The sequence below is a fragment of the Malania oleifera genome, chromosome 7, assembly GCF_029873635.1.
Source record: "Malania oleifera isolate guangnan ecotype guangnan chromosome 7, ASM2987363v1, whole genome shotgun sequence".
NCBI classification, from domain to species: Eukaryota; Viridiplantae; Streptophyta; class Magnoliopsida; order Santalales; family Ximeniaceae; genus Malania; species Malania oleifera.
The window spans coordinates 25,711,249-25,783,337 of NC_080423.1; positions in this window are offsets into that span (position 1 = coordinate 25,711,249).

The following is a 72,089-nucleotide window of genomic DNA, read 5'->3' on the forward strand; positions in this document are numbered from 1 at the left end:
CCGAGGAATATCCAGGAGATTCGGAGTTTCTTAGGGCTAGCGAGATATTACTGTCGTTTTGTTGAGGGGTTCTCAGCTTTGTCAGAACCTTTGACACGACTGACAAGGAAGAATGTCATATTTGAGTGGGATGACAGCTGTGAGCAGAGTTTTCAGGAGTTGAAGCAGAGGTTAGTCACAGCGCCAGTGTTGGTCATCCCATCTGGGGGTGAGGGGTATGTCATTTACAGTGATGCATCCTTGAAGGGACTTGGTTGTGTATTGATGCAGTATGGCAGGGTAGTGGCGTATACGTCCAGATAGTTGAAAGAATATGAGAAGAACTACCCTACCCATGATCTTGAATTGGCTGCAGTAGTACATGCGTTGAAAATTTAGAGGCATTACCTATATGGCGAGCAGTGTGAGATCTCCTCCGACCACAAGATCTTAAAGCATTTCTTCATACAAAAGGAACTGAATATGAGGCAGAGAAGGTGGTTGGAGCTTATAAAGGATTTTGATTGTACCATCAGTTATCACCCAGGGAAAGCAAACGTGGTAGCTGATCCGTTGAGTAGGAAATCCAGGGAACTGATATTAGCAGCTATGAAGATCCAGTATCTGATTATGATGGATCTGGAGAGACTTAGCATAGAGTTGGTGGAGAGTGATCTTCCAGTGTGCATTTCCAGCTTGGTAGTACAGCCTACTCTGCATGAAAGAATTAAAGCCGCCCAGAAGGAGGATCCAGAATTTGTAGAGGTGATGGATAGAGTACAGAGTGATCAGGGGGAGGAGTTCAGTATTGCAGATGACGAAGCTTTGTGATTCCGTTCTAGATTATACGTTCCTGCAAATACTAAGATCAGGAAAACCATTCTAGAGGAAGCTCACAAATCTTTGTATACAGTTCATCCTGGGAGTACGAAGATGTATAAAGATCTGCGAGAGTCGTACTAGTAGAGTGTCATGAAGAGAGAGATCGCCGAGTATGTAGCCCAGTGTTTGACGTGCCAGTAGGTAAAGGCTGGGCACCAGAGGCCGGTAGGACAGTTGCAGCCGTTATTTATCCTAGAGTGGAAGTGGGATCATATATCCATGGACTTCGTGTCAGGACTGCCGATGGCGTTGCATGGCCAGAATGCCATCTGGGTGATTGTTGATTGATTGACAAAGATCGCCCACTTTATTCCTATCAAGATCAGCTATTCCCTCAGCCATTTAGCAGAGATTTATGTTCAGGAGATAGTTCGTTCTCATGGGGTGCCAGTATCGATTGTGTCGGATAGAGACCTGCAATTTACATCACGATTTTGGAGGAGTTTGCGGGAGGCTATGGGGTCTCAGTTATCATTTAGTACGGCATTCCATCCGCAGTCAAATAGGCAGACTGAGAGGACGATACAGATACTAGAGGACATGCTTCATGCGTGCGTATTGGACTTTGGGGGTAGTTGGACTTAGTTCATGCCATCGGTAGAGTTTGCGTATAATAACAGTTATCAGTCTAGCATTGGCATGACGCCATTTGAGGCTCTATATTGTAGGATATGTCGATCTCCTTTGTTTTGGGATGAAGTGGGTGAGCGGCGAGTAGTGGGTTCAGAGCTTGTGCAGCAAGTGTGTGATAAGGTTTGGCTCATTAGGGATAGGATCAGTGTAGCTCAGAACCGACATAAGAGTTATGCCGACCATCGCCGCAGGAAATTAGAGTTTGACGTGGGGGACCATGTGTTCTTGAAGATAGCTCAGATGAAAGGGGTTATGCAATTTGGGAAGAAGGGTAAACTTAGTCCTAGATTTATCGGTCCATTTGAGATTCTAGATAAATTGGGGCCGGTAGCCTACAGGCTAACTTTACCACCTGTGTTGTCCAGAATCCACGACGTATTCCATGTTGCTATATTAAGGAAGTACGTTCTAGATCCTTCTCATATCATCAGTTATGATGAGTTGGAGCTTAGTGATTCACTAGGGTATGAGGAGGTACCAGTTCAGATTCTGGATAGGAAAGTGCAAGAGCTACATAACAGAACAATTCCTCAGGTGAAGGTTTTGTGGAGGAATCATGCGGTAGAAGAAGCTTCTTGGGAGTCCGAGGAGCAGATGAGGCAGAAGTATCCGCAACTATTCCCAGAAGTTTGATTCGGTAAATGTAAGTAGTGAAGTAGTATTTTCTTTTGCAGGTACATGTAATGGTTAATTAGTGTGGTATTTTGGTTCTGGGAGAAGTTTTCTTTTGTACATGTAATCTTCCAAGACTTGGAGTGTAACCACGGTATTCCTCCGCCATAAGTGAGGGTAGGTAAAAAAATAAGTAGACCATTTTGCCTTAATAAGGGATGACGAGTTATGTGAACGGTAAATTTCGAGGACGAAATTTTTATGAGGGGAGGATGTAACGACCCGAATAAAATGGTAGTTAAATAATAAAAGAAAAGAGAAATGGAAGTTGGGAAAGAAGGGAAGCTGCCAAGCTTCGTCGACGAACACAGGGTTTCGTCGATGAAGGCTTAAGAGAATTCGTCAACGAACATAGGGCTTCGTCGACGAGAAAATACCGAGAGGGGTTCTGAGGCAGCCTGAATTTCGTTAACGAATACAAGGTCTCGTCGATGAAATTTGTGAAGGACTTGTCAACGAAGGTCGGGCTCGTCGACGAATTACGCTATCCTATAAATATGGAAACCGAAAGTTTAAAGCTTCTTTAAGAAGCTAACTTTTTTCCCTCTCTCTTCCCTTCGGTCCTCTCTCCTTCTTTCGTTGATTTCGGGCCAAATCTTCACCGGATCAACAATCCAAAGTCACCACGACGCTCCTGGCGGAGTTATCTCTAAATCTGCTAGAGCGGATCATCAGTGAAAGCAAGGTAGAAACCATCCCAAATCCAAGGTAAGGCTTTTTACTAAATATTTGGATTTGTGATAGTTGAGAAAAGTGTTTTATGCGTTAAAATATTAAAGTTTAATACTGGGGGTTTTCGTTTCCAGGGGTGTTGATTGGGAACGTAGGAAATCATCCATGAGTTGAGGTAAGGCTCTTAAGCCGAATTTGACTTAATGATAGTTAAAAGAAATGTTATATACATTGAAATACTAAATTTTAATTCTATGAGTTTTCATTTTCAGGGTGTTGAGTTAGGAATCTTGCGGGAGCGGGGAAGACTTTCTTAGGGGCTGTTCAGGAACCAAGTAAGGGGATAAACTAAACTAGTTTTGTTTTGAGAAAATGTATGTATATATATATATATATATATATATATATATATATTTAGCATCTGATTTGCGGAAAATGTATATATATTTATATATATGTTTTATATTTGCAAAATACTATGAAAATGATCGTATGATTGAATATGTGAAAATCCGTTTGTGTCATGAGTATAAAATGTATGAAAAACTATTTTCTAGGAATGTGATTATGGCACGGGTTTTTATGATGGGAAAATCGGCGCACGGGCCAAGATATTTTTATATGTATATGTGATTTGCCGGCATACGGGCCGTGCTATGTGGATGAGATTTGCTTGCATACCGGCTGTGCTATGTGATTTGCCGGCGTACGGGCCGAGCTATGTGATTTGCCAGTGTACGGGTTGTGTTATGTGATTTACCGACGTACGGGCCGAGCTATGTGATTTACCGGCGTACGGGCCGAGTTATGTGATTTGCCAGCGTACGGGATGTGCTATGTGATTTTTCGGCGTACGAGCCGAGCTATGTGATTTGCCGGCGTACGGGCTGTGCTATGTGATTTGCCGGCGTACGGGCCGAGCTATGATAAAATGTGTAATTCCGGCATACGGGCCGATGATTTTCATGAAATATGCATATGTGAAAAATCATATGATTGATTTGATAATTATTGATATGAGATATCCATGTATCACGATTTTTAGTATATGTATATGATATCAGAACCTGGTTGGCTTGGTCTAGGCTAGCACTTGCACGGTATCGTTGCTATGTGTCCATGGTCATCGTGATCATGATATCTGTGTTAACGCCGCTATACGGAGTGGTGTGAGATTGGATGGTCGATGTGGTCATTTTCAAGAAGTGTGCTGTTATCGCCCCTAGTGTACGGACCAGTTTGGGTAGACCAATCAGACCTACAGACTAGACTATTGACTTGGCAGTGGTCGGCTAACCATTGTCAAGTCCCGCCTTTGGGCCACACAACCCAGTCATGTGGGGGTAATGCATGACAACAGCCAGCTAACCTACCAGGATTGTTTTATGATATTATTATTATGATATGAGATGAGAAATGTTTATGAAATGCAGTATGTTTTACCATGTTTTGATGTACTTATGTTTTCCCAGATTTGATAAACAGTACTGGATATGATATGTATGGTATATGTAGAACACCGTATACTTATATTGCCATACACTAGTATTAGTTTATTTCCCTTACTGAGAGGTGTCTCACCCCTAAATTTCATTAACTTTTCAGGAGCCCCAAATAGGAGAGTGGGAAAAGCCCCGCAGAATTAGTGTTGTTTATCTGCCCTTTGCAAAGGGTAAGTATTGGTAGGGACAGTTAGATTTTTGTGGGAATTGTCCCTAGAATTATTTTTGGGATGTATATACTGAGAGATAGTGTTTGTAGTACTCTGGTATGTGTTTTGCAAATTATGATGAGATGTATATGATTTTATACTTTCTGCTGCGTAGGCTTCTGCTGTATGTTTTGTTATATCCCTGGTACCCACAGGTCCAGGTAGATGATGACCTGCTAAACTGGATTGTCAGATATGGAGTATTGATTTTATGATATGATGATATATATAAATATATATATATATATATATATGTGAAAAATGAGTAGGTCGTGACAGTATTTCTCTGTTGACCTCCGTGGGGCACCTGGTAGCCTCCCCGAAATGGCCTAGCAGCCGGTACATAACCTGGTGTCATCTGACGGGATCGAGCCATATGATCGGGTCTCCCGTAACGGTAGCAAACATTCTCCCCTAAACGACATTCACCCGGGTGTCTCCATCCACATCTGGCACAAGTGGAGGGAGGCTAACTACCCTGGAATCCACCTTGCCCTACTATCTATCTCTGACCTCCACCAGATCTACCTCCCCTCTAAGGGCCTCAGCTGGGACCCGCCTGAAAGCTCGAGGGTGCGATCCTCTTCTTCTGACTCTGTGTCCCAATCTCTCTCGGTAAACTTTCCTCTGCTATAATGGCCCTGTCAACCAACTCTGTAAAATCCTAGATCCTCAGTACCGCCACTTGCCTGTCAGTATATCTCGCCTCAGATTCCTCTCGAACATTCTGGCCTTTTTTATTTCATCGGGGACGATATATGGGCAGAAACGCGAGAGCTCGATAAATTTTGCTGCGTACTGCTGGACTGTCATCAACCCTTAGGACAGGCTCAGGAACTTTTGAATTCAGGCCTCTATAACCGAAACAAGATAGTATCTATCAAAGAATATATCCCTGAAACGGGCCCAGGTCATCTGCACTGGTATAGCCCTCTGCTTTTCCAATGACCCAGTGGCTGCCCACCATCTCTCGGCCTCCTCCGCTAGCCTATACGTAGCATACAAAACTCTCTGCTCATCGGTGCAGTGAAGTACTGTCAGAATCTTCTCTATCTTCTACACCCAGTTCTCCGCAACTGCAGGATCAGTCGCTCCAGAGAAAGCTGGCGGATTCATCTTCATAAATTTCTTTATGATACATCCCTAAGCTAAGGATGGACTTCCCTACTCTCTAGAACTCTGTGCTATCTCAGCCATGACCTGCTGAGCCACACTACATAGCATAGCATCTGAATCCCCACCTGCTGCGCCAGAAGAACCAGCTCCATCATCCCCACTAGCGTGAGCGCTATTGCCTCCTAGGTCCATCCTGCACACACATAGAACACCGTTTCAAAATTATATTTTCATGTAGACCCAACTTATTTGACTAAAACTCCAAATCCTCTATTAACCATCCCTCTTGATTCTAGCCCCAACATCCATTCATGCAATCCAAACACATGACTCGTCGACAGTTTACTATGGTTTTCCTGAAATCGTTACCCTAGGAAAAACATAGAAACAATCACGAAATCCTGTATCTAGATCCCAGAACAAAATCTTAAATCTTTTTCCTATATTCTGGTATTATTTTTTGCTGCACTTTAGAGTCTACAGAACCTAGCAACCTAGGCTCTGATACCAAAATGTAACATCCTCAAAATTCTATCAATTTTATATATATATACCTAAGCAGCGGAAACATAAATCATACAACCATTCACATATATATACTATACAGTACCAAAATCCAGTGTATATTCACCATAGCCATCAAGGCTAACCCCTCCAGCATCATCTACCCAAAAAAATATATACAACTCTGTCAAAACTCACCCTATAACCAGGGTAATCAACACTCTCTCTATCCGCGAGCCTGATCTCCTCGCCTAATTGGCTTACCTGAAAAATGTTAAAGTCATGGGGTGAGTTAACGCTTAATAAGTAGAAATATGCTATTACTAGTGTGTGGCAACTAAGTTAAGAGTACTTTTAAGTAATAACTGAACTGTAATGAAATAAATAATCTGTAAAGCATATCTTTCTTTCACAATTTAAAATATACTGTATCGTTTGTATTTTCTAATTTTCATACTGATAATACCATACCATACTTATCATATACTGTAAAATTGTATATATACACATAACTGTGCTTTATCCCTAGGACGTTGTACATCATGATTTGACCCCTCATGACAAGGTTGTGCGGCCTGCAAGCGGGACTTAACCTGGTCGGCCGTCCAGGTAAGTCATCATACTCTACACCACCTCAGCCCACCCAAACTGCATCCACTCCTAAGCGCGGGACTGGCTGCTACTGACTCACTCGAAAAATGAGCAGCTCGAAAGCTATCCCAAGTATAGGAGTTACGTCGTGTAATATTAAATCCAAGGGCTAGATCGTCTCCTCAGGGAATGCGTTTAAATTTCAGATTTTACGTTTGTCCAATCGAAAACAAAATTGTATTGAACTCGGTTCAGATTCGGATTTTTCAAGATGATTCAATTTTACTTTTAACGAATTAGATGACACATAATTTAAAAACCCTAAAACTAACATGTACTAAATAAAAGAAACAAGAATAGAAATCCTAGTTTACTTAAAGAAACATTGGGACACGCACTAATTAAAAATGGAAACTACAAATAAGGAATTAAAACATGCTAGAATGGAAACTCAATCAAATTCAAACGCACACACTAAAAACCAAGACTTTAACACAAAGCAAGAACTCAAACCAAAATAAGAATACATAAAAAAAAAAATCTAAGCTTGAGCGATACCAAAAAGTAAAAATATGAACTTTAACAAAAAGGAACCTAACTAAATCAATCTTAAAAAAAAAAACTAGATTTTTGGAAAAAAACTTCAAAACAAGAACATTTTTTTTCTTTTCCTTTTTTAATATTTTATAATTTTTTTTCTTTTTCTTTATTACTACTTTTCAAGAAGTAAAACGGAATTTAAATTGAAAGAACGATAAAAAGCCACTAATTTAAATATAATGATAACTTGAATTAAAAACAAAATAAGTAAACAAAAAGAGAATTAAACTTCAAAAGAAATTAAAACCACTTGAACAATATTCAAATAAACTGTTCAAGAATTTAATAAATAACTAAACAAATAAAAAAAAACAAAACATTAAGTTGCAATTGAAATTAAACGGAAGAAAAGAAAAGAAGAAAGAGGAGAGAGTACTGCTCTGTTTTGGGTTGGTAGCACTGGTGCTCGTGGGGGCTGCCTGTGCTGGAGAAGCTGGTTGCAGCAGCTGGTGTGCTCGGGGCCTGCTGTTCCTGCTCAGTTGCTGCTGCCCTCTACTTGGTTGCTGCCGTCCTCTGCTCAGTTGCTGCTGTCCTTTGCTCGGTTGCTGCTGTCCTCTGCTGTTTTTGTATGAGCTGTGTGCTCCGGTGGACTTGCAGGCAGCAGGGAGGCTGTGTTGTGTGCTCCGGAGTATCTCCTCGGGTCTGCTGGTATGCTACGGGGCTGTTGCTGGCTGGTGTTGGCCGAGAGGCCTGCTGTGTTCGGGTCTGGTGTAGCTGTTGCAGCAGAGAGTTGCTGCCGGTGTCGTGCAGGAGCTGCTGGAACAGGGGGAGGTTGCAGTGGGATTTAAGGAAGAAAAGTAGGGAAAGATTGGGGAAGAGAATAGGGAAGAATAATAAGAGAACACAAAGACAGAACCAAGGAAAAAAAAGAAGAGAAAAGGGAAGAAGAGAAGGGAAAAGTAGGGAAGAAAAGAGCAAAGCAGATATTGAAATAAAATAAAACAAAGAAGAAGAAGAAGAAGAAGAAGAAGAAGAAGAAGAAGAAGAAGAAGAAGAAGAACAGAGGAGCGTCGCCCCATGGGCTGCTGCCAAAAGAAGAAGGAGAAAGAGAAGATTTAAAGGGGATGGGGAAAAGCCTTATGACCCGGCGTGGAACAACCCAACCCGTTTACAACGGGTTGACCCGGCAACTTGATTTTTTCATTTTTTTAATTCTCTATTCGTTGCAAATTCTGCTCTTCTGGAGCCTGTATCTCACAAAACTTAAAACACAAAAGTTGTAGATGATCCTCTCCTCTTTCTTCAAAAATTTGAATCGTCTCGATCAGATCTCGGACAGGAAACGTTATGCACAAAATATGAATAGGTGTCGGTTTTGATTCCCAAGAATTTTCTTGCGACAAAAAATTACCAAATTCTCATAAATAGTGCAATAAAGTTCAAGAATGATGATTTTGACATTTTATTAAAATATTGGACAATTTTGGACATTTAATTAAAAATATAAACCGTAAAGCCCAGGTTAAGATGCCCAATTACGCAGTTTCGGTGCGTAATCAGCTACCTTGTCTAACTGGGCCCCTCAACCCAGCATACTGGGGAGCTGCATCCACTCCAAGCACAGTTAGACAATACCCACATATTATCTAAATTATGTGGTTGCACTCTATCTATATATAGCAATGGTACCGTGCTCTGTAACCATATCTGTCTGTAATCTTTCCATAGGGATCTGATACTATATACATATATACATATATACTCTTTTACTATTTTCATCATATTCCCAAAATTACCATAACGCTATCTTTATGTACTGTAAATACTGTAATCTCTGTATACTGTATCTGTAGCATCTTGATGCTACCTTTGTATATCTATCTATATACTCTGTCTATATACTCTGTATGTTATGGTAATAGGAAAACATGGCATGCTATAATACTGTACATATTGTTCTGTATAAAACTATAATATATATTGATCTGAGTAAAACTGTATACATGTATATGTATGTATATATATCTGTACCATGAAACTATTCGTATAAAAGTTGTATATGGATGTAAATTTCTCTGTATAATCTCTGTGCATTCAGTATAGTATGATACATTATAAAAGCTATATAAATTCTTCATCACGTGAAAATCTACTCAGGCCACACAAGCATTTAAATTCATATTCTGTAAATACTATATAATAAACTGTTATAAATATATGTTCATGAAATCTCTAATAGCATTATGAAAACTCCTAGCATAGCATATTTTCCTTACCTTAACTTTGAAAAGCCCCTATAAAATTCTGGCTCTATACCCGCAGGGTTCCTAGTTCAACTTCTTGAAAACACAATTCCCCAGAACAAAATATCAGTATTTTCTTACCTACAACATTTCTTATAACTGAAGGAAAGGCAAATACTGAATAAAATACCTTACCCTGAGATTGGGACAAAATCCAAACCAACTTTTCAAATGATCAGCTCTGGTAGACTTGCAAAAAACTTCGCTAGGAGCATCGTGGTAGTCTCAGATCTTCGATCCAGTGAAAAATAGGCCTGAAAACAAATAGAGAAGTGAGAGAGAGAGAGACGTAGAGAAAGAGAGAGAGATGAAAGAGAAAGGAGTGCTGAAAATGGGTAAAAATTCAGGTTTTTCACTATTTATACTGCTAGATTCATCGACAAGACATGTCACCTCGTCAATGAGTCCGTCATTAAATTCGTTGACGAAACCCTATATTCATCGACGAAATTCAGAGCAACCCATATCCGTCTCTCGGTATTTTCTCATCGACGAAACCCTGTATTCGTGACGAATTTCCTTATGCACTCGTCGACGAAACCCTATATTACGCGTTCGTCGACAAAGTCTACTGCCTCCTTCTATTCCTGTTTCCATTTTCCTCTCTCTTTAATATTTTAAATATCAGTATTTTCCAGGTTGTTACATAAATAGTGTAAAACCCAAGTTTAAACACAAAAAAAATCAGGAAATTCTCTCTCTCTCTCTCTCTCTCTCTCTCTCTCTCTCCTCTCCCTACAATTTCTCTCTCCTCTCTCTTCAATTTCGGCTTCGTTGTTCACTAGATCAACAATCTGAGGCCACCACGATGCTCCTAGGGAAGTTCTCTCCAAATCTACCGGAGCAAATCGTTGGTAGAAGCGAGTAGAAATTCATTCTTGAGTTGAGGTAAGGCTTTTTATGCCAAATTTGATCATTTTATAGTTGTAGGAAATGATATTCACGTGAAAATACTAAAATTTAGTTCTGGGAGTTATTGAATTCAGGATGTTGAACGGGAACCTTGCGGGTGCAGGACAAGTGGAATTTTTTGGGGATTTCTTTCCAGTGTCAGGTAAGGGAATAAACTAAAGCAGTTATTTTCCATGAGTAATTATTATTATTTATCAGCAAAATAATTTTCAGGGAAGCATGTATTATATTTGAATATTATTGAGAAAATGTACATTTGGAAAAATTCTGCTGTTATACAGGAAATACGATTTTAGAATGAAATGTATGATTTTACTCAGCAATGTATGGCATGAATATTATTTTACATGATAAATATTATGTTATGGCAAATTTTATGAGTAAAGCATGTTTTCAGGAATTATGAAATAATACAATATATTATGATTTTGAAAATACATAATAATTGATTTAATTTTTCAGAATAATATGTATGAGATATTCGGCGCAAGGCCATGATTGATAGCCGGTGCAAGGCTATGTTTTACGTATGATTTCGGCGCAAGGTCATATTTATGAAATTATAGAAAATGCTATCAATTCATTTATGTTAAATGCTATATTATCATGTATTATATGTTATTAGAACCCGGATGTTAGTTTAGTTCAGTTTCAAGAGAACGGTACCATAGTTATATAGATAAGATATCTATGTTCAAATTGGTGCTAACCACCCCACGAGGGGTGGGAGATGGATAGTCGATGTGGCTTTCAGTGTAGAGTTGTAGACATCCACCTAGCAATCCGGACTAGGGTGTGGCGGACCCATCGTACTTATAGACATTTTTGACTTGGCAGTAGTCGGCCAGCCATTGTCGGGTCCCGCCTTCGGGCTGCACAACCCGTTATGGGGGGTAATACATGACATCAGCTAGCTATTCATCCTGAGTATGTTTGTAGTATTATTAGTTATACCAGACAGTTATGATTAGTATGATTTATTAAAATATGAGGGTATACGTTTAAGCAGTTATTAAATAATTAATGATTTCTGGTATGAAGAATGTATTGTATATCTATATTATCATTAAATATTTATGTTGCCACACAACTGTATTTAGTTTATTTTCCCATACTGAGAAATGTCTCACCCCTGAACATTAAATGATTTTCAGGAAACCCCAAAAGACTGGCGGAGCGTGACCATCGTTGAGTTGGTTGTACTACCCTGCTAGGAGGGTAAGTTTAGACTAGGATCAGGGGATTTTGATGTGAGGTCCAAGGGATGTTTTGTTTTTTTGGGAGATTGTATATAAACACAATATTTTGAGATATACTTGACTCTAGTATTATGTATTTTGTGGTTATGTGTTTATGATTTACATTTACTGCTGCCTAAGTTCCGCTGTGTATGATAGGTTTCCCCACTACCCACAGGTTTGGGTTTACTATTTTACTTATTACATTTTATTATATGATTAGATAAGCAAGCCGTTACAGTGTGTGTGTGTGTGTGTGTGTGTGTGTGTGTATTCTGCGTGAGTTACCGGTGCCTGCTGTAGCGGTGTGCATGCATGTGTGTGTTAACATATGAGTGTATCAGTGCGTTTGCTCGTAGGAAACTTACGGAGTAGTTACCACCGGAGTTGGGTTGTTGTGTTCAGATAAACGAAGCAAGGGCGTCAGAGCTGCGATGCTTGATGACGAATTTGTGGCACACCAGAGAGAGCAGAGATGCCATAGAAAATAATCGTCGTTACTGCAGGAGACACACCAGTCGAGGATCTTAAATGCTTCTAGAAGCTCCAGCCTTGATGGCAAAATCCCCGAGGCGTAGGTAGCTTGCCAGAGCTTGGACAGATTACGCTCGCGAGGAATCGACTAGCTGGAGAACTTCCTTGGATCTTAGGGGACTTGAAGAAGTTTAAAGTTCTTGATTAGCCACAATGGGTTTCAGGGGAATGTTCCAAATTTGATCGTACGGCTCTTACGGTTTCTAAGGCTTGATCTGAGCTCGAATCAATTTGACAAAAAAATCCTAGCAACAATGAAGGATTTGCAGGAGTTAGAGATTCTGGATTCTAGTTACAATTGCTTTGCTGTCTTTGGGGTTCCTTTGTTTTTAGCAGAGATGTCGAGGAATGGAGGCAAGGTCACGGATCCAATCTTGAAGATGGTGGTTGGTGGTCGTGGGAGTGAGAACGAGAGAAAATGGAGAGGAGGTAGAGAATGTTAAAAAAATGGGTGTTCAATTTTCCTGTGGATGAGACAGAGGGATATGAGGATCTGTGAAGGTAACAAGAGCAGCAGACTGAGCTCCAGTGAGCTAGTTTATGTGGGTTGACAGCGTCGGAGGGACATAGTGGTTCGGTGGTTACGATGATGCTAGTGGTTGACGACGGCTACGGAGATTGGTGGTCACGGGTATGGGGTGCTACCACTGCGGTTTACTGCGGTGAGCTGGTTCACTGTGGCTGTGAGATGATGAATGGGAGAGAAGAAGATTTGGAGGTGATGGTTTTGTGGGAGAAGGTGTGGTGCGACGGGAAGGTGAATAGTTCCCAGTGATGATAAGGGAGAAATGAGAGACGCATAGAGAGAGACGGGTGGAGGAGTGAATGTGATGGAGGTTGTTGTGTTGGGAGCTGCGAATAGGGCGGAGGTGAGAACGACAGTTGCTGAGTTGTAAAGGGGAGGTCGGAGCTGCAGTTTGTGGCTGACTTGGTCGTGTGGTGATTTTTTGGGTGAAGAAAGAGATGAAGGAGAAAATGGAGCTGTGCGTGGTGGCTAGTGGTAGAGAGGAAATGGAGTGATCGCTTGAATGGTGATGGTGAACAGTGGATCGAGCCCCCTTCATGTGAACTATGGCATGAAATGGGAGCCCCCCCCCCCCCCCCCTTTTTGCTTGCGCCATGACTCTCTTTATAAAGAATCCAGTGATCCATTTGGCGCCTAAAAAATAACAGAATCATCATTTCCCAAAACTTGTTCCCTTATTCCCGAGAACAAATTGCGAACATCGGCGCACATGCCATGCGGTTAATTTTTTTTATTTTTTATTTTTTATTATTTTATTATATTTCCTTGGTATTTTCCTATTTTTATATTTTATGCATTTTCTTTTGTATTCATTATTTTTGGTTGGCCAAATTTTTGTTTTCCTAAAAAGAAATACCTGGATTTGAAAATAAAACTTTATTTTCGGAAATTGGAAGGGACCGAATTCGGGAAGACGACTCGATAAAAATTCATTTTGAAAAAAATTTAAACGACTCAACTTCAAAAAATTTGGCAATTTTGGGAAAACTCAATTTAAAAATAAAAAAAAATGCTCAAATCGAAAGATTCGACTTTAAAACAAAAAAAGGACTTATTATTATTATTTTTTGAAAATTTTGAGACTCGATCTTAAAACAGAACTCCGATTTAAAGATAATAGGACTCAAATAGCAACGCTGACACTCGCCTAAAAATACTGGGACTCAAATTAACACACTGGGACTCAAGTTAATGCACTGGGACTCAAGTTAAAAACACCGGGGCTCGGTAGGCACACCGGGACTCAGTTAAAAAATACTACAACTCAAATAAAAATACTGGGACTCGATTTAAAACATCAGGCTCTTCAAAATGAGTCCTCCAATTCTTAGATTTCGAAGTCAACTTTTATTGCACTGGGTTTTTCTAGGAAAATTTGGTAAAAACTAGGGTGTCAACAAGGAAATCAAATTACCATACACAGACTTTGGTCGACTGAAGCTAGGTTTTTGGGCTTAATTGAAAAGCCCTGTCGTAGACTGACCATAGGTCCCCATGCATCACAATTACAATTATAGGGACAAATCTAATAAGGCCAATCTGAACCTAACTTGAATTTTAAAAGGGGTTCAGGCAATCGAACTCTAAAGTTCAAAATAGGTTCGGGCGACCAAATGGTTGACAAGTCAAAAAGTTGACTTGGGTTGGGCAACCAAATCGAAATGCACTAAACTTCCTTGGTCGATTGAACTCCTAAAGTTACTTCCCCCTTCCCCGGGCACCGAACTTCACGTTCAAAATACCCTCAAGCAACCGAACTGTGAGGTTTGGCAAAACGAACTTAGGTTCAAGAAACCGAACCTCAAACATTTTGAAAATCACCTTGTTCAACCACTTGAACCATTTTTCAAGCACCCGAACTTCAAAAATTACTTTTCTTCATGTGTCTGTTCGGGCAACCAAACCTATGACTCTGTTGACCGAAACTCTTAGGTTTGGTATTTTTAAAATGCTAAAACTGGTTTAAATTTAAATTAAAATTTTCTCATAATACCCAGCATGTCCCCAACGGTCAAAAAATTTCCACACTTTATATATACCCCTTCATAAGCCAAGATTGGAAATTTTGATTAGCAAATAATTTTCTCTCAAATATTTTTAATTGCTCGTTAATCAAAGTTCCCCCAAACTGATTTCATTGCAAAAATTTTTTCCTTGAGGTACTCACTTTATTATTTCTTGAAAATCATTTTTACAAGAGAGCATTTTTTATTTAGGCATTTATTTTCAAGTGTTTTACTCTCTCTTTCTTACATATTTGAAAAACATTTTTGAGAGTAAAGATTTGGGATTTCTCAACATATTTCTATGGTAAATATGTTGTTGGAGAAACATATTTTTGCAGCCATGCTTTCATTGATAAACCTTTACATTGCAAAGATCATTTGAGAAACCAAGACCCTAGGTTCTCCTACTTTTTTATTGAAAATATTTTCGGAGATTTATTTGATTTAGGGTTTAAATCTTTGAGGTCTTTATCACGCACATTATATTCAAAGATGTTGACCTAAACAAGGCTTACGACTCTTAATTTTGATGATAACAAAGTAAACTTATTTAATATTCTTCAAAGTTGAGATATTTCAGGAAAAACAGATATTAAAGTCAAGCATACTTCATATGGTCAAGTGATCAAATTTTGAAAGCTCATATCAAATTGAAGATCAATATTGGAAGCTCAAGGAAAAATGAAGTTTAGGATTTAAAAGAACTCAAAACAATGATTTCATGAAGATTCTCAAAGAGCTTGAGAAATGAAGAGAGTTAATAGGAAATATATTGCAAGTACTTCAAGTAGATTCATATATAAAACTTCTTTTTGAAGCTCATTAGGTATAAAGAGACTTAGAGACCTTATTTTAAACCTTGGAACATATTTTTCAAGAAAACAAATTATCATTTCAAGATTTGAGAATCAAAGAGAGTTAGTACAAAAATATTTTAAAAACCAGAATTTTGTTCCTAACAGGAGCCTGACTGAAAATAGTCAGTAGGCTGCCAATTAACTGTTTTTAAAATACTCACACAGAAGGTCTTCAGGCTACTTCCTGGACCTTGACAGGCGCCGAATGAGGTATTTTGAGAAGCATGTCGAGAAGCATGTCAAGGTTTCATCAGGCTGCTACCACCCTTCTGTCTGTTTTCTAAAACTGAGAAATTCAGTGACAGGCGCCTGACCACAAAGTAACAGACGGCTGCCACCCTACTGCCTGTGAAAATTAATTGTGTAAATTATTGACAGAAGCTTGACTAAAAGCTTTCAGGCTACTATCATGCTGTAGATTTTAAATTTTATAATAGACATACTTTTGAAAAATAGATTGCTTGGGGCTCAAACTTGTTCAAAACTTGAACACTACTCCGAGTAAACTTGGTGATCAAGTTAGACACATTTCTAAATCTATGAATACACTCAATACCAAAGAATTGAGATACAAAGAATCAATTACAGCTCTCATACTCTCTCAATTGTTCTCAAACTCTCAAATGCTCTCTCACTCTCATCTTGTGCACGAATCCTACTAAAGTACAGTTGTTTTTCATCACTGAAATTGTGCATCAAGTTCTAAATATTTCATCCATTGAAAGGATCATTTGGTGATATACTCTTGGAGCTTCAATTTGATTTTCATATTTGAATTGCTTTGAAGTATATAGATTGAATTTGTGCTAATAAGCTCTTTTGAGAGCATCTCTTGTACACCTTTTCTTAAATCTTGTCTTGTAGATTGATTGACGGTTCGGGTGCTTGAATCATTGGACTGAACGAGGGTATATCATTTGGAGAGGCACACTCTAGCCTAATTGAAGGAGTGGTTGTAACGGTGTTGTTCCGTCCGGAAAGGAACAAATATAGTGGAATCCTTAGGTGGTTGCCAAAGGCGAGGACGTAAGCTGGGGATAAGTCGAACCTTGTAAAGACTTGATGTTCTTCACTACTCTACTCTTTATGTTCTGCACTATTTTTCTATTTGTGAATGCTAAGTGCAGATTGCAGGGCTTAAATACTAAATTCAGAGAAGGCTCTTAATTTTTAGAAACTATGTTTCAATTAACCTTTTGCGGAAACCCACAAGAGTGTATGTTGGTTAATTTGCAGAAATCTTGGTTAAGAGAGCACATTACAAACCAAAATCAACACAGGGCTTGCATATAAAATACAGAGCTGTTACTAAAAGCTGTAAGCATCAAGTTACAATTTTTTATCTTGGTTGTTGGTTTTAATATTGTGTGGTTGTTTGGATTGTTTAATATTTCAGTAATTTTTGGAGTGTTTTGGTTGTGATTATAAATTGGTTGATTTACTTAAGATTTTGTCGTAAGTACCAAAACAAATAAGCAAAAAGTTGACAAAGAACATAAAATTTTTAATTAACCCAATTCACGCCCCACTTGGGAACGTTGTTCTACTTTCAATTGGTATCAGAGCGTTAGGTTATAGTAAATCTTAACAAGAAGCTATATAAAGATCGAAATGGAACACCTAGGAATAGCTCCCTTCGGAGAGGGTCAATCCTCAACCCGACAACCAATTTTTTGCAGACTAAACTATACCTTTTGGAAACAACATATGAGAATTTACCTTCACGCTATGGATTGGAGAGCTGAGGAGGTTGTCATGGATAATGATCTAATTCCTACCAAACTAGTAGATGGAAAACAAATCCCTAAGGAAAAAAAGGACATGACTGAAATAGATCACAAAATGCTGCAAGTAAACTCAAGTGCTATTAATGCTTTGTATTGTTCTCTAGATATTACGAAATTCAATAGAGTCATGGCTTGCAAAATAGCCAAAGAAATTTGGGATAAGTTAGAGGTAACCTATGAAGGAATGGTTGATGTTAGAGACAATAGGATTGATACGCTAACCAGCGAATATGAAGCTTTTAAGATGAACTCGGATGAATCCATCACTAGTATGTATACTAGGTTCACTCACATAATAAATTCCTTAAATGCCTTAGGAAAAACCTACTCTACCTATAAGATGATTCGGAAAATACTTAGAGGTCTCCCGCCCATATGGGAACCAAAGGCCACAGCAATAATGGAAGGTAGGAACCTTAAAACTACATCACTAGATGAACTTATAGGTTGATTGCTTACTTATGAAATGGCCTTGAAAAAAAGAAATCCTGAACCTAAGTACAAGAAATCTATTGCTTTAAAAGCGGCTAACGAAAGCTTAAGCGATGATGATAGTGAATCAAGTGACTTAGACCAAGATGAATTAGCATTCATTACTAAAATACTTGGCAAGTTCTATAGAAGAAACAAAAAGTTCCTTAGAAAATTTAGTAAAATGAAATCTGAAAAAGGGGCAACAAATAGGAAGGAGAACAAAAATAAAAATGATCCACCTACATGTTCTCATTGCAAAAAGCTAGGACATATCAAGTCAGACTGCCCTCAATTCAAGAAGGAAAAGAAGAAAAAGAAAACAGCCATGAAAGCAACATGGGATGACACAAGTTCAAGCGAAATGGAAAATGAAACAAGCGGGCAAGAGATGGCTAACATGTGCTTTATGACACATAATGAAGAGGTAAATTCTTACTACTCCTCATCAGAAGAATTTAGTAGTGAATCGTGTAATAAATATTGTGATAGCATGCCTTCCTACAAAGAACTTCAGGCTGAGTAGTTTGCTTTACATAAAATATTTATCAAAGTTTCTAAAAGAAATATAACTTTGAAAGAACAAAATGAAAATCTAACAAAACAACTTGAATTCTCCAAATCTACAGAAAGGGAAAAAGACTCCCAAATCGACAAGCTCATGGAAAAGGTAAACAATATGTCACAAGAATTGGTAAAAATACAAGAAAATGATCAAAGTTATAATGATTTGGCAATTACCAATCTTAAAAAGACAATTGAAGATAAAGAGAAAATTATCTACAACTTAACAAAAGGAAAAGAAAATTTTGAAAAAATGGTTGGACAACAAAGAATGAATGGGAATAAAGAAGGAATTGGTTATAATGGAATAACAAATAAAAGAAAGAAGGAGTTGTTCATGGGGTACTTTGTGAAAGAAGCTAAACATTATGCAAGTACATCTGCCTCAAATATACAAAAACATGCCACTTGCTACATGTGCAAGAATAAAGGACATATTATGTTTAACTGCCCACTTAAAAAGAAATATGTTAAAATTAAAAATGAATGGAAAGTGAATACACAAAAGTAAGTTTGGATTTAAAGAGAATTAAGAAAGTTTGGATTCCAAAAGTAACATCTTAAATCATTTATTGTAGGTATGCTTTAGGACAATATCATCAAGGGAAAAGTGGTACTTGGATAGCTGGTGTTCAAGACACATGACTGGAGATAGAACCAAGTTCACCACATTAGCACAAAAAGATGGGGGATATGTAACCTTTGGTGACAATGCCAAAGGTAAAATTGTTGAAATTGGTAAAATAGGTAAAGAACCCTCACTCACTATTGATGTTGTGTTGTTAGTAGATGGTCTGAAGCATAATCTCTTAAGTATTAGTCAACTTAGTGAAAAAGGATTTGAAATTATCTTTAAGAAAGAAAAATACAAAATACAAAACCCTTTGAATAATGAAATTCTTTTCACAGCACATAGAATAAACAATGTATGTTGCATAAATCTTGATAATCTTATATCTCAAGATGTAACTTGCTTGGTTGCACTAAATGAAAATAGTTTGCTTTGACATAGAAGATTAGGACATGCAAGCATGGACCTTCTATCTAAACTATCTAAGAAGAATTTGGTGAAAGGGTTACCGAATACTAAGTTTATCAAAGATAAAATTTGTGATGCTTGCCAACTAGGAAAACAAGTCAAGACAAGCTTTAAAAAGAAGAAACACACATCAACTAGTAAACCTTTAGAACTCATGCACTTAGACTTGTTTGGACCTACTAGAACTCAAAGCTTAGGTGGAAAACAATATGCTTTTGTGATTGTTGATGACTATTCTAGATACACATGGGTATTGTTTTTAGCCAACAAAGATAAAGCTTGTGATATGTTAATAACTCTATGCAAGAAACTTCAAAATGAGAAAGGTTATAATGTCACTAACATTAGGAGTGATCAAGGTAGAGAATTCAAAAATAAACATGTCAAAAAATTTTGTAATGAACATGGTATAAACAATAATTTCTCAGCACGTAAAAATCCACAACAAAATGGAGTTGTTGAGAGGAAAAAGAGAACCCTTCAAGAAATGGCTAGAACTATGCCAAATAAAAATAATTTATCTAAGTATTTTTGGGTTGAAGCTGCAAATACAGCTTGTTATGTAATAAATAGGGAATCTATTAGATCAAGTTTAAACAAGACACCTTATGAATTATGGGAAGGAAGAAGGCCTAACATAGCTTACTTCCATGTATTTGGGTGTAAGTGTTTTGTTCTTAATAACAAAATGACTTAGGGAAATTTGATGTCAAATCATATGAAGGTGTTTTCCTAAGATATACTATAAATAGTAAAGCCTATAGGATCTATAATAAAATAACAACAACCATTATTGAATCAATTCATGTAACTTTTGATTAATCGAATCCCTTTGCAAATGAAATCAAGAATGAAGAAAAAGAGGATATCTCACAAAAAGAGGAAGATCTTGAAAATAAAGAAGAAAAAGAAGAAAACAATGAAGAAAGTTCAAAATAAAAACCCACAGAAAATCAAGTATTACCAAAAGAATGGAAATACGTAAGAAACCATTCTCAAGATCAAATTATTAGAGAACCTTCAAGAGGTGTAACCACTAGATCATCATTGAAGAATATATGCAACCATTATGCATTCCTATCTCAAGATGAACCTAAAAATATTGAAAAAACTCTACAAGATGACTCTTGGATAATTGTTATGCAAGAGGAATTAAATCAATTTGAAAGAAGTAAGGTATGGCAATTAGTACCCAAACCTGAAAACCACTCAATAATAGGAACTAAATTGGTATTTAGAAATAAGAAGGATGAAAATGGGATAGTTTTTAGAAACAAAGTTAGGCTGGTAGCTCAAGGATATAATCAAGAAGAAGGTATTGACTATGATGAAACCTTTACCCCCATAGCTAGAATGGAAGTAATTAGAATGCTTCTAGCATATGCATCCCATAAGGAATTTAAGTTATATCAAATGGATGTAAAAAGTGCTTTCTTAAATGGATATATAAATGAAGAAGTTTATGTAAAATAGCCACCAGGCTTTGAAGACTTAAAGTATCCCGATCATGTCTTTAGGTTGACTAAAAAGTTGTATGGTTTAAAACAAGCTCCTAGAGCTTGGTATGAAAGACTAAGTAAATTTTTACTTAAAAATGATTTTTCAAGAGGAAATGTGGATAGCACTTTATTCATAAAAACTAAAAATAAAGATATGCTAATAGTTCAAATCTATGTTGATGATATTATATTTGGTGCTACAAGTGAAAAACTATGTAAAGAATTTGCTACATGTATGCAAAAAGAGTTTGAAATGAGTATGATGGGAGAGTTAAATTATTTCCTAAGGTTACAAATCAAACAAGTCAAAAATGGAACATTCATAAATCAAACCAAATATATTAAAGATATGCTAAAAAAGTTTGATATAGAAGAAAGTAAACCTATAGGAACCCCTATGAGCACCTCAACAAGCCTCGATAAAGATAAAAAGGGAAAACCAATAGGCACAAAACATTATCGAGGAATGATAGGAAGCTTACTATATTTAACAGCTAGTAGACCCGATATTATGTTTAGTGTGTGCATGTGTGCTAGATTTCAATCACCACCTAAGGAATCTCATCAAGTTGTTGTCAAAAGAATTCTAACGTACTTGATAGAAACCCTTGATCTAGGAATGTGGTATCCAAAGGAAATTGATTTTGAAATGATTAGCTACTCGGGTGCGGATTATGCTCGATGTAAAATAGATAGAAAGAGCACTAGTGGCACTTGTCACTTTCTAGGACACTCAATAGTCTCTTGGTTTTCTAAAAAGCAAAATTTCATAGCATTATCCACAACTGAAGCTGAATACATAGCAGATGGAAATTGTTGTGCACAAACACTATATATGAAACAGCAACTAAAATACTTCAATCTTAAATATCAAACAATCCCAATTAAGTGCGACAATACAAGTGCTATAAACATTTTAAAGAATCCAATATCTCACTCAAGAACAAAACACTTTGACATTAGACATCATTTCTTGAGAGATAATGTTCAAAATGGAGAAATAACTCTTGAGTTTGTCAATACAAATGATCGATTAGCTGATATATTTACAAAACCACTTTTAGAAGATCAATTTGTATTTATTAGACAAGAATTAGGAATGTTACATATATGTGAAGTCAACTAGAAGAGAAAACAGAGAAATATACACGCACCCTACATGGCAAGCAACTGCCAGCTGAGAGGCAAGTGCCTAATAGGCTACTGCCTATTGAAATATAACTTAGTAGGTGCCTAACTCTTTGAAGATAGGCTCCTAAAGAGTAGCGGCCTAGTTTTAAAACATGCGAGAAACATCTCTTTTTAAACCCCAGCCGCTTGTCTACTCTTCTCCACCTCTCCAAAAATATTTTCTCTCTTTCCTTCCACTCAATCGTCCTCCTCCTCAAAACCTTCCCTCACTCCATCACCACTTCAGCACATCAAAACCTAAACCTCCTCAACCTAGGTTTTTTAGGTTTTCAAATAACTTCTCGATATGCCGAGAACGAAAATAGTCGGGCACAAGGACAAGGCTTCCTCCTCTCACCCAGCAAGCAATGATGGAGTTGAGAAATGGCTTGTCTCCTCGCATGCAAAATCATTGTATCGAAACCACATCTTAACCATGGATCCAAAATTTGGTAAAGTCCTAGATATTCCTTTCTTCGAATCAGATTTTCCCGAAATCCTTGCATTATTCAAAGACATTGGTTGGGATAAGTTCATTAAACATCAAGCCAAAGGATATTATCCTGATTTTAAAAAAAAAATATTCTACTTAAACTTGGTGAAAAATGAAGTAGGCATTTCCATTGATCTCCTAGGAAAAACAATTACCCTCACACCTCAATCATTGGGCAAATTACTTTGTATAAAAAGCGGTGAATTTGAGTGCAATCCCATTGAAAAACAATGAACTATGGAGCAAGGATTCACTCCACAAAAATTCTTGCCACTTGTGATGAACAATCCCCCCATTTATTTTGGAAATCCTCGACTCTATAAGCAACTCAATTTACAAGCTCAAATCCTACACAAGCTCATTGCCTACAATATTCTTCCTAGAGCTAGATCATATGACCATGTTTCATTCTTAGACTATTTTATAATGTTGTGCCTGCTTAAGGGGAAGAAATTGGATTTATCAAACTTAATGCCTAAGTGGATGGTTATGAAGATAGAAGCACCTAGACTTGTACTTCCCTATGGAGGAATCTTATCTTTGGTCTTCGCTCACTATCAGGTCCTCACACCCTCTTCCAAACTCGTGAAAAGAACCCATTATGATCTATTCTCCTCCACTACTCTAAAATTGATGGGCCACAAAAAAAATACACCCAAGGATGGTTGTATAGAGGGAACAGGCCAGCACAACCAAATCTAGAGAAACCTAATCCTGCTCCTGAAGAAGTTGATATGCCTGCATGGTTCCTTCGTTTCTATCAGCACTACTCTAGTTTTAGCACTGACATGAGGGTAGGACTTACTTCACTTCAATAAAAAGTCTCAAATATGGACACTAAGTACTCCTCACTAGATCAGTGCCTTGACAAGCTAGAACAGCATCTCACTAGTTCCTCCCGGGGTGCAGCCCACATGGATATCAGTTCAGCACCTCCTAGTGATGCTAAATCCAATGAAGAATCAGAGGAAAAGGAGGAAAGTGATGAAGCTTCTGACAAAGACTATGTTGAAGCAACGAAGGATGAAGATGATGCTTCTAAGAAGGCTCCAAAGAAAAAATGTTGCTAAAGATAGTGCTACAAGATCTGATGCTTGATTGTAATTGTCTATGATGTTTTGTAATCTTTTAAAACTATGAATTTTGTTCACATTTTTCTAGATGTATGGTACACTTGCTCTATAAATGGTTGTCTTTCTCCTTTTTGATTGATGTCAAAAGGGGGAGTATGTGTATGAGCAAAAGAAAATATGGTATGATGGTATGATGAAATATGAATATGTTTATGTTTATGATATCTTATATGAGAGAATATGTTTATATTATGAGCATGCATAATGAAATGATAAATTTATAAAATATTGATGAGCATGATGACATTTTAAGTTATGAAACGAATGTTATAATGAAATCATGTAAAATATGCAATTGTGCTACAATGCAACTTTCATGTTTACTCTTATGCTTATTGCAAGGGGGGGGCTTTATAAAGGTTCACCTATTTTTTCTCTTTATTTTTCATCATCAAAAAGGGAGATATTGTTGGCCTAAACAAGGCTTATGACTCTTAATTTTGATGATAACAAAGTAAGGTTATTTAATATTCTTCAAAGTTGTGATATTTCAAGAAAAACAGATATTGAAGTCAAGCATACTTCATATGGTCAAGTGATCAAATTTTGAAAGCTCATATCAAATTGAAGATCAATATTGGAAGCTTAAGGAAAAATGAAGTTTAGGATTTAAAAGAACTCAAAACAACGATTTCATGAAGATTCTCAAAGAGCTCGAGAAATGAAGAGAGTTAATAGGAAATATATTGTAAGTACTTCAAGTAGATTCATATATAAAACTTCTTTTTGAAGCTCATTAGGTATAAAGAGACTTAGAGACCTTATTTTAAACCTGGGAACATATTTTCGAAGAAAACAAATTAACATTCCAAGAATTGAGAAGCAAAGAGAGTTAGTACAAAAATATATTAAAAACCAGAATTTTTGTTCTGACAGGAGCCTGACTGAAAATAGTCAGTAGGCTACCAATTAAGTGTTTTTAAAATACTCAGACAAAAGGTCGTCAAGCTACTTCCTGGACCTTGACAGGAACTTGACGAGGTATTTTGAGAAGCATATCCAAGTTTCATCAGACTGCTCTCACCCTTCTGCCTGTTTTCTAAAATTGAGAAATTCAGTGACAGGTGCCTAATCACAAGGTGATAGGTGACTGCCACCCTATTTCTTGTGAAAATTAACTGTGTAACTTATTGATATATGCCTAACTAAAAGCTCTCAGGCTACTATCATGCAGCAAATTTTAAATTTTATAACGAACATATTTTTGAAAAATAGATTGCTTGGGGCTCAAACCTGTTCGAAACTTGGACACTACTCCAAGTAAACTTGGGGATCAAGTTAGACACATTTATAAATCTATAAATACACTCAAGGCCAATGAATTAAGATACCAAGAATCAATTACAGCTCTCATACTCTCTCAATTGTTCTCAAACTCTCAAAGGCTCTCTCACTCTCATCTTGTGCACGAATCCTACTGAAGTACTGCTGTCTTTCATCACTAAAATTGTGCATCAAGTTCTAAATCTTTCATCCATTGAAAGAACCATTTGGTTATATACTCTTGGAGCTTCAATTTGATTTTCATATTTGAATTGCTTTGAAGTATATAGATTGAATTTGTACTAATTAGCTCTTTTGAGAGCATCTCTTGTGATTGACTGACGGTTCGAGTGCTTGAATCGTTGGACCGAATGAGGGGATATCATTTGGAGAGGCACACTCTAGACTAATTGAAGGAGTGGTTGTAATGGTGTTGTTCCACCCAGAAAGGAACTAATATAGTGGAATCCTTTGGTAGTTTGCCAAAGGCGAGGACATAGGCTGGGGATAAGCTAAACCTCGTAAAGACTTGGTGTTATTCTCTACCCTACTCTTTACTTTCCGCACTATATTTCGATTTGTGAATGCTAAGTGCAGGTTTCAAGGCTTAAATACTAAATTTAGAGAAGACTCTTAATTTTTAGAAAGTACGTTTCAATTAACCTTTTGCGGAAATCCACAAGGGGGTATGTTGGTTAATTTGCGGAAATCTTGGTTAAGAGAGCACATTACAAACCAAAATCAACACAGGGCTTGCATATAAAATACAAGGCTGTTACTAAAAGCTGAAAGCATCAAGTTACAAATTCTTATCTTGGTTGTTGGTTTTAATATTGTGTGGTTGTTTGGATTGTTTAATTTTTCAGTAATTTGTGGAGTGTTTTGGTTGTGATTATAAATTGGTTGATTTACTTGAGATTTTGTTGTAAGTATACTAAAACAAGTAAGCAAAAAGTTGACAAAGAACTTAAAAATTTTAATTAACCCTATTCACCCCCTCCCCCTCTCGGGAATGTTATTCTTCTTTCAAAAGATTGCGAAATGATTTCGAAAGCACCCTTACTCTACTGAGCATGATTTCATATCATATTAGAGGACATGTTTTAGATCTTTAACGTTATACATCTTTGCTTGTATTTAAAAGTATTTTATTATGTACAAAAATGGTTTTTATTGTAACGGTTGGGTTCAACCCAGAATTAAACTGGGGAGTCTTAGCCCCATAAGTGAGACCGGTTCGGTTCAGTCTAAAAATTGAATTGGGGTGTTTCAATTCCATAAGTGAGACCAATTCAGTTCAGCTTGAAAATTGAATTGAGATTTTCCTCGCCCTGTAAGAAGAGGATGTAAACGGCTTCTGCTCCGCCCATTTAAGTGAACACGTTTAATGGAATCCTTGAGGGGTATGCCCAAGTCAAGGATGTAGGCTGGTTTGGCCGAACCTCGATAACAAATATGTGTGTCACTCTCTCTATCTTATTTAAATTCCTGCACTTTATTTTCAGCATGTGTATGAATGTTTATTTGATATCATAATTATTTGCATACACACATTTGATTTAAATTATACTGCATACGTGTATGTCTTCATTTATCATTTTATTATTTTACATACAAGCGTGTATATTGGATGGGTTATGATTTGAGGTGAATCAACGAAATGCTTAGTTAGCCAAAAAGTTTTTAAAACCCAATTCACCCCCCCCCCCTCCTTTTGGGATCACACCATTTCCAAACACCCCAACCTGGGTCTTCCGGGAAGCACTATGTCTCTCCTCCTCCACCTGGACGAGACAACAGGGGGGGCCTTATCAAACTAATGACTAACCCCACAGACCAAAAAGTGTCCTTTTCTGTGAGTTTTGTCCCCACTCACACACTTCTTGAGAAAACTTCCCAGAAGGTCACCTATCCCAAGATTACTCAAAGCCAAGCACGCTTAACCATGAAGTTCTTATGGGAAGTCTTCCGAGAAGAAGTTGCACCTTGTTGATATGGGTAGTAACATCAAATCCTTTTTAAGTCTTCTTCCATTGGGTATCACATTCTCCCCCACTTACAGAACGCAATGTCTTCGTTGCGAACCCACATTTCCAAACCCATCTCATCACACTTCCGGCTGGGTAATTGCTTTGATACCATTTTGTACTGCCCCAACCTGGGTCTATCAAGGAGCACTGTGTCTCTCCTCCTCCACCTGAACCAGACAATAAGAGGGCGGGTCTTATCGGACTAATAACTGGTCCCACAGACCAATACATGTCATTTTTAGTGTATTTTGTCTTCACTCACACACTTCTTGGGAAAACTTCCCCGAAGGCCACTTATCCCAAGATTACTCTAAGCCAAGCATGCTTAATCGTTGAGTTCTTATAAGAAGGCTCCTGAAAAGAAAGTTGCAGTTTCTTGATATGGGTAGTAACATCAAATCCTTTTTAAGTCTTTCTCCCACGGGTATCACGTATGTGGAATGAAAATGAGACAATTTTGCACACAATGAGTGCCAAGGACATAAGCACCTTGTTTTATACCTTGAACCATTATGAATCTGATAAAATATCTATTTATTATACAACTAGGGAAGTTTGGCTACTCTTGAAATATTATATAATGAAAATACTAACTTGTATGTTCATAAATGTGACAAGTTTGAAAATGATAAAATGGGCAAGGAAGATGTTGAAATATCAACTCAATGCATCATAACCGTTAAAGATAAAGAAAATGCAAAGGAGAAAGAGGAGGTACATTCTTTTCAAAATGAGCAACCCTCGTATAATAAGTTATAAAATGATTTAAATGAAATGCATGATGAAAGAGAAAACTATATTTTTCAGAAAATGAAAATGAGTTATTGAAAAAGGAAAATGAGATTTTGAAAGCTAAGATTAAGTCCAGTTCTCCTACAATTGAGCTCAGATTGGAAAATGAAATTTTCATAAAGAAAGTTGATAATCTAAACTTGGGCTTTTTCTCATGATAATACCCTTAAATTTGGAACTTAATTGAAATGTTTTTCTTAAAAAATGAAACTTGGGCTTTTTCTAATCTTTTAGGATTTTTCAAAATAAATTGCTTTTGCCCAAGGTTTCATCATATATAAGGGATTAAAATTTATTTTTTTAAATGTGTGTTTCCCTCAAATTGTTTGATATAATTGTTTATATAATATTTTTGTGCTATCTTTTGAAATATGATGAAAATTTGTAAATCTTGATTTATTGTTTGAAGATACATGAAAATTATGATGATGAAAATTTGAAGTTCTCTTAATGCTCATTGTGACACCCCATAATTATATTTTGAGTTGTATGCATTGATTTAGGGGATCATGCGTAAATGAATATTGTAATATGAATACTTTATTTATGCTTGAATATTATGTCTTTTTATTTTAAGGTATGAATACCCAATTGATTATTTTGGAATTTGAGCACATTGAATATTGTGACTGAATATATTGATAATGTGAAAGTTTAACTTAAATGAATATCATAACTTGGTTGAGCATATTGGATATATAATGTTGAGTTAAACATATGTATTAGGATGATGATATTGAAAAATTTTAAATGATGAATATGAATGTGATGAGCATGAGTTGAGCATATTTTTTGTTTATTGTATTTATGCAATATTGAATATCTAGTTATGAATATTTGAGCATATTGAAATATTTTTGTGAATGCTTTTATGAATTTGATGTATGAAGAATTTTTTCACCAAAATTCCTTTTGATTTTGATATTTTCCAAGGGGAGGCAAGCATGTGTTAAGAGAAATCTTTTTTAAAACATGAGAATGTTTTGAATCATTGTGAAAATGAATAAATGAATTTTCAAAAGAATTTTGAATAATGTGATTTTTTATGAAAATTGGATTTTGAAAATGTTTATTTAAGTTTGAATTGTGATACATTTTACAAAATTCATATTCCCCCAATTTTTGTTTGATATTGACAAAGGAGGAGATTATTTTTTTCAAGCATTGCAAATTTGTTTTTAAGTTAATTGTTGTCAATTTTATTTATTTTTTTACTTATGGTTGTTGGCCTAACAAGGCTTATAATCTTATTTTGATGATAACAAATCAAATGAACTTAAACATATTTGATTAAGTGAAGTTTCGGGACTCAAGTGATCAAGTGATTCAAGTGTTTTAGATCAAGATCAAGTGCTTGACATGTCTTTTGAAGGCTTGAACTCAAAGATAGTAGACATAATGAAGTTAAAGACTATTGAAACTTGATGTCAAGATAAACATGAAGACTTAGTGATTAGAAAAGTCATAGTCTTAAGAATTCTTATGAAGTATTTCATAAATTCCAATTTAAATGGTTGAAGCTCTTAGGAACTATCATAATATTGACTTAGAGACCAATTTTTTAAATGGATTAAGTTTTTCCAAGATCAAAGGGATAAAGTGTTGAAAATCAAAGATTTTTTTAAAATTGTAAGTTCAGGCAACTGACCTTGTTAGATTAGTTGACTAACATTTTTATACGTTTTTAAGTATGCAAATAGAACTGCATCAAGTGACTGACCATTAAGGCTCAGGCAATTGACCCAATATTGACTTTCAGAATACGCTGTAATTTTAAGGCACAGGCAACTGATCATTTTGCATTAGAGGACTGACCTTCATGTTTTTAAATTTTAAAACAGCGAGGAAAGTTTCCAAATTTGATTACTTGGGCCTCCAAACTTTGTGAAAACTTGGGAAACGCTCTAAGAAACTTGGGGAATACGAAAATTAACTTTTTCTATCTATAAATACATGGTAAACCTAAAGATCAAACATACCTACAAGCAGCAATCAATATAAATTCTTTTTACTCTTCAAAACTTTTTTGCTCAAATATTTTCTGAAGTCTTGCTGTGTTTGTGCAAACATATAACCTGCGTATATGATTATTTAACACTTGCTAAATATTTAGAGTTGCTAAAGTTTCTTACGTTGAGCCATATTTGAAATCAGCACACTATATTGATTGATTGATTGAAAAATCATATTATCAAATAATGAAGCTCACTGAATTACTGAATTTATTTCATATTTAAAACCAAGAAACATATTAATTATCATTATTTGGTTGTTAAGTGGTTTGACAAATTCAGAAGTAATCTTGAATATTGATTTTACTACACTGCTGAAGTTAATCTTACTCTATTAATTAAAGGAAACTTTTATGTCTTGTAAAATCAAATCTCTGAAAATTATTTTTTCTAACTATTCATTGATTGAAAGAAAATTCAAATTTTGAATATTCTAAGATTTTATTCAAGCTAATCTTTATCATTATTCATTCATTAAAGGATTGGACTTGGTTTAGTTATTGTCTTAACTTAAAAGGATTGTCGGCTATGCTTGTAGGGTTGCAACTCAATATCATTGTGATTGTGTGATTGCTGAATATTAATTCGTTGGGTTAATTCTTAAATCAAGCAATTTGTAGAAAAAAAATTTTAAAGAAATTTTTATAAACCCAATTCACCCTCCCCCCTCTTGGGATTACACCTTACTTCTCAATTGGTATCAAAGCGCTAGGTTGTAGTAAATCTTAATTTAGAAGCTACATAGAGATTCATATGGCACACCTAGGTATATCCCTCTTTGCCGAAGGCCAATCCTCTTCTAGACCACCCATCTTCTGTGGTGTCAATTACACTTTTTGAAAACAATGAATGAGAATTTACTTGCAAACTATGGATTGGAGAGCTTGGAAAGTAGTCACACATAGTGACATCATCCCTACTAAAAACGTAGACAACAAAGACATACCTAAGGAAGAAAAAGAGATGACTGATAATGACCTAAAGATGTTACAAATAAATTCTAGTGCAATGAATGCACTATATTTGCCCTTGATGTAAATGAATTCAATAGGATCATGACATGTAAATCAGCTAAAGAAATATGGGATAAACTTGAAGTAACTTATGAAGGAATGGTTGACATAAGAGATAGTAGAATTGATATGATTACTAGCGAGTATGAAGCATTTAGAATGAACTCTGAAGAAACCATCACTAGTATTTACACTAGGTTTACCCATATTATACACTTTCTTAATGCATTAGGGAAAAACGACTCTACCTATGAAATGATTCAAAAAATTCTTAGAGGACTTCCACCTATTTTTGAACCTAAGGCCACTACAATAACGGAAGGAAGGAGCTTGAAAAATACCTCCCTAGATGAATTAATAGGATCATTCCTCACATATGAGATGGCAATAAATGAAAGAACTAAAGAAAAATCTAAAACCAAGGAATCCATTGCTTTTAAAACCACAAATGAAAGTTCTAGCGATGAAGATGAAGAGAAAATGAATGAAAATGATGTAGCCCTCATAAGCAAGAGACTTGTAAAAATCCTTAGAAAGAAGAATAAATTTACAAGAAAATTTCAGGACTCCAAATCAAATAAAGGAGAAACTAATAAAAAGGAAATAAGGAATGAACCTCCTAAGTGCTATAATTGCAAAAAAGTAGGCCACATAAAATCGGACTGTCCACAGCTTAAGAAGGATTCTAAGAAGAAAAAGAAAAAGGCAATGAAGGTCATTACATGAGATAATATAAGTTCCAGTAGTTCAAAAAGTGAATCAAGTGATAAAGAGGTTGCTAACGCTTGCCTTATGGCTTGGGATGATGATAAAGAACAAAATTCTTCGTCCAAATCTTTTGATTATACATGCAATGAATCTCATGACTATTCATCTGATGAATTCAATGATGAGAGTATGTCATCTTATGAAGAACTATAAAATGAACTATTCAAGATTCATAAGATCTTAGTTAAAGTAACTAAACGATACTCTTCATTGAAAAATAAGAATGAAGTTGTAATGAAAGAATTGGAATCCAAAAATCTTACTGAAAGAGAAATGGATTTAAAAATTAAAAATTATAAAGCAAGAACGAAAAAGTGATGAAAGAATTGGAAGATCTAAGATCCCAATCTTCTATGGAAAATGAGAAAGATCTATATATATCTAAACTAAAAAAGTAAAATTGAGAATCAAGCCAAAATCATCTACAATTTCACTAGAGGAAAGGAAAACCTTGATAAAATGATTGGATCACAAAGAATGTCTTTAGATAAAGAAGGCATAGCATTCAATGGGGTTGAGAACACAAGGAAAAAGAACCTCTACATGGGGTACTTTGTAATAGCCTCCAAAAACTATGCAAGCACCTCCTCAAATGCTTACACTCACACCATATGCTTCCTATGTAAGAAGAAGAGACACATAAAGTTTGAATGTCCATTAAAGAGAAAAAGTGTGAAAACTAAATACGTTTAGAGAATAAAAGAAACATCTCTCATTAAACCATTAAGATCCAAGAAAGTATGGGTACCAAGATGACAGCCTAGTTCACAAACTAAGGACTCCATAAATCTTAAGAATAGTCATTCCCTTTTTAGGAATTAAGAAAGCTAAATTTGTACTAAAATAAAAAGGGATGGGAATGCCTCCATAGCCTAGAAGGGTTCAAGGTAGCCTAGTCAAATATAAGAAGAGATTTAGTGATGACTATAAGTGTGCTCTGATAGTAGATAATTGAGATGCCTACTATAATAGAGACCCTGAAAAGATGAGTGAAATGAGGAATCTAATGCAAACTTGACTATGCATATCATGGTAAAAGATTCATTATATTAGCTATAGCTAAAGGAATGAGATAGTATAACCTAGAAAGTTCATCTCCCATGGACAAACATAGGTAACCTTAGTTGAATTGTTAAAGATGATTTATGAATACTTAAAATTAAAAGCAATGCATATGTTGATCCTTACAGAAAATTATAATTTAGAAGAACAAATAAATAGAGACATGATTGATTGATTAAACACTGAAAGAAGCTCAAAGTGAAAAATCTAAAATTTATTATCAAATGAATCAACAAGTGTAGGAGCAATGAAATTGCTTTCAAATATTCATAGCTTATGGCTGAATCAAGAAGAAAAATACATCTAAGTAAGTTTTACCTGTGTTTATATAAGTTAGTAAATCAAAATAGCCTGAAAGCCTTCAAAAGCTGCTACTTAGAAAGTCAGAAAAGTCCACAAATACCAAGAAGGAAATTCTCCTTGTTCAATCAATGAAAAATCACTTAATCAAAATTAATACAAGGATATTGAACAAATTGAAATGGATCATGAAAATCTTAAGGATAAGTTTCTGAACTTATTAATGATTATTATATTGAAACAAATGAACATAAGAATAACGTTGTTGGCCACCATCAGAGGATGAATTGTACAAAGCTTAAAAAGTTTTAAATTCAAAGAGTTATATGCAACAAAATGCTAATTTGGGAAGAAATATGAAATTTGAATGTTCATATGCAAAATAATCAAAGGAGAGAATATTTGAAGAAAATTAGGCTTATTGCACAATAGAGAAGTTGTTTAAAGAGAAAATAGGATGTATAGCTAAGAATATATTGAAAGGCAAGTAAGGCTAGGCTATTGAAAAATAAGTCATAGTCGATTGAACTCTCTATAACTTTCTCAGTTTGCAGGTTTAGAAATGTCAGGCGACTGATCCTCTGAGCCTTTGTCAAATGACTCGCTACTGTCCGGGTAAAAATAAAATGCACTAAAATTGTCAGGTGACTAACCCTTGATATCAGTCAACTGACTGACGGTGCTTTGAATATCGAACGTGCGCAAAACCCTAACTTTTCAAAACCCCAGGCACCTGACCCTATTTCTCTCTTCACCTCCATTATTCTCCTTTGATTCCAAGTGCTCCTTCACTCAAGATCCTCCATTTAATCTCTGAAGAACATCATCCTACTTCATTCTCATCAGATTTTAAAGGATTTCACTGTTCATATTTTCTGAAATCATCATGCCAAGAATGAAAAATATAGCATCAAAAGGTTCTACTTCGGGGAAGGATGACAACTGCACTATCGAGAAATGGCTTGTAGCTCCACACGCAAAGCGGATATATTAAGAGCATCTTCGTTCAACTGAACCTATTCTTGGTGAAGTCCTAGACACTACTTTCTTTGAAGAATAATTTCCCAACATTTTACCCATGTTTAGAACCTTAGGATGGAAAAAGTTTATTACTTATCAGGCTAAAAAACTATATCCGAACTTGATCAAAAATTTTTATGCAAATATGGTAAAAGGAGACATTGTAAGAACCCGACCCGAGATATGTAGATTGAATAAAAGAGAAAAAGGTAAAAAGGTAAATTAGCAAGCTTTGTCAATGAAGCCATTGTTCTCGTTGACGAAGACCCTCATACTCTTCGTCGCCAAAATTTAGAGCCTCATCGACGAAGAGATACGGAACGAGTTGTAAAATATCGAAATAGGGTTCGTCGCTGAAAGAGCCAGTTCATCGACAAAATGTGTAGATGATTTGTCGACAAAGGCGCCATCTCGTCGACAAATTGGACTGGGTCAACGGCCTATAAATAGGATATTTTGTTGCTTCATTGCTAAGAAACCTCAAAACCTCTCTCTCTCTCTCTCTCTCTCTCTCTCTCTCTCTCTCTCTCTCTCTCTAGAACTAGTGAAATCTCTCCTTCTCTCTTCGATTCTTCTCTGTTCGTTGCTTGATTCAACAATCCGGAGTTACTACATGGGTCACGAGAGGAATCTCTACGCTTTTAGAAGATCGAAAATTAATTTCAAGGATTTTTAGGTTTTGACCCAAAACCAAGGTAAGGGTCTGATTTTAGTTTCGTTTTGGTATATATGTAGTAGTAAGAATTATAGTGAAGTATAGTTCTTAGATGTTTAGGTTTTGGGAACTCAGTTCGTAGTTTTTGAGTCGTAGAGTTCGGGTTTGTGGTGTTCGGGAAAAGGTAAGGGGATTCTATCTATATCAGTTATTTTTGAAATCGGGATCAGTAAACCTATAGTTTACGATCGTATATCTGTTTTGGCTACTTATTTGGAAAAATCTAGGATTTTCGGGTTACAGTTTTGGGAAAATTTGGGGTTTCGGGTATCATCTCTATTTCGGTTGGAAAATCATGTGTTGTATAAAATGGTAGTAATGGGATGATCGTACTTGTATTTTTATTAAACTGTATTTCTCGAACTGAAAACGATATGATTTGTGTATGCTCAAATAAGTGAGCAATAAACTGTTGTATGTAAAATGTTCTAGGTTTTGTAAAACAGTTAGGGGCGGCTAATTATCGTACGCTGATGAGTATAGGAACATGAGTTCCAAAATTGTTCCAGGTTTTATAAAACAGTTAGGGGCGGCTAATTATCGTACACTGATGCCATGCTCGGCTAATTACCGTGGGCAACAGTGTCTGACTCTATATCTGAGGGTGTGAAATATCGCATGTTTGTTCCGGCTAGTTACTAATGGGTGTGATTGAACATTGTACTAGAAACGATATCGCTGTGAGGCTTCAATTATTGTAGGGTATCGTGTGCTTGAGTGTGATGACACAGATCGTATATTTGGTATCGTATGTACCCAATCTTGATTGTGAAAATACTGGAACTGTATCGTGTTATGTTTTTTGTTGAAATAACACTTGTATGCCACACACTAATATAACATGTTTTCTTCCTTACTAAGAGGTGTCTCACCCCGAATATACAAATGTTTTTCAAGTCCTTCGGGTAGCCGAAACTAGCATCCTAGCGTTCGGGAGGGTGGGTGTCGGTTGGCTACGTAGAGTACTTGTGTAAATACGGATTTTGTAACCAGGTTGTCATTATTGAGTTTTGTAGACACCCGGGATATGTATGGTATTTTGGAGCCTAGACTCTAGTCATGGATAAACTCTAGTATGGTACGATGTATGTATTAGGAAGAATATTTTCGCTGCGTATTTGATGTGTATGGATATGTATGTGAATATGTATAGGGTGTACATGTACCCCACGGGGTCGGACCCTTATTCAGTGTGATATCATGTATGTTTTAAATGATACAGAGACATGTTAGGTTACTAAATCACATTTGGGACCCATCTGCCAGTTCAGGGCGTGACAACTTAGTATTAGAGTTAACCAAGTTGTTAGGTCTCGTAGACTTGGTTAGGCGTAGCTATGTGTACATACCATAGTATAGGATGTAGGAAATGGGTAAAGTAGGTCGAGGGTTGTTTTGTTGCTAAACGGGGACTCATTGGCGGTGTTCTGTGTTTTTCCTGAAATGACGATTTCAGTAAAATCACGACAAGCCATTGATGGTTTTGTGCGGGTGTGGTAGGACAGACTTGGACCCATGAGAGTAGTAGTTGACATGATTAGCTTTCAATGATTGTGTTAATTGTGTAGGATATAGGAATTCTAACCGATTTCTATCTTATTTTCAGAATGGAGCCCAAAGATAACAACTTGGAAAGTAGTTCTGAAGGGACTGCGAGTGATGGGTCTCATTCTGTGCCTCAGGGTTTATTGAGGCAGGTTATGCTAGAGATCGGGCAAAGTGTTAGGAGACGTGATCACTCTCCTACTACTACGGGTTGTACCATAGAGAGATTCACTTACATGCACCCTCCGACGTTTACAAGAGGACCCGATTCGATAGTGGCATAGAACTGGGTGCAGAAGACCAAGAAGGTATTGGAAGTTCTGCACTGCACTGACCAGCAGAAGGTTCTCTATTCTACCTTTCAGTTGGCAGGAGAAGCGGAGAGATGGTGGATAGTGGTGAGTCTTCTTGCGAAACAAAAAGCTAGTCCATCTGGTATAACTTGGAGCCGCTTCAAGGAGGTATTTTTTGAGAGATACTTCCGACTTCCACTCGTGATGCAAAGGTTGATGAGTTCTCGAGCCTGACCCAGGGAACCCTGAAGGTGTAGAGATATGCTACTAGATATATTGAGCTATCTTGTTTCGCGTCGTATTTGATCTCGAATGAGTACGAGAAGACTCGGAAGTTTGAGAAGGGTCTAAGTAAGGACGTCTATAGGCTTGTAGGTATGTTGTAGATTCGAGAGTTCTCTATTATGGTGGACAAAGCCATCATAGTTGAGGCTGACCTCCAGGGGGATGAGGTGGTACAGGAATAAAAGAAGAGGCCAGTATCTTCTAGTTTTTAGACTGGTCCTCGATAAGGACAGTGGAAGAAGAAGAAGAATTATAGTTCAGGTTGTCACTAGAATACCGAACGGCAGGGTTCGCAGGGGGATTCGTCTTCCGCACCATGCACCAGATGCTGTAAATGGCACAATGGTGAATGTCAGCCATTTTGGGGTAACTACTACAACTGTGACAAGTCGGGCCACATATCCCGAAACTGCCAGGCACAGAGGAGTGATATGTCTGCATAGAGCTAGAACCGTAGGAGTAATCAGATGCCTCAGAGAAACTATCAGGTAAACATGGCTCCAGCGAGGGTGTACTCTTTTACTCCAGTAGATACGGAACATGCGGGGAACATGGTGACAGGCACCATGTTATTATTTTCAAATAGAGATGTCATTTTATTTGATTTAGGAGCAACCTATTCTTTTGTATCTTCAAGTTTTGTGAAACTATGTGGGGTTGAAACCCAAGTGATGGATGAGTGGTTGTATGTGGCTACACCGACTGGGAGTGTAACGATGTGTAGTAAGATGCTGGGAACTACCTAGTGGTTATTCAGGGAAGGCTGCTACCAGGAAACCTAGTAGTGTACGACATGTGTGGATTTGATGTCATACTGAGGATGGATTTGTTATTCTCTAGTTATGCAATGATTGATTGTCGTAGGAAGGCAGTACCGTTCAGACCTCCTAGGGAGCAGGAGTGTGAGTTCGCGGGATCGTGTGTGCGTTCAACACCACAGATTCTATCAACTACACAAGCGAGAAGGTTACTCTTGGACGGTTGTCAGGGGTACCTAACTTGTGTGAAGGAACCACCTCAGGATGATTTGAAACTTGAAGATATCCGAGTGGTTAATGAATTTCCAGATGTATTCCTGAAATACATACCAGGTTTACCTCCTTATCATAAGGTGGAGTTCGCTATTGATCTGCTTCCAGGTAAGGCGCCGATTTCTAAAGCTCCATACCGGATGGCTCCAGCTGAACTTAGAGAGTTGAAGGAGCAGTTGCAGAAACTACTAGACAAGGGCTTTATCAGACCTAGTGTTTCACCCTGATTAGCTCTAGTATTGTTTGTGAAGAAGAATGACGGATTGATGCGAATGTGCATTGATTACCATGAGATCAACAAGGTAATAGTGAAGAACCGATACATGTTGCCTCGTATAAATGATCTGTTTGACCAACTGCAAGGAACGCAAGTCTTTTCAAAGATCGATCTACGGTCAAGGTATCATCAGGTGAGGGTTAGGACTGAGGATGTTGCAAAAACTGCTTTCCGAACCAAACATGACCACTATGAGTTTTTGGTCATGCCCTTCAGGTTGACTAATGCTCCAACGGTATTTATGGATCTAATGAATAGGGTTTTCCATGAATACCTAGATCATTTTATAGTGGTGTTTATCGACGATATTATTGAATATTCTAAGAGTTCGGAAGAGCACGGAGACCATTTAAGGTTGGTACTTCAGGTACTATGGGAGAAGAAGTTGTATACTAAGCTGAAGAAATACGATTTCTAGCTAAATCAGGTCGCGTTTCTAGGCCGTATCATGTTGAAGGGTGGTATCTCAGTTGATCCTAGTAAGATAGAAGCAGTGGTTGACTTGGTGAAACCAAAGAACATACAAGATGTTTTGAGTTTCCTAGGACTGACTGGGTACTACCGGCAGTTTGTGGAGGGATTCTCTAAGTTATCTAACCCTCTGACATGGTTGATGAGAAAGGGTTTGAGATTTGATTGGACCGACGAGTTCGAGCAGAGTTTCCAGGAGTTGAAACACCAACTGATCACTGCTCCAGTTTTAACCATCCCATCTGGGGATAGTGGTTTTGTGATATACAGTGATGCATCATTGAAAGGGTTGGGATGTGTGTTAATGCAATAAGGGAAAGTAATTTCTTATGCTTCTCAGCTACTCAAGCAGTACGAGAAGAATTACCCCATGCACAATCTGGAGTTGGTGGCGGTAGTGTATGCGTTGAAGATCTAGAGACACTACTTGTATGGTGAACAGTGTAAGATCTTCACGGACCACAAAAGTCTTAGATACTTTTGCACACGGAAAAAGTTAAACATGAGGCAGAGGAGGTGGCTAGAACTGATCAAGGACTACGATTGCACAATTAGCTATCATCCGGGGAAGGCTAACGTGGTAGCTGATGCGTTGAGTTGGAAGTCAGAGCACGCATCAGTATCTGCAGTAGTAGGTCAGCATCATATCACACGAGATCTAGAGATTCTTGGCATGGAGTTGGTGGATGGTAATCATGAGGTTTTCATTGCTAGCTTTGTGATCCAGCCGATGTTATTTGAGAGGATTAAAGTCTTGCAGGCTAATGATGTGGAGTTAGTAGAGGTTGTAGAGAAAGTGCAGCGAGGGTTGGTTACATATTTTAACATCTTTGAGGGAGGTGTGCTAAGGTTTGGAACCAAGTTGTGTGTTCCAAATGAAGAGGGGATAAAGAGGAAGATCCTGGAGGAGGCGCATCATTCTTTGTATATGGTACATCCGAGTAGTACAAAATGTATCGGGATTTGCGCAAATCTTTGTGATGGAGTGTCACGAAAAGGGAGATTGCTCGGTTTGTCGAGCAATGTCTGACGTGTCAGCAAGTGAAAGCTAAACATTAAAGGCCAGCAGGGCCGTTGCAGCCATTGAGTATTCCGGAGTGGAAATGGGAGTACATCTCCATGGACTTTGTCACTGGGTTACCACCAGCGCTACACAGGCAAAATGTCATCTGGGTAATCGTGGACAGGTTGACTAAATCTACTCACTTTGTACCGATGAAGGTTAGTTACTCTTTGAATAGGCTAACAAATTTGTACGTGCAAGAGAAAGTCATAATGCATAGGGTAGTGGTGTCCATAGTTTCATATCGAGACCCGAGATTCACTTCTCGATTCTAGAAGAGCTTACAGGAAGCACTGGGAACGAAGTTTACTTTCAGTACAACGTTCCACCCCCTGACTGATGAACAGTCAAAGACAGATCTTGGAGGATATGTTACGAGCTTATGTATTAGACTTCAGTGGTAGTTGGATCTAGTTTCCACCATTGGTAGAGTTTGCCTATAACAACAGCTTCCAAGCTAGTACCGGGATGGCACCGTTTGAGGCATTGTATGGTCAAGAGTGTCGATCTCCTCTGTATTGGGATGAGGTCGGTGAATGGCAAATATTGGGTCCCAAACTCGTACAAAAAGTTTCCAAGAAGGTCAGATTAATTAGGGATAGGATTAAATCAACTCAAAGTCGGCAGAAAAGTTACACAGATGTTCACTGTTATGAGTTAGAATTCGAGGTTAGGGGTAAGATATTTCTAAAAATTGCTCCGATGAAAGGGATGATGAAATTTGGAAAGAAGGGCAAGCTGAGCTCGAGGTATATCGAACCATTCGAGGTACTAGAACGAGTGCGTCCGGTGGCCTACAGGATTGCACTACCCCCAGCGCTCTCGAGGATCCATGATGTGTTCCATGTATCCATGTTGAGGAGGTACATGTCAGATCTGTTGCATGTGATTAGTTACGAATCTTTAGAGATTGAGGATGCTTTGGCGTGTGAAGAGATACCTGTTCAGATTCTGGACCGTAAAGTTCAAAAGCTACGTACCAAGGAGATATCATTAGTGAAGGTATTGTGGCGGAATCACGCAGTTGAGGAAGCTTCTTGGGAATTAGAGACGGAATACGCCGAAAACATTCACAGTTGTTCTAAGTAGTAGTTTTAGTACAAGGATTGGTATGGGTATGTATGTATGTAATATTCTGCTATTATAGTAATGTTGTGTGGTTAGTCTCTGGAAGAGTTTGGTAATATTGGGAGCTCCCGATACAGTGTATGTATGTAACCACGGTATTCCTTCATCATAAATGAGGGTATGTATGTATTTGGGACGGGGCTGCTATGTGGGTCGCCACCGGCTTTCCTAGAGTCGGGTATGCATTTGGGTATGTAGTTAAGTTGGTAAATAAGAGATTACAAATTTCAAGGATTAAATTTTTGTAAGGAGGGGAGGTTGTAAGAACCCGACCCGAGATATGTAGATTGAATAAATGAGAAAAAGGTAAAAAGGTAAATTAGCAAGCTTCATCGACGAAGTCATTGTTCTCGTCAACAAAGTCCCTCATACTCTTCGTCGCTGAAATTCAGAGCCTCAATGATGAAGAGATACCAAACGAGTTGTAAAATATCGAAATAGTGTTCGTCGACGAAGGCGCCGTCTCGTTGATGAATTGGACCAGGTCAAGGGTCTATAAATAGGATATTTTGTTGCTTCATTACTAAGAAACCTCAAAACCTCTCTCTCTCTCTCTCTCTCTAGAACCAGCGAAATCTCTTTTTCTCTCTTCGATTCTTCGTTGTTCACCGCTTGATTCAAAAATCCGATGTTATTGTGTGGTTTAGGGGAGGAATCTCTATGTTTTTAGCGAATCGAAAATTCGTTTCGAGGATTTTCGGGTTTTGACCCAAAACCGAGGTATGGGTCCGATTTCAATTTTGTTTCAATATATATGTAGTAGTAAGAATTAAAGTGAAGTATAGTTCTTAGAGATGTTTAGGTTTTGGGAACTCGGTTCGTAGTTTTTAAGCAGTATAGTTCGGGTTTGTGGTATTCGGGAAAAGGTAAGGAGATTCTGTTTATATCAGTTATTTTTGAATCGGAATCGGTAAACCTGTAGTTTACGATCGTATGTATGTTTTGGCTAATTTGGGAAAATATATCTAGTGAAAATAAAGGATTTTCAAGTTACAGTTTGGGGAAAATTTGGGGTTTCGAGTATCATCTCTATTTCGATTGGAAAATCATATGTTGTATAAAATGGTAGTAATGGGATGAACGTACCTGTATTTGTATTAAACTGCATTTCTTGAACTGAAAATGATATGATTTGTGTATGCTCAAATAAGTATGGAATAAATTATTGTATAAAAAATGTTCCAGGTTTTGTAAAACAGTTAGGGGCAGCTAATTACTGTACGCTGATGAGTAAAGGAACATGAGTTCCCAAATTGTTTCAGGTTTTGTAAAATAGTTAGGGGCGGCTAATTATCGTACGTTGAAGCCATATCTCGGCTAATTACCGTGGGCGAGAGTGTCCGACTCAATATCCGAGGGTATGAAATATCATCTGTTTGTTCTGGCTGGTCACCGATGGGTGTGAGTAGACATCGTACTGGCAACGATATCGATGTGAGACTTCGATTATTGCAAGGTATCGTGTGCTTGAGTGTGACGACACTAAATGTATATTTGGTATCTTATGTACTGAAACTGGATTGTGAAAATACTAGAACTGTATCGTGTTATGTTTCATGTTGAAATAACACTTGTATGTCACATACTAATATAACCTGCTTTTTACCTTACTGAGGGGTGTCTCACTCCAAATATACAAAATTTTTTCAACTCCTTCGGGTAGCCGAAACTAGCATCCTAGCATTTGGGAGCGTGGGTATCAATTGGCTACGTAGAGTACTTATGTAAGTACATATTTTGTGACCGGGTTGTCATTATTGGGTTTTGTAGACACCTGACATATGTATGATATTTTTGAGCCTAGACTCTTGTCATGGATAGACTCTAGTATGGTACGATGTATGTATTAGGAAGAATATTTCCGTTGCGTATTTGATGTGTATGGATATGTATGTGAATGTGTATAGCGTTTGCGTGTACCCCATGGGGTCGGACTCTCATTTAGTATGGTATCATGTATATTTTAAATGATACAGAGATAAGTTAGGTTACTAAATCACACCTGAGACGCATCCACGGGTTTCGGGTGTGATAGACATAGTAACTACTACCGAAGTCATAAGAAAAGCAATTGCCCTTACTCCACAGACCTAGGCAACAATTTTTAATATTCGACAAGGAGAGTTTGAATGCCCATCTTTTAGAAAGTCTTGGAATATGGCACAAGATTTCACTCCTGAAGAATTTCTTCCACTGGTCATGACTGAGGAACCTATCTATTTTGGTCATCCTCCATTATACAAACAACTCAATCTTCAAGCACAAATCCTACAGAAACTGATTACGTACAATATTTTGCCTCAAGTAGGATCACATGAATACATTTCATATTTAGATTGTTTTGTCATGTGGTACTTACTCAAAGGGAAAAAGCTTGATTTACCAAACTTAATTCTCAAATGGATGATCTCTAGAACAGAAGCTCGTAGAGTAATTCTTCCATATGGTGGCATTCTGAATCTCATATTTGCTCATCTAAACATCACTTCTCCATTTGAACTCTTCATTAAGCAAACCCATTACGATCTCTTTTCATCCACTACACTTAAGCAAATGAGTTATGAGAAACTTGATCAAGGTTGGTTTCCTAAGTACAATCGTTGACGACTACAGACTTAGGACCAACAACAAGAAGTTCCGTAACCAGCTCAGCAACTTGCTCCTCTGGTTGATGATGCACCTTCGTGGTTCCTTGCTTACAATCAACAATTTACTGGTTTTTGTGGAGAAATGTGATCTGGACTTAGCACACTTTAGGATAATTTTGCATCTCTTTAGGCTAACTACTCTTCACTAGATCAACGGTTTGGTCGTATTAAACAATATATGGCTGATTCTCATGAGTAAAGGACCCAATGGAGATAAAAGAAGCACAAACTGAAGATGAAGATAACAAAGAAGATGATGCTGAAGAAGGAGATAAAGAAGAAGGGGAATGAAATAAGAAATAGTTTTCCAAGAGGGTAGGTGGATTGGATTCTTTTAAATTTTAATGATTTTTAAACTTTTGATTTTAATACCCAGAAAACAAAATATATAAATGATAATCACACTTAAAAATACTAAAATTTAAATTCACAAGTCAATTAATGAAATCAAAGTAATTCAATCACTCAACCAAAAATTTTAGTATGCACTTCTCTTGATCAAGATTTCTGTAAATTAACCAATGTACTTTCTTTTGGGTTTCTGCAAACGGTTAATCAAAACGTACTTTTTAAATATCAAGTATCTTTGTTTCTTTTTCATTTAAAAAAAAACTGCAACCTGTACTTTTAAACCATACAACAATAGCAAGTAAAGAATATAAAGTAAAGCAGAGAGAAAGAAACAAGATTTTTACGAGGTTCGACTTCAACACAGCCTACGTCCTCGCCCTTGACAAAACACCAAAAGATTCCACTATATCAGTTCCGTTACCGACTGGAACAACACTTGTTTACAAACACTCCTTCTGTTAAGTTAGAGCCCGTCTCTCCAAACGACGATCCCTCGTTTGGTCCAACAATTCAACAACTCTGAATCGCCTAAGAATCAAGATAAAGAAATTTTGTGTACAAAAGAAAAACTCTCACAGCAGAGTAGATTAGTACAATAATCAACACAATGATACTTCAAAGTAATTCAAATATAAAAGAATTTGAAGTTCAATACTTAGTATGAATTACCAAATAATTTTCAAAAGATGAAAGATTCTGACTTTTGAAAACTTTACTTCAAAATATAAATCAGTAGCAAATTAGTAGTTTGGACACAAGAGAGTTTGAGAACCTTTGAGAACTTTGAATGCTTGAAAATTGCTTGATCTCAAAACCTTTGAAAATTATTTAATCTAAAAACCTTTGAAGGTTGCTTGATCTAAAAACTTTTGAAGATTACTTGATCTAAAAATTTTGAAGATTGCTTAATTTTAAAAACCTTTGAATATTGCTTAATGTTCAAAAAAACCTTTGAAGATTGGGACTATTTATAGATGTTTAGAAGCCATTCATTACTTCCAAAGTTTCCTCAAAATAGTTTCCAAGTATTTTAAAATAATTATGTCCAAAAACGTAGTTTAAAAATCTTTCCGTTGAGAGATTTAATGCCAACGTTCAAGTGGCAGTCGCTTGGCTTGTTCACGTAAGCGCCTGACAAGTCTACGCAATCATCTGTCTAGCTACTGATTTTTCGAAAAACCTTTTACTTAATTTGAAATACTTACATTTAGAACATCTTTGAAAAATATAATTCTTTAATCTTCAATCTTTGTTCTTTCATCATCTTTGTGGTTTCAATCTTTTCTTTGAACTTTTCACCAATATAACTTTATTCCTCATGCTTTTTGTAATCCATAAGCTTTATTATGTTCTTCAAGAATCCTTTGTAATCCATAAGTTTTATTATATTTTTCAAGAATTCTTTATAATCCATAGGCTTCCTTATGCACTTAAACTTTGTCACTTTCCTAAAAAACTTTCACTTGAACCATATTAAACATATCATTGATTTGTTATCATCAAAATAAAAATTATAAACCTTATTAGGCTAACAGTAAAGATGACGATGAAGAATATGATGATAATGCAGATACTAGAACTACTTAAATTTACTTTTCTTTGGTAGTATTTATCTTTTTACATGCTCTTTGCATGCTCCATCATATTCCTCCTATTTTTTATTTTTTATTTTTTGCTATTTGCCTTACCTTTTATATTGTTCTTCATATCTTACTATTTTTAATTAATGTCAAAAAGGAAAGAATTTTTAGATAAAAATTGAGCTAATATGATATTTAGCATAATTCTATATTATATGTATTGAACATGGTATCATTGAGCTTAATTTTGAATACTAATATTGTTAGCTTTTTGAGTCTGATCTCTAATTTGATGCTGCCGAAATACCAATATCTTATATGTGTACAGAGTATGTGAATGAATCTTTTTACAAACACACACACAAGGAAAGGAAATGGAAGTCATACAAGACTTAGCTCACATCATATAGCATATTCCATAAAAAATCCAGAACAAAAGAAAAAGAAAAAGGCATGTATTTCTATTGTAAATACATTTTTTAATTTTTAATTTGATCTGTAATATAATGCATAACATACATGATGTGAATGATAAGCTCAAAATAGTCGTAAACTGATCTAACGGCCAACACTTTACACAGAAACTCATTTCTTAAATAACTAATCGATTGACATCGAATTTTTTAAGCTTAATTAAAAAACCTACACCATGAATTAATCTTAGGACACAAAATCTTTCAAAAAAAATACCTCACTTAAAAACCATACTCAATTCATTTAATGGAAAATTTTGTTAAAGTTAAAATGAGAAAGCAAAATAGAAATTTCACTTATCTAACCATTACAAAATCTTTTGCTCATGATCAACCAAACTAAAAAGTTGACCGAAGTCAAAGTTTCAATTAATCAAACCTATGGCATTATAGTTGTCATGTTGATTGAACCGTTTGAGAGTCATCATTTTGACTTTGCACAATCAACCGTTCCGAAATAGCCTAAGAAAGATTTAAATTCAAGATTTAAATCAAGGCCAAGTTCGTTTAACCAAGGTAAGGTTTAAATTCAAGATTTAAATCACCTATGGAAAGATTTATTTACTATGTGCTAAATTTTAAATCTTGAATTTAAAATTAACAAGGTAAGATGCAAAATAGTATTATATTTCTTTTGAATCAAAGCATATCTAAATTCATGTCTATTTACACTACCTAAAATCTCATCTTCAATTATCCAATCGAACTGAAACACAAAAAGTATCATTCTCTTTCTCTTCGCTTCTCTTCGTTAAAAAAAACACGAGTACCACTTAGTAATCCAAACAACGTGTTAACAATTAACAAACAAAACGATTTATTCTATCACAATCACCATAAAATAGAAAAATCTAGGTATTTTACAAAATGGAAGGGTTGCAAAATAACCTTGTTATTCCCAAAAATTTGAGCGAGTATGATGGCTTTCACCCTAAATCATATTGTTATTACAATGAACTGCACTGAATAGTTGCTCTACGATCTTCCAAAGCCTAAAAGGATTCTAAGAATCTGGTTTCCGAACTTCTATCCACAGGCTACAGCTAAAATAATTATGAAAAACAGAGAATCAAGATGGAAAAATAAGGCTAATCGGACGCTCTCAGACAAATGGCCAAAGTTTTCCACAAAGGAGCAATTTTGGTGGGGCAAACAAACCTAAATTTATGGCGTAAAAGAAAAGCAGGGCCACTTCAAATGCTTGGTAAAGCCTTATTCTTCTTCTTCTTCTTTTTTGCAAAAGCAGAGAAAAGAGAGGAATCTCCAGGCAATGCCAAGCACAAGAAGCGGCAGAGTACTTCCTTCAGCTTAAATTAAAGGACGTTTAGAATCCACCTCAGTCCTTCGGTGTGGTTAAAGCAAATTCATCATCATCGAGCATATCCAGAACATTGAAAAGAAGAAAGAAATCAAAACCAAAAACTAATAAAAAGAAAAATATAACCAAACTTAAAGAACTAATGTGCCCTAATCTCGATGCTGAAGTCATCATCGATACGAATTAGGGTAAAAGGATTTTCACAATAAATTTACAATAAAAAGATCAAAAAGCATTTGCAAAGTAGCATTCGTAGGAGCTCTTTATCTGCAATTAGCGAGAGGATGAAGAGAAAATAAAACAGATCTTTATGGAAAATCATTAAAACAAAAATGCATAGGAGAGGGGAGACATGTTGCGAGTTGAGAAGCTGTGGAACCTAGAGAAAATGCACGAATCAACTAGAAATTAGAATCGGCATGTCCAAAGGCACCTGTAAATATGTTGATTTTGCATCCCTTCGTATTCTCACTGCTACGACAATCTATAGGGAGAATCATAGGGGGATGCTTTTCGATGAGAAGGATCATCAATCAAGATGATAAACGAAGGACAATTGAAGCATTTGGAGATGCAGGGATGGGTAGAGGAAAGTAGGGTTTCGGAGAAGAGATGAAATGGGAACGGCTGGCAGCGGAGAAACGCAGGCAAATTTATAGCTAGCGAAATAGGGTTTGATCGTGTCGCAGTGGTCGGCGAAATTACATTTTTGACTTTTAAGTTTTCATTGAGATACACATGAGAAAATAATTCGGAACATCCGGCATGTACCCCTTTTACTAGATATAAAAAACTTGTTAGATAGCCCCACGCCGTAACGCGGTGGAAAGACATTAACACATAAAAGGAGCATTGAGGGTTCAATTTTAGGTAGATGCATTCTGTTGATGGTGAGAGTTTATTCTATAAGTCAGCGAGAGTCATGGATGGTAAGAGTTTGTTATGTGAGTCAGCGAGAACCGTAAATGGTAATAGAGATGTGTCACAGAAATCGGGTTGGTCGAATATCCAACTAATATATAGAAATTATGTTCTCATCCAGACTTTACCCTAATCAGCGAGACTTAGGGATGGAGGATGCTGACTCGTAGGTTTGATGTTGTACTAGAGAGTCCAAATGGCTCATTGGTGACTGAAGTTCCTATGTAATAAAAAAAAAAATCTTGTTAGATAATTTCACATTGAGATCTCTTCATCCAGAGATCAAGCAGTGAATGTATGAGTTAAAGTATAAGTTCATCTTATTGGATAATTTAATTTATAAGAATATATCCAATTCAATCTTAAATTAGAAGAAATGATACCAATATAATGAATTTTACAGAGAGCACTCGCATACGCTCACACACTAATATGCAAAAAATATATTAAATATTGTCAAATATGCACATTGCCTCAATTGGTGTATGTGTTTTATATGAAGTTTTTAAGCGACACATCATTTCACGGCTTTACCTCCACATGCAATTTCAAATGAAATGAGATTTTATGTTATTATTGAAGTGTTGAACATGTTAAATTAATATATCGCTATTAATAGTGAATAACTTGATAGAGTATTTATCGATACACAAAAGAGTTAAATTACATCGATACACAAAATAATTAAATTATGTGGATTGAAATAATGTTAATTTCAACTCATAAAAATTTGTTCCATATCTTAAAATCTTAAACCAATAGAATTATTATGCTTAGAAACATCATTAGATTAAAAAAAATTAGAAACATTTCCAAAAAGATAAGAGAATTAAAAAAAATTTCTTCTCCTACATTCAAACAATTTAATAAACATCATATATATATATATATATATATATATATATATATACACACACACACACACAAAAAGAATAAATTATTTAAAATTACATAAATTGGTCACAACATTCTGCAATATAATTAATCTAAAGCAACAATATAATTATACCATAATGTCTTTAGAAATTTGCTTGAAATCATTTACCAAATTTCAATTGTTTGCGAGGGATTAAAAATAGATATAATGGCAAAGCAAAAGGCCTATCTAGGTAAGAGTTTCAAATCATCAAATAAACAAAAATGATGTTCTTTATAATTTAAGTCAATGTGATGACCATTCACTTGGATATTTCCACAAACACATCACCCACAAACTCAAAATGCAAAGGTTGATGAAATACTTAGTAACACAATTTGCACTCCAACACTTTGGTATCAAAGCTTGGTTAAATATAGTTGCCTTCGTTGTGGGATTGGGAAAGCTATGCTAAGAGACAACACAGACTAATGCCGAGAGACTTGGGGTACTAGAAACACACATTGGGATGTTAGCCAACAATGTGGTTGTAGAGATGACCCAACTTATTGAACAAATTAATGAATTGGAAAGATTACAAATACATCAACAAAGTTCCATGGTCAAAATGTCATAGGACTTTCACCATACTATAAAAGACTTTATAGGTTAAGATAGTTGATCTTGTTAGGGATTTATGAACAATAATCACACACACAAGCAAAACAAGCACACAAAATAAGAACACCAGATTTATGTTGTTCGGTTTAATCTGACCCACATCCACGGAACACACCGAATATATTATAATCTAGAAGAAAAACAAGAGGAGGAGACACACACACGCACTCAACTCAACTCTCTTCTCACCTTCAGCACAATACTCATACACTCCTCGCTCACTCACTTCACTTACTTACATATTCACACACAAATGCTCTCATTATACAGATACATAGGATGATAGTAAAAGGAAAGGATTAATTGTGATTTAATTGGATGAATTTGGCATGTGGTATTATCATTCCAGTGCATGAAAGTTGGCTCCTCCATGACTCTCATTCTCATCTGCAGCTCATCATCATCAAGACCATTAAATTTTTCGTTTCCATTTAATCTCCCTTTCCATATCTGCTCAACAATCTCCCACTTGGATACGGAGACACCATCTCAACCACTATATAGATAAATGATGTGCTTAAATATATCTTCAAGCATGAAGACCAACTGAAATTGAGCACAACTTCAGCTTTTCTATTGTCACTACCTTTGTCGACATATTTGTTGGATTCTTGCTACCTTGGATTTTTTCCAGTGTCAACACTCCATCCTCTAACAGAGATTTGACGAAATGATAATGTAATCCAATGTGTTTGGTTCTGAAATTAAATGCAAAGTTCTTTGCCAGATCTATCGCACTAACTGTCGTTATGTAAAACATTTCTCTCTTGCTTTATTCCAAACTCTATTAACAAATCTTGAAGCCAAATAATCTCTTTACTGAATTCTATCACTGCTATATACTCAGCTTCTGTAATGGATAGGACAATATTCTTCTGTATCTATGACATCCAACTAACTGCAATTGTGTCAACAGTGAACATATATCTAGTGGTGCTTTTGCGATGATCAATTTTACCAAAAAAATCGGCATCAACATATCCTTGAATTTTCAAGTCTCCTTTTCCAAAACATAGGCACTTATCAATAGTGCCATGCAGATATCTTAAGATTCACTTCACTGCTTCCTAGTGAGTCTTCCTGGATTTGATATGAACCTACTAATAGCTCCCACTGTTTGACCAATGTCTGGTCTGGTATCTTAGCCATGAATTCCTTCTCTTCATCTGTCTAGGGAGTCTGATCCTTTGAGAGGCAAAAGTGACCTGCTAATGGTGTATTTACTACTTTGGCACTGCTTATGTTGAATCTTTGTAAAACATGACTAATATACTCCGACTGAGATAACTGCAATGTTCCCTATTGCTTAAATATGGAGATCCACATCCCCAGCATCTGCTTGGCTGAACCCAAGTCCTTCATGTCAAACTCCTCTGACATTTACTTCAATTTCTTGATCTCTCCTATATCTGGTCCTGCAACTACATGTCATCTCCATATAACAATAGTATGATATAACTAGATTGATACCTCTTGAAGTAGCAAAAGTGGTCGACATTACACTTCTAAAAATCTTTCTTACACAAAAAGCTATCAAATTTTCTGTACTATTGCCTAGGAGCTTATTTGAGACCATACAAGCTCTTCTTAAATCTGCACACAAGATCCTTTTTACCTTTTACTGAGAATCTTTTTGGTTGTCGCATGTAAATCTCCTTATCAAGATCACCATAAAGAAATGTCATCTTCACATCCAACTGCTTGAGATGTAGGCCCTCCGAGACAACGATGCTCAAGACTGACCCGATGGTTGTTAACTTCACAATTGGTGCAAAGATGTCAATGTAATCAATTCTTTCCTTCTACTCAAACCCTTTGACTACAAATTGGGCTTTATAGCTCGTGGATCCATCATGCTTCTCTTTGATCCTTTACACTTACTTGTTTTGAAGAGCCTTCTTACCTTTGGGCAACTTAGCTAGTTCTCACATTTTTTTAGAATTGAGGGACTTCATCTTGTCCTTCATTGCAAGCTCCCACTTGCTTGAATCTCCCGCCTAGCATGCTTCATCATAGCATGTGGGTTCTCCTCCATCTGTAAGAAGTAAATAATTCATATACCTCTTATTTGGTACATGTAGAGACCCAAACTAGGAAAATAAGGAAATTTAACAAGAAAAGAGGAAAGAAAAATTTTAAAGGGGAACAACAGGCTTTGTCAACGAAGTCCCAATTCTCGTCGATGAAGACCCTCATGTGGTTCGTCACCGAAATTCAGAGTATCGTCGACGAAGAGATCCAAAATGACCAAAATATCAAACTTAGGATTCGTCGACAAAGTCCTTCCTTCGTCGACGAACGGCCTACTGTGGTTCTTCGACGAAGGTGCCATTTCGTAGACGAATTTGACCAGGTCAAGGGGGCTATAAATAGATTTTCAATTGCTTCTTTATTAAGAAAACTCAATATCTCTCTCTCTCTCTCTCTCTCTCTCTCTCTCTCTCTCTCTCTCTAACTAGTGCTTACACTCTCTCTCTTTTCGATCTTTCGCCGATCGTTGCCCATTTCGACGATCGGAAGTTACCACGAGGATCAGGGAGCGAATCTTTATAAGTCTAGCAAAGTGGATTCTTGATATTGGGAAAAAGTTAGGGTTCGGTTTTTGAGCATCTTGGGTCGTTTTTCAAGAAATAGGTAAGAGGATTATATTATATCAACTATGTTTATAAGTTCTAACGGAATGAAATGTTAAAACGGTTTTTAGATAAACAGTTACGACTTTTCTAGGGTCTTTGGGCCTAGGGTTCGGTTAATCAACTTTATTTTCAAAACTAACCGTTTAAATTTAAGTATGATATTTTTAAAGTATAGTATTGGACTTTCTAAACTTTTTCACTAGTTGGAAGATTGTTATTTCAAACCATAGGCTGGTTTTAAAATCAACCAAAGACGGTAGGATTAATTATTTCCATTTTTCCCGTATTTAGCTATATATCTATATTTGGTAAAATAACAACCTAGAGATATTCATACCCTAGATTTAGCAGCAGTATTTACTTTCTCAAGCAGATGATTTATTTATAAGTTGCCAGATGAAAATTGTGAGGCATGAATATAGATTTTAATTGGCATTAAATGAGCAGATCTTGTGTAATACTGAAATGTAACGGCTATAAGTCGAGATATGAGATATGATGGCTATATGCCAAGAGATGAGATATGACGGCTAAATGCTGAGTTTATGAAATGCCAATTTTTACCGAGCCAGTTATGACATATATGATACGCCGATTTTTACCAAGTCAGTATCTAGTAGATGTTTTTACATAATTATGTACGGATTATGTTGTATACAGTTTTATGAAATAAATTATGTTTCTATTTTATTATGATGTAAATTTCCATATATGATAATAGAGCCCTGTTATGATGATCTCATGGTAAGAGCACGATATCGTAGTTATATGTATATAGGGGTGCAACCACACGTCTCGGATAGAGTGGGGATGGGATGGTTGTATTGTACTGGTTGGGCGATGGCACAGTACGCGGGACCCTCGTGTGAAACCCCACCAAGCTGGCGATTGGTGACCTGGGTAAAGTACTCCCCAATGTAGAAATTTCGAGGCTCCATCCGATATAGTAATTCTGGATGACTCAGCCTTCGGGTACAGGGTGAGTAGGCACCATCGTACTACTTTATGTTTGACTTAGCATTAGTTAGTCGGCTAATTGCTAGGTCCAGCCTATGGGTCGCACAGTCCGTCATGAGGGGAAGCATGTTATATGTGTATGTGATGGTGTGACGACGCTAGTCCTACAGACCAGGTTGTATCTTCTAGGAACATATGGGCATATTTACTATAGAAAGGGTTATATTAAGCCAGTAGTATGTATTTTTAGATTTACAAAGCAATGCAGATTTTAAAATGCCAAGTAAATGTATTTAAATGTTAGCACCATATGTACACTCAAAATCTCATATTAACCACACACTAACAATAATATAATCTGTGTTACTGAGAGGTGTCTCACCTTAGCATTCAAATGTTCCTTTAGGTCCTCCAAAGGATTGAGCCTAGCGTCCTGCCGGGATGAGTTTGGATAGTAGACAGTCCTTGTCAGAGCTTGTGAGATATTAGATAGTGTCTGTCTCTTTTGGGGATTGTAATATATAGCAGATTATGTTTTCAGTTATGTATGGATGTATATGGGAAATAGTTAGAAACTCTGGTAAGTATTAGATGATGTATGTATTTCCGCTGTGCATGTTTATTCAGATTAGTATGGAACAACCATTTTTCCTTTATTTAGGCGGGTTATATATGTATGGTATCAGAGAGATGTATGTTATGTATATTTAGTGGCACTTCGGACCCACTTAGAGGGTCGGCCCGCTACAGTACATGCAGCCAAGAAGATCTCCAAAGTTCCAGAGCTGGAGTAGAAGGTGATGGTGCGACAATCTGCTCCACAGGTTCCTCCGCCCAAGGAATCTCGGTATTTTGCTATTGTGTCTCCTCTGCCTAAGTATTCTTGGTGTGTTGTGTCCCGACACCTTCTAGGACATCATCCAAGTCTACATAGGTTGTTTCATTCTGAACTGGTTCTGCGGATTCTGTTGGTTCTGTTGTGTGTCTGTCTTTGTACATCACCTTTTCATTAAAATCACATCTCTGCTTCTGATCACCTTCTTATTTTCATCGTCCCAAATGCGATACCCATACTCATATGCACCGAAACCGATGAAGGTGCATTTTCTAAGACTTTGGATTAAGCTTGTTTATGATATGATCACTAACATGCATATATGCTACACAACCAAAAACTTTCAAATGTGAAAGTCTCACCCCTTTTTTTGCTCCATACCTCTTCTGGTAGACTGCGGTCCAACGGTACTGATGGACTCCTATTAATCAAGTATGCTACTATGTTGACTGCTTCTGCCCAAATGTGCTTTGGTAAGCCTAACTACATATGCATGCTTTTGGCTCTTTCAATCAATAATTGGTTCATCCGCTTGGCTATGCCGTTGTGTTGAGGCATACCTGGAATAGTTCTTTCGATCCTAATACCATGCTCATAGAAGAATTTCTTGAACCCGGTGTCTTCATACTCACCACCATAATCAGTTCTCAACTTCTTGATTTTCAAACCAGTTTCATTTTCAACCATTACTTTCCAAATCTTGAAAGCTTGAAAGGCATCATATTTGTATTTCAGAAAGTAATCCCATACCTTCCTAGAATGATCATCAATAAATGTCACGAAGTAATTACTTCCACCTGTGGATGAGACGGTCGTCGGTCTCCATACATTTGAGTGGACTAGTTCAAGTCTCTCCTTCTTTGGGGTACTGGTGTATGTCTGGAAACTTGTCCTCTTCTGTTTCTCACGTATACAATCCTCACACATGTCAATTTGTACTGACCGTAGATCACTCAACTTTCCCTTTGACTGCATCACCCTGAGTCCCTTCCCACTCATGTGATCAAGTCGTTGATGCCAAATTTTGGTATCATCATTTTTTGTAGCAATCGAAATAGACATACAAACATTAGAAGTCACATAAAGTGTTCCACTTTTCTTACCTCGTGCAATCGACAGTGCACCCTTTGAAATCTTCCATTCATTGCCAATGAATGTTGTGGTGTATCTTTCATCTGCCAGTTGTCCAACTGAGATCAAGTTCTTTATCAGGTTTGGAATATATCCAACATCCTTCAGCTTCCATACGAACTCATTCATCTTGATCTTCATAACTCCCTTGTCGGCTATGTCACAAGGTTGATCATTGCCAATGTATACCTTACCGAAGTCACCTAGTGTATACTCCTCTAGGCAACCTTTATTGTAAGTGGCATGAAATGAGGCTCCAGATTCTAAGATCCAAGATTCATTCTTGCTCTCCAAAGAGCATATCAACATATCACCTTCTTCTTAGGCGACATTTGCCTTTGTCTTTGCCTCATATTCTTTTCTTGGACTTTTGCACTGGTTTATGTAATGACTGAACTTTCCACAGTTCCAGCACTCAATGTTCTTTGTGCCCTGAGAACCTCTAGGATTTCTGGATTTTGACATCCTCATCCTAGATCTACCACAATTGTTTGATCGTCCATGCCTACTTCCTTTCCATGAGTCTCTCCCTCAACTTTCTACGTTCAAGGCTGAACTTGAAGTGGTAGCAATGTTTGACTGCATCTTGATCTCTTATGTCAAAATCATGCTGACAACCTCATCATATTTCAGTTTTGATTTTCTTACGGAACTACTGATCATAATAACAATACCTTTCCAACTCTCTTGGAACTGACTAAGAATCAGTAAGGCAAAAAATTTCACCATTAAACGTGATTTCAACTGAGGCAAGCTGATTGGACAGCTCGTTGAAATTGTTTAGATGTCTACTAAAACTTTCACCTATGGACATATTCATGGTAAGTAACTGTAACGCCCCAAACCCTTAAACCCGGGTCCGGCGCGTTATACCTGATCATATCTTGATAAGTCATATTCCACAACATACGCAGCGGAAAATATAATCATAATCTCCATATAATAATATACTAGAGTTTACTAATTCTAACTATAATCCATAAAATCCTTCAACACCTATATTTCCATATATACATATATCTCCAAAACATTTCAGTATGTTCACAAACTTTCTTTTCTCCACAGACTTAAAATATAAGGACGTAAAACATAAATATTTGCATCCCATAATTAACATAGAAATATACCATTTTCTTTTACTATTTCCCAATAATGTTATAGAACCTCAAGCTCTCTAAGCTCGATCTCGATAAAATCCTGAAAAAAAAATAAATTCATATTCGGGTGAGACATATCTCAGTAAAGGAAGAAACCATATATTAAAGTAGTGTGTGGCCAATATGAGTTTATATATAACATAATATTTAACATTTCAAAATCCTTAACATAATTTTTGAAATCATTCCCTAATCTTAATCAAACACATGCAAATGTTTAACCCACAAAATTTCCCGAGGATAAGGGTGATTACCCGCCCATACAAGTAGCACCCCTCTACTCTGATACTTAGGCAACCCAAAGGTCGCAGCTAAAGCATACCAAGACACTCATCTTACTCAGTAAGCCCTCAAGTGATAAATTAATCTCATACTCACACCGTTCAACAATAGCTTATCGGCAAAGGCCCTAAGGATAACGAAATCTACTCGCCCATACAAGTAGGTTCCCTATGCCCTAGTACGTTATGCGGCTACTGCCACATCTGTAGCTACTAGTGCACTCGCCTTACTCAGCAAGCCCTCAGGAGAAAGGTACGCCTTGCCCAATCGTAACATGTTCTATGTACATACATACTTCTAATATCATAATACATTATTCTTTCTATCATTATTTAATTATACACATCTGTTCATATTCATGGCTTAACATTGCATTGTATTTCACTTGAAGTGACTCTTTCCCATTTTACATTGTTCACATTTCACATTTCATTTTCATTTCATTTATTTCCCTTTTCATTTCATTTCATTTCATTTCATATCCAGCATCTTTTAGCTATTTTACCCAACATTTTTCAGTTGTCATACATTTACCCAGCCACTTTCAATTGTTTCACATTTACCCAACCACTTTCAGCTGTGACACATTTACCCAACCACTTTCAGCTGTGACATGTTTACCTAGCTACTTTCAACTATGACACATTTACCCAACCACTTTCAGCTGTGACACTTTTACCTAGCCACTTTCAGCTATGTCACATTTACCTAGCCACTTTCAGTTGTGACACATTTACTCAGCCACTTTCAGTTATTACACATTTATCCAGCCACTTTCAGTTGTGACACTTTTACCCAACCACTTTCAGCTGTGACACATTTACCCAGCCACTTTTAGCTGTGACACGTTTACCCAGCCACTTTCAGCTGTGACACATTTACCCAGCCACTTTTAGCTGTTTTACCCAACATTTTTCAGCTATTTACCCAGCATATTTCAACTATTTATATAGTTGTATTAACATACACAGGCAACATTGTCCATATCATATTTTATTTTCATTGCTTTACTTACTTAGCCTGCATCTCATACATTTAACATATATTTGCATAGAATCTCATGCCACACAATTTAGCAATAAAATTCTTACACTGCCTGTAAAATAAGTCAACCAACCTTTAATATTTATATACTAAAAATACCTTTCATGTCTTACATAAATATTCTGAAAAATATTTTTTCACTTTCATCGGTTCATTTTCACACATACATATCTAATAAATAACCCTAAAACCGAAGGAAATATAATTTAAACAATTGGCATTTTACCCATACCGAAACATATACACGTACATATAATACAATTTATTTTTTCCATTAAATTCATAAAAATTCTGATTTAATATATATTTTTCCCCTTACCTGGTTTCTTGAACTACGCCAACAGGGACTTCGAAAAATACCCACGGCGCTCACCCGGACCCTGAAATTAAATTTCTAGTTCCAATAAATTATTCCTGAATAAAATATTAATTTAATACTTCCTAGACCTTTAAATACCCAATAAATAATTATCTCCTTAAATTTAGCCAAATTCTCAAATCTCACTCTCGCTTTGGAGTAGGGCTTAGAAAACCCCAATTGAAAAATTACTTACGTCAAAATGACGATAATGACGACTAGGACCCCGTGGTGGTGTCCGTTTGTCGATTTAACCACATATTAACGGCGAAATTGAGAAAATGGGAAAAAATTACCTTTCCCCAGGAGCAATGCCTAAGCCATTCCTATGAAAAATCTGCTCCAGTAGAAATGTCAGCAGTGGAACCAGGATTCCAACGGCACCTTCCATTTTCCGATCCGTTGCAAACGCACCGAGTAATTGAGAGAAGAAGAGAGACGGAGACGGAGCGGCCGCACGCAGGAAATAAGTTTCAGGGGGGGGGGGGCGTCTTCTGCTCCAGCTTCTTCTTTCTTCTTTCTTCTTTTTCTTTTACTTTTCTTAACTTTATATATATTATTTTAACCTATACTTATCATATATATATATATATATATATATATTATAATAACTTACTTATATATATCATTTTAATTAATTAATTTTAAATTTTTTTAAATCTAATGTAAAAATATTTAATTTAATAACTAATTATTTAATTATTTAATTTATCTTAATTTAATTTAATTTCTTTATTTTTTATTATTTTTTCTTCTTCTTTTTCCCACGTCATTCCTTTTATTTATTTATCTGTTATTTTATTTATATTTTTTTTTCAAATTATTTCAATCCTTTTAAATTTTTGGGTCTTTACAGTAACCTTTTCATTAATTGTACCTTATTGGTGGCTAATGGCTGCTTATACATGTTGGAGACCGCATCCATAAGAGACTTGGTGATTGTCATATGCTTGATATTGAAGGCAACAGACTTTGCCAGCGTCATCCTGATAGTTTCGAGAGCTTTTTGGTCAAGCAACTCCCACTTGTACTTCGTTATAGAATCTGACTTTCCCTTCAATGGTAAGTGCAACTTCTTACCAAACAAGTAGTCCTCAATCTACATCTTTTAGAAACCGAAGTTGGTACCGTTAAACATCTCGATCTTTGAGTTATTTTCATTCTACATCTCAATTCATCAATCTAGAGATGGAATCAACTCAAATAGACAACACAATTGGATCTAGAACGGTCGAAAACCTTAGAAATGGTTCAAGTCATTTGAAAAATGGACTTGGCTATTGACATGGCGCTGATGTGGCAGGTGGGGTCCAAAGATGACGTGGACGTTGACTAGTAGTGGGGCCTAGTTGCTGACGTGGTAGGTAGGGCCAAGTATTGTTGTGGCAGGTGGTTTTTTAGTGGGCCATGTTGCTGATGTGGCACAGTGATGTGGCGCTGACTTGTGTCTGATGATGTGGCTCTAACACAGCGACGTAGCACGCTGACTCAGCTCTATTGACGTGGCACGATGATGTCCCATTGACGTCAGTTCTGCACGTGTGGGCGCGTGCAGCTTCTTGAGACCTCAGTTTGGGTTCCGGTTTCCCCCGTTGGCTTCATCTAGATAAGAGGAACACGATGGTGGCCTTAAATCTCAATTCTGAGATACTGGGCAGGGGCTCCAATTTGGTGATTTTGCTCTGATTTGGTGATTTTGCTCTAATCTGGCTCTGATACCAATTGTTAGGGATCTAGGAACAATAATCACACACACAAGTAAAAAAAGCACACAAAATAAGAACACCATATTTACATGGTTTGGTCTAATCTAACCTACATCCATGGAGCACACTGAATATACTATAATCTAAGAGAAAAACAAGAGGAGGAGACATATACACACTCAACTCAACTCTCTTCTCACCTTCAGCACAATACTCACACACTCCTCGTTCACTCACTTCACTTGCTTACATATTCACACACAAATGCTATCATTATATAGATACATAGGATGATAGTAAAAGGAAGGGATTAATTGTGATTTAATGGGATGAATTTGGCACGCGGTATTATCATTCAAGCTCATGAAAGCTAGCTCCTCCGCGATGCTCATCATCATCAAGACCATTAAATTTTCCATTTCCATTTAATCTTTGTTTCCATATTTGCTTAACGGATTTTACTGCAAAGGTGAATGTGATGGTTCTTGCTATGGGAAACTCTACAACATTTCGAAGTTTAGAAAATTCAAAGTACCAGAACCAAGATGTGTCAGAGTGCCCATGACACCACTTATAAACAATTGATTTCAAACAAATACATCATATGTACAACAAGTCCATATCTTGCACATATTTACAAACACATCACACATATAAATGGATAACAAAACATTGTCTTCATATCCTTCCTGGTTTTTCTATCAAAGAAAACAAATTTTCTTGTTGTAGCACGCAACGATTTCTTTAAACTCCCTATCATCTTTGCCTTATTGGCCGCCGAACTTCGAAAAGTGATGAGCTGTAGGAACATGAACTTCTGAATTTGAGTCAATTGGAGAGTTTTGAATTAGAGTCCATTGGGGAGTTGTTGGGTCAAAACGCAAGAAACTTTTGGTTGTTAAATATTGTTTTAAAGAAATTTTTTTTTTTTTAAGATAAGTAGAAGAGAAGCAGTGTGCAACCTTGAATTAAACCAATGCAACAATGGATAAGTTCAGAGCCATTGAGAACATACTTTTGCTTCTTCAACTTGACCGTACCGACTCCTTCGCAATTAAGATGTTGGCAACCCATTTTTCTTTGAGTTCTTCACATATAACTATTGAAAGTAGGGCATGAATGTGTGTGTGTGTGTGTGTATATATATATATTAGAGGAGAAGAAAAAATCATCATAATTATTAGGAAATGAAAAGGTTTATTAAGAGCTTAACAAGCAAAAATTCCCAATAGAAGTGGTGAAATGCATGAAAGATGAAGGGGTGGCTGGGAGTGATAAATGTGAAGGGTCATAACAAGACTTAGAAAGAAGAGGCATTTTCTTGGGAGGCGCACTAGCTTGGAGATGGAAGCAGCTTTCCAAAAAAAAAACAAAAAATAATAAATAAAAAAAAGGATAGTTATGCAACGTGGACATTACAAAATCCTCCAGTATATGTTATTATTACAGATACCCCTTCCTAAGTTGGAATTTGATGAACTAATACAAGGTTTCAAATTTTAACAATTGAAATGTTACTCTGAAATTTATAATTGCATTTGTTGGCTTTTTGAGTCCAACCCCTGGTTTTGATAATGACAAACCACAAGTTTCTTATGCATGTTTTTAGTGCTTGAGTAGGATTATTATTTCAGCACACATAATATCAAGGGACATGGAAGCCAAAAGTAACTCAAAGAGCACATACATCTGGCGTAGTCCATGAAGTGAAGAGCAATGAAGAGGATATATTTACTTTGATTGTAAATGCATTTTAGTTTTTAATTCGATCTGTAATAAATGCATGACATGCATGATGTGGATGTAAGCTCAAAATGACCATAGTCTGACCATAGGGATCCAAACCTGACCTTTGAGGACCCAACCCAAGCTCAAAACCTTTTTTTCTTAAAAGCTAAAACTCATACAAAGGTTTTTAAAATAATTTAAAGTCAAAAACAAGGTTTGCAAGGTCAACCGAAGTTGAATTTTTGGGCTTAATTTAAAAGCTCGGTTGACCAAACCCTTCCAGTATTAATTAGCTCAGTCAACTAAACAGACCGTAGGCCAGAAAGTCAAAAGTTTGAGTAAGCCTCAGTTAACCGACTGATCTGCATTATAAACGCTTTGATCGACCATATTGAATTTAGCGCACCGTCCTCGATCAACTGAACCATAAAGTATCTGACGCCCCAACTACTTGGTTGACCAAACCTTGTAGTTAAAATTTGCCTTGGTCAACCAAATCCATATGAATGGTCAACCAACCTTTGCCTTGGTCGACTGAACCCACGAAGGGTTCAGAATCGCTAAGATATGGTTGACCAAATCTATAGTTCAAATTTGCCTTGGTCAACCGAACTTATAAAAGTGGTCGATCAAACCTTGTCCTTGGTCAACCGAACCTCTTGGATGGTCAATTTTTTACTGTAGGTAAACGAGGTTATTTTTTACTATACATGAGTAAACTTTTTTCCAAAATACCTCCTATATCCCCATCGATTATATTTTTTTGCAATATCTATATATGCCCCTTCATTTGTCTTAATTAGCACAAGATTAGGAAAAAAAACATTAGAAAAAATTCTTTGAAATTTGTAAACTCATACTCCTCTTATTGGTCAAATTCTTTCAATATTTCAAAGCATACTACTCAATCTCCTTACACATTGATTTGAAAATATTTTTTAGAGAGAATTCATTTGGGTATTGATTTTTCATTCTAGGCATAACACTCTCACTCATATTTATTTAATGAAAATCCTTTTTGAGAGTATTGTTAGAGGTTACCCTATATATTTTATTTGATAAATATATATGGGGTGACTGTGTTCTCATTGCAAAATTATATTTGAGCAAGAATCCTAGTTCCCCTAAGCTTTATTTGAAAAACTAGTTTTGGGAAAATTCTTGGCATATTGAAAAGAGTACCTTGAGCATATTATTATTTTAATATATTTTCTTGGACGGTCTCTTACTCTTTATTAGTAAGAAAATTATTTTTCACACTCCGTCTTTATTAAAAAATATTTTTGAGTGAAAAATACACATACTCACATTGAGTTTTAATTCATATCATTTGTGAGTGCATTGAACTATATGGTTGTATTGGTACATATCTGCTTAGAGTAAGAAGCATTTGTTTGAACACAAAAATTATTTGATTATATATTGTATTCCTCACGTGTGGTCGAAAGAGGGAGACTAGCCTTGTGAATAGTCTCAAATTGCTCAGACTCGGTTAGGTGAGCACCGGACTGGTTCAGACCCAATTAAGAGAACTAGGTACACCATCCTATTAAGGTATTGTAAAGGTTGGGGTCAGCCCTGTTAATCTGACCTAGGATATTCCCTTGCTTAGTAAGGAGAGGGAGGTTCTAAATGGTGTCGCTTCACCCACAAGTGAGCAAATTTGTGAGCTTAAGGCAGGAACGTAGGCATTGTTGGCCGAACCCCGATAACATTTCTTGTACTGGATTTTAATTTATGTAATTTAAATTCTTGCACTTGAATGTTTATGTTTTATTATTGTGTATGATTATGAATTACTGAGCCTGCTATATATGCTTTGAATATTTGTTCAGTTAATTGTTTAGGGAATTGAGACTATTTTAGAAAGACCCTAGGTTGTGTACTACTGATTGCGATTTGAGCCAAACCTAGGAAGGATAATTTTTAAATCCCCAATTCACCCCCCCTCTTGGAAATACACCAATTCCAACAATTGGTATCAAAGCCTCGTTGTAGTAGGCTTAAACGTTTTTGCAAAAAGATCGCAATGACTCAATTTGGTGTATCCCCATTTAGTGAGGGACAATCTCCTACTAGGCCTCCTGTATTTTGTGGTGTCAATTACACCCATTGAAAAATTAGAATGAGTTTATAAAATCGAAAGACTAGAGGGCCTAGAAGGTAACTGTTAAAGGAAATTGTGCACCTTTAAATGAAAATGAATTTTGTTTGATTAATTCATATGCCATGGATATGTTATACTGTGTATTAGACTCTAATGTTTTTCTTAAGATCAGAACATGTAAGAGTGCACAAAAAATCTGGGATGAACTCGAAAGGAAATATGGAGAATCTCGGGAGAATGATACCACCACTCAGGAAGTGGTAAATGATAGGGCAATTGCATTAACAGATAGAAAGGTATATGATCCTATCTCAGCCTCTATAGATGATTCTGTTGCTGGATTCTGTGATATATTATATACTAAATCATCTATTGAATATAATGATAGTTCTGTTGATAATGCATACAACGATTCTTATGAAAAATTTTGTGATATAACTTATGATGAATCATCTATTGTTTCTGATGATATTACTGCATGCAATGATTCATTTTTTAATGATTATAATAATTCATGTGATGAATCATGTGCTAAATTGATAAATGAAAGCATGTCTTTGTGTGAAAAATTGGAAAATGCTTTATCAAAAATGCATAAGGTTCTAGTTAGGATGAATAAACATAAAACATTTTTGAAAAATGAGAAAAAGGGGATAGCTATACAATTAAAAGAATTAAAGGAACATAATGCTATCCTTGAGAAGAAAAAGATTAAGAAGGTTTTGAAAATCGTTTGCTTGAAGAGAAAAATTGAAGATTATTCTAAAATGATTTCAAATCCACAAATGAAAGAGATAATCGAAATCAACCCCTAGGAGTCAAAAGAAATAAAATTTTCAAAAAGGGTTCATATTATAAGTTCCATTGTCATAAAAATGCCTCATCGAGCAAAAATAGAACAAATAAGTATGATCCTTCACAAATATACAAAATTTGCTTATGTTGAAAAATGAAATGGCACTTTCAGCTCACTTGTCCATCAAGAAGTGTTAGAGGCTTAGATAAGGAAATGATGTGGGTAATTATGGTGGCTAATCTCATAGGAAAAGAGGAAGGAAGGGTTCCAATAAAAAATAAATAATTATTCTTCCTTAGAGCTTAGGATTAGCTATAACTTAAGGAATACGAGAAGAATTACCCTACGCATGATCTAGAATTGGCCGCTGTAATTTATGTACTGAAGATTTGGTGACACTACTTGTACGGTGTTTAGTGTGAGATTTTCACTGACCACAAGAGCCTCAGGTACTTTTTCACATAGAAAGAGTTGAATATGAGGCAGAGGCAGTGGCTGGAGTTGATCAAGGACTACGATTGCATGATCAGTTATCACTCGGGGAAAACTAATGTGGTAGCTGACGCATTGAGTCGGAAGTGAGAGCATGCGGCAGTGTCTGCAGTTATAGCTCAGCATCGTATCAGACGAGATTTGGAAAGCCTTGGCGTGGAGTTGGTGGTTAGTGATTATCAGGCTTTCATTGCTAGCTTAGTGATCCAGCCGACCTTGTTTAAGCGTATTAAAGCCGCACAGGCTAAGGATGCGAAGTTAGTTGAGACTGTGGAGAAAGTACAACAGGGATTGACTACGAATTTTAACATCTTTGGGAGAGGTGTGTTAAGTTTTGGGACCAGGCTGTGTGTTCCAAACGACAATGAGATCAAAAGGATGATTCTAGAGGAGGCACATCGTTCCTTGTATACGGTACATCCGAGTAGCATGAAGATGTATCAGGATTTGCGCGAGTCCTTCTGGTGGAGTGGTATGAAGAGGGATATTGTCTGGTTTGTGGAGCTGTGTCTGATGTGTCAGCAGGTGAAAGTTAAGCATCAGAAGCTGGTAGGTCCGTTACATCCCTTAGCTATTTCGATATGGAAATGGGAGCACATTTCCTTGGACTTTGTTACCGGATTACCGCCAGCGCTTCATGGGCAGAATGCTATCTGGGTAATCGGGGATAGGTTGACGAAATCTGCTCACTTTGTACCGATGAAGGTTAGCTACCCTTTGAGTAAGTTAGCAGATTTGTATGTGCATGAGATAGTAAGAATGCATGGGGTACCGGTGTCCATTGTTTTAGATCGATACCCAAGGTTTATGTTGACCCTATGGGTCATACCTTGTTTTGATGATAACAAATACTCAGGTATTTAATGGCTACCAAGTTTGTGTGCAGGTTCTCACAATGGCATGCGGCAACTTGATGAGAAGTGAAGACCCCAACGCCTTTACTATTTTTTGTAATTTTAATGGGTCTGTAATAATTTCATTTATATCGGGCTATAATAATCTCTGCATATCATGCATGTAGGTATGTGTAAGCTCAAAATGACCATAAAATGATCATAGGGACCGAATGATTTTAGGACACCCTTCGGTCGACCGACGCCGAATTTTTGGGACTATCTCAAAACGGCCTCAGTAAAGACCTTAGTATGACCTTAGGTCCCAACACTCATACACATATCATATAAAATATAGGAGTGTTAAAAATGTGCTTAAATTGAATATTTATAAGGAATTTGAGAGAGCTTGGGTGACCGAATCCAAGTGAACAAATCACCTTGGGCGCCCGAAATGTTGAGAAGTCAACAGTTTGACCAGACTTCGAGGGACCGAACCTATTTTGTGCACATCACCCTTGGGCGCCCGAACCCTTTGAAAATGACATTTCACCAACTTGGGCACCTGAACCTTTTAGTTGAAATATACCCTTGGGAGACCGAACACTTGTGTTCGGGCCACCGAACATTTGATTAGGCACCCAAAGTCACGAAGCTTGGCTATTGACTTTGATTTGGGCTGCAAAACCTTTATCTAGGCAACCAAACTTAATTGAAAAACTTTTTAAACTGTGTCTATTCAGACAACTGAACCATGGTTCAACCACCCGAACCTTGGCGGGTTAAAAATTATTTAACTGCGGTAAAACAGGGTCAATTTGGGTTAATGTGCTTAAGCTATTTTGAACTTTTCTAATAATTCCAAAAAATTCCCTAACAGTTATAATTTTACCCTTGCCTATAAATATGGGTTCATTTGTGTGGATTAAGTAAAGATTAGAAAATTCATTAGCCAAAAATCCTCTCTCTTGAAAATACTCATTTTGTCTAAATACTCTCAAATTTCTATTCCCTTGATACATTATAGTATTGTGAGAGTATATTGGTTGTGCTAGTGTATAGTAGTATTGCTCATACTCCCATTGCTTTGATTGATTGTTTGATATTATTTATGGGGAGTCAAGCAAGAGTTTTCCCACAAATTTTTATTTGATAAATCTAGTGTTAGGAAAACTCATTAGCTTAAGGATCTTTGCATTGTCATTGCAAAGATTCCTATAGCTTGATTTTTGTTATGCAAAATATTTTTAAAAAGCTATATTATTCTTTCAAGCAACTCTTGAGCATATTACATTGAAGAAAATATTTTGAGTTGTTTTGAATATTTGCAGCATCTTTCAAACCATGGTTTATTATTGAGATTTGATATTTATTATTTCAAAGAAATAGCTTGATTAGAACACTCTTGAACATATTAGCAATCATATCTTATTGAGTGTAACTTGCACAAAAATACACATCAATGAGCTTACATTTACCTACATTGTTGATGTGTTTGTGATTGCGCGTATTGGGTACATATCTGCTTTACATGAAAGCATAACCACTGTACTAGTTACTTTGTGATAAATACTGTTGTATTTCCAGGCGTTGCCTGAGGGGGTTGATCTAGCCCAGAAGGATCAGGTTGAGGTCACCCTTGTGAATTTGACCTACGGTCTTCTCTGCCCCACAAGGAGACTTTGTAAAGGTTGAGGTCAGCCCTGTTCTAATTGACCTGGTTGTAATCGGTGCCTCTCCACCCATTAAGTGAGCAATTAGTGGAATCCTCGGGCTTGCAAGCTAGAGGCGGGGACGTAGGCATAGTTGGCCGAACCCTGATAATATATCGTGTGTCTGTTTACATTTCTGCACTTTATATTTACCGAACGTGTATGTTATTGTGTGAATGATGCACATGATTTAAATTTTTCATATTATACTTATCAGCGCATTTGGGTAGATAAACCTAGGTTGTGAATGTACTATTGTTGAACTAGTTTAGCTTAGGAGAAAAAGTATTAAATTCCAATTCACCCCCCTATTGGGAATACACCAAAGCTAACAATTGGTATCAGAGCCTCGTGGCATTGACTTAAACATTTTTTTCTAAAAGATCGAGATGATTCGTATTGGTGTATCCCCATTTGGAGAGGGACAGTCACCTACTAGTCCTTCATTATTTTGTGGTGTTGATTACACCACCTGGAAAATTAGAATGAGTGTATTTGTAAAATCTATGAATTGGAGGGCTTGGCAGGTAATGGTTAAGGGAATTTGTATGTCAGTAGAAAATGATATTAATTTTACGCATGCGAATTCATATGCCATGGACATGTTATATCTTGCATTAGATTCTGATATTTTTGTTGAGTTTGTGGCATGTCAGACTACAAAGGATATCTAGGATGAACTCAAAAGGAAATATGGAGAGTCCCAGGAGAATGAGACTACCACTCAGGAAGTGGTAAATAATAGGGCAATTGCATTAATAGATAGTGAGGTATATGCTCCTATCTCAGCCTCCGTAGATGATTCTATTGCTGAATGCTATGATGTATCTAATGCTGAATCATCTGATTGCTGTAGTGATAATTATGCTATTAGCTCATGTAATAATCCATGTGATGCATGTTGTGATGACTCTTGTGCCAAATCCTGTGATATATTGTATGATGAGCCATCTATTGGTTCTAATGATAATACTATGTGCACTGATTCATATGAATGTTATAGTGATAAACTTTGTGATGAATCATGTATTGAATCTTACAATGAAAGCATGCCCTCACATATAGCACTAGAAAATGAATAATTTAAAATGCATAAGATTCTAGTCGGGATGTCTAAGAAGAAAACCTTTTTGAAAAATGAGAGTAATAGGTTGGCAAAGCAATTAGAAAAGTTAAAAGAGTATCATGCCATCCTTGAAGAGAAAAAGGTTAAGAAGATCTTGAAAATCATCTGCTTAGAGAAAGAAATAAATGATTATTCTAGCTTAACACTTGAAATTAAAAATGAAAAGAATAATCATAATAAACCCTTAAGATTCAAAAGAAATAAATTTTTCAAAAAGGGTTCATATTATAAAATTCCACAATCATGCTTCTTTGGGCAAACATAAAATCAGAAAGCATACTCTGTCACACACATACATAACTTGCTTACACTGCAAAAGAAAGAGGCACACTAAACTTAATTGTTCATTTGGAGATGCCCATGGCTTAGATAAGAAAATGATATGGCTTATCATGAAAGCAAACCCCGTAGGTCCTAAAGAAAAATGGATTTAAATTAATATTACTTTATTAAATGTTTCCTTAGTTCCTGGGCATAGGTTAAGGGGGTTGTGATGACTGTAGGTTTAGGAAGTGGTTGTTGATTAAAATGAAAATCTTAGTATACGCATTCACTAAACACTATCTTGTTATACTAAGAATCTTTATCCATTTCCAAATGGACATGACATTTTTGCCAGGTAATTAATTTCAAATGCTTAACTCATGCTTGAGTATAACACCTTAAGTTAAGCCACTGTTGTCCATTGCACAAGATTGAGTTTTAGGGTTCCATCTTATAATCATATATCATTATACCCTAAACTTGCCTTTAAATAAGAAAAACCTAAATCGAAATCAAGTCATCACTCTAGGCTTAAGCACTAATGTTCATTAGTCGCTATTCTAACTAGTGCTTATTTAAGACATCCTTCCATAATGAAAATTAGAGGCAACCACTTAGGGATTCTAGTTCCATTGAATAACCAAAATGTTCCCTTTTGTGCTTAAAATATAAAAATCCTCTAATTTTGATTCATCTCATCCATAGGAAATCTTTACCACACCACGATCATATCAAGTAGAGATTTTGTTTATTCCTTACTTCGAATCCTTGATCATAATTATAATCATATCTAAAGGATACATACCACTGTCCAAAGAGTTGTATTCAAAATTCATATACTCCTTAATGCTCTTTGCCAAAATAGTTAGGACAATGTCTTTGAACCTCTTATCTTGGAAACTATTCTGCCTATCTTAAATGCTCTTCTGTACCCATTAGTGATATAATTTTCAAAGAGTATTTATGTATCTTCCCTTCACAAGCTCTCAAATCATTAATTCATATCCTTTAGAGCTTTATGTACTTAGAGATGAGTTGAATGGCTAATATGATCACCTAGGTCTCAATCTAGATGAAAACATAAAATTCGGGTAGACCTATGCATGTGCATTTTTAAATTGAAAGCCATTCTAACTTGTGCCTCTCACGCGTATTGAAATTGTTTACTTTATAGGTCACGCCTGGTTTTGAATCACAAATACTCATTATATTTAATGGGTGTTTGAGATTATGCGCAGGAACTCAAATTGACAGATCTCAATGCACATGGAGCAAATGAAGATTGAAGACCAATTTATATTCTGTGTTGTAATATATAATTCATCTATGTAATTGGTCTGTAATAGTAAATAAGTTCTATGGCTTGTAATAATTGCATGCATCACCTATAGGATTTAATAGGTAAGCTCGAAATGAAAATGACCTTAGGGTTTACCTTTCGGTCGACTGAAGGTCAACCGACACTGGACTTTTCGGTGTCTTAATTTTGGACATAAATGACCTTAGGACACATACATTTGCATATATGTTTGTTAGGAACTTGAATAGGGTCTGTATGTTTCAAGACGGGACCGAAATGCACACTTGGTGCACTTTCGGTCAACCGGCCAACTTAGTTCATTTTGACTTGGTCGACTGAACTAAACCTGGGTCAATTGTTGACCAAGGTCCCGATCGACCGAACCATGTAGTTCAAAAAGCCCTGGTCGACTGAAACCTTCCTAGGTCAACATTTTGACCATCTGGTCAACCAAGCCTTTTTTGTACTCCAACTACTTGGTCGACCGAGGGTCTTCGAGAGAAATCCCAACAGTCCGGTCGACTGAACTAGCCAGTTTAAAATGGCTCGGTCGATTGAACCTCAAAAAATTGAAAAATCACCCTCTCTTGGTCGACCGAGCCTTTAGTTCAAAATCCTTCTGGTCGACCAAACCATATGAAACCTGGTCGACCGAAACATTTCTGGTCTACCGGACCTCTCGGGTTGTCCTGATTTTTACCGTAGTTAAATATTTTTTAAATAGGGTTAAAATGTTTTAAATGTCATTAAACTTTCTTAATAGTACCCAATAGGTTCCCAACAGTTATATTTTCTCCCATGTCTATATATATGAGATCATTTGTGAAAATTAGTATGGATTAGCTACTTTGATTAGGGGAGAATTCTCTAAAAATCCAAAAGCCCATACTACTTATTTTTTAGCCTCATTCACTCATGCTTACCCTCTATTAGTGCCTACATCATCTGTAAGTTGATTGAATGTTTGTTTTGGAAAGGTTTGCTCTCCTTGTTCTATTTGATTGACACGATTTTCTTGAGAGCCAAACCTAAGGATTCTTAGGGGACTTTGTTGATAAGTCTATCTTAAGAAGACTTTGATAGATCTTCTAAGCTTGCACCTTCATTGCAACATCTTGAGAAGATTGTATTTGTTTTTGTTTGCAAAATCATTTTCAAATATCTAGTGTGCTTTATATTGAAAAATATATTTGAAGAGATATTTTTCTATGAGACAGTGATCTTTGTTGCAATACTCTTTCACTCATATATTATTTTCTGAATACAAAGATTACACATCTTTTGCAAACCAAGCATATACATCATTTGATACTTACATGCTTGAGACATCCTGCTGATTGAAATACTTGAGACTTGGCATCTTTGTGTGAACTTATTGGCTGAATATTTTGTGATACAAAGATGGTTTGTTTGACACTTTCACGTATGCATTACACTGATAGAAAATACCTTTGAGAGTTGAATTGTCTAGACCACACTGAGCTTACATATTGAATCATATTGTGGTATATGTTATTGGGCGTATCTGGGTACATATCTGCTCTACACGAAAGCACAATCACTGTACCACTTCATTTATTGAGCAAAACTGTTATATTCCAAGCACGTGCTTGAAGAGGGAGATTGGCCTTGGAATAGTCCCAGATTGGCTTAGACCCGGTTAGGAAAGCTAGGTGCATCGTCCTGTTAAGGCGTGTAGGTTGAGGTTAGTCCCGCTAATTGACCTGGTTAAGGTTGAGGTCAGCCCTGTGTTAATTTGACCTAGTTGTAAACGGTGCCGTTATACCCTTAAGTGAGCTATTAGTGGAATCCTCAGGCTTGCGATCTAGAGGCAGGGACGTAGGCACAGTTGGCTAAACCCCGATAACATGTCGCATGTTTGTGTATATTGTCACAC